The 72,089-nt window shown below is 39.2% G+C and overlaps 2 protein-coding genes across 3 annotated transcripts in view; both read right to left on the reverse strand.

The window, feature by feature from the left end:
- Window positions 1-20,519: 20,519 nt before the first annotated feature.
- On the reverse strand, window positions 20,520-40,991 carry RTCB (RNA 2',3'-cyclic phosphate and 5'-OH ligase). The gene is made up of 12 exons (XM_077168637.1): window positions 40,780-40,991; window positions 38,295-38,373; window positions 37,193-37,260; window positions 35,998-36,097; window positions 33,929-34,085; window positions 30,150-30,306; window positions 28,804-28,963; window positions 27,240-27,415; window positions 25,652-25,840; window positions 24,946-25,056; window positions 23,329-23,448; window positions 20,520-22,297 (listed from the first exon to the last, which is right to left on the reverse strand). Exons 1-12 carry the CDS (start codon window positions 40,870-40,872, stop codon window positions 22,190-22,192), a joined length of 1,518 nt encoding a protein of 505 aa, XP_077024752.1. The 5' UTR covers window positions 40,873-40,991; the 3' UTR covers window positions 20,520-22,189.
- A 1,316-nt stretch (window positions 40,992-42,307) lies between these two features.
- The window catches only part of BPIFC (BPI fold containing family C), a 62,646-nt gene continuing 32,864 nt past the window's right edge, over window positions 42,308-72,089 (reverse strand). For both annotated transcript variants that reach the window (XM_077168644.1, XM_077168645.1), the window contains 9 exons: window positions 68,945-69,036; window positions 67,772-67,948; window positions 66,580-66,633; window positions 65,594-65,764; window positions 64,899-64,966; window positions 47,301-47,343; window positions 44,600-44,663; window positions 43,789-43,865; window positions 42,308-42,879 (listed from right to left, as the gene is read on the reverse strand). In XM_077168644.1, coding sequence (XP_077024759.1) covers window positions 42,757-42,879; window positions 43,789-43,865; window positions 44,600-44,663; window positions 47,301-47,343; window positions 64,899-64,966; window positions 65,594-65,764; window positions 66,580-66,633; window positions 67,772-67,948; window positions 68,945-69,036 — 869 coding nt within the window. In that variant the 3' untranslated portion in view covers window positions 42,308-42,756. The remainder of the gene's footprint in view (window positions 42,880-43,788; window positions 43,866-44,599; window positions 44,664-47,300; window positions 47,344-64,898; window positions 64,967-65,593; window positions 65,765-66,579; window positions 66,634-67,771; window positions 67,949-68,944; window positions 69,037-72,089) is intronic.

Genomic DNA, 72,089 nt, shown 5'->3' on the forward strand with positions numbered 1-72,089 from the left:
CTTCTTTTAAAGGACTCCAGGAAGAGCATTAAGACCCGCCTGGGGCATGCCTCAGCTGAAACAGCCTAATCAGACGGCCTCACCCACAATGAACTTACACTCACACAATGGATTAGCTTTAAGAATATGATCTTTTCATGGGTCCGTTCAGTGTCAAACCATCACAGTTGTACTTCTGGACATGTATATTTATGACTTTCATAAGGGTTTCAGTCATGATTTCCTAAAATATTCATTCTGTCCCCTTTCCCTACTCTTCTCCTTCTGGGAGACAAACACATGTTTTTGTTTTTGTTTTTGTTTTTGCTCCAGGAATCAAACCTGGGTCTTCAGTTTGGCAGGCAAGAATTCTTACCACTGAGCCACTGTTGCAACACCATGACTCATGTGTTTTTGTGCTTTGTGCTGTCATTTAAATCCCTGAGACCCTGCTCAATTTTTCCCATTCTCTTCTTTATCTGTTCTTCTGTCTGTAAAATATCAGTTATCCTATCTTCTAGTTCGCTGATTCTTTCTTCTGCCTGTTCAAATCTGCTGTTGTATTCCTCTAGTATATTTTGATCTCTTTCTATTGTGCCTTTAATCTCCACAATTTCTGTTCTGTTTCTTTGCATACTTTCAAATTCCTCTTCATCTCACACGTTGTCCTTTTAATATCTATTATCTCTTTAGCCGTATTTTCCTTCATCTCCTTGAATTGATTTAGGAACTCTGTTGTACATCTTTGGTTAGTTGTTCCAAATTCTGTGTCTCCTCCATAGTTTTAATTTGTTCCCTTGACTGGACCTTATCTTCCTGCTTCTTAATATGGCTTGTAATTTTTTGCTGATATCCAAGCATTCGATTATCTTGATGTGTTTACACTGAAGGTCAGTTTCCTTCTCTTGCTTATGGCTTTATTGTTGATTGGCTTTGTGTTAAGGCTATTTTTTAAAAACTTATTAAACACAACACACAAACACAAACATTCTTACCATATGATCATCTCATTCCTGATATACAATTAACTCACAATATCATCACATAGCTGTATATTCATCATCATTATCATTTCTCAGAATATTTGCAGCAATTCAGAAAAAGAAATAAAAAGCGAATAGAAAAAAATTCATACATGCCATACCCCACCCCTCCCTCTCACCGATCACCAGCATTTCAATCTACTAAATTTATTTTAACATGTGTTCCCCATATTATCATTTATTTTTAACCCATATGTTTTACTTGGCTGTCCATAAGGCAGATAAAAGGAGCATCAGACACAAGGTTTTCACAATCACACAGTCACATTACAAAAGTTATATCATTATACAATCATCTTCAAGAAACATGGTTACTGGAACACAGCTCCACATTTCCAGGCAGTTCCCTCCAGCCTCTCCAATATACCTTAACTAAAAAGATGATGTCTGTATAATGCATAAGACTAACCTCCAGGATAACCTCTCAACTCTGTTTGGAATCGCTCAGCCATTGACACTTTATTTTGTCTCATTTTGCTCTTCCCCCTTTTGGTCGAGATGGTTTTCTCAATCCCTTGATGCTGAGTCCCAGCTCATTCCAGGATTTCTGTCCCACATTGCCAGGAAGGTCCACACCCCTGTGAGTCATGTCCCATGTAGAGAGGGGTAGGGCAGTGAGTTTGCTTGCCGTGTTGGCTGAGAGAGAGAGACCACATCTGAGCAACAAAAGAGGTTCTCTTGAGGGTGACTCTTAGGCCTAATTTTAAGTAGGTTTAGCCTATCCTTTGCAGGGATAAGTTTCATATGAACAAACCCCAAGACTGGGGGCTCAACCTATTGCTTTGGGTAGCCCCACTGCTTGTGAGAATCTCAAGAGTTCTCCACTTGGGAAAGTTGAATTTTCCCTCCCTCCCCCAAGGGGAATCTGCAAACACTTTTTTACTCACTGTTCAAATCACTCTGGGATTTATCAAGGCATCACTCTGGACAAACCTACAAAATCTCATGCCCTACTCAAGGTTCCATGTACTACGGTGTTCAGTTAAGCTGTCAACATAAGTTATATTAGGAGATGCACTAGTCAAAATATAAATTTTGTACCAAATAAGCATTTTTTGCTTTAGTCTCATACATAAGTTAAAGTTTTAAAATATGGATTACCATTTATTTTCAACACCCTTCAGTATTGATATTCCTTTGTTCTTCCTCATGCAAAAACACTTTTAGATCTGTACATTTAGTTGCTATCATTATACCTTCTAGGCATTCCTAGATATACCGTCTTAGTCTTTACGGTCTATCTTTCCTTCTGATTTTTTCTGTGCCCCCAGGCCTCATTTAGCTATCATTCTCACATTCAGCTTCATTCAGTGATCTAACATTACTGTATTACAGTTAGGTAGTATTGTGCTATCCATTTCTGAATTTTTACAATCAGTTCTGTTGCACAATCTGAATCCCTTCAGCTCCAATTACCCAATATTTACCTTATTTCTATCTCCTGATGGTCTCTGTTACCAACCGAAATTCTTCAAGTTCATTTACTAATGTCAGTTCATATCAGTGTGATCATACAGTATTTGTCCTTTTGTTTCTGGCTAATCTCACTCAGCATAATGTCCTTAAGGTCCATCCATGTTGTTACATACTTCATAAGTTTATTCTGTCTTACAGCTGTATAATATTCCATCGTGCGTACATACCACAGCTTGTTTAACCACTCTTCTGTTGATGGACGTTTTGGCTGTTTCCATCTCTTAGCAGTTGTAAATTATGCTGCTATAAACATTGGTGTGCAGTTAAGGCTATTTTTTGATGCTTGGTTCAATTTATTCTAGACCTTTAGAACAGCCCAAGTTTGTTTAAGAATGAACAGAGAGAAACAAGTGCTAGAGAGAAAATGCTGAGAGAGAGAGATGTCCCAATTCACTGTCAGTAGGGAAATGAGAGGTCTAGCCCCTTGGAGGGTGGTTCCACAAGAGGCTAGGGGTAGAGTTACCAGATAATCCTGGAACCCCATTGCTCAGTTTATACCTGGAGGAACTAAGTGTGTGAACATGAATGGACATTTAACACTGGTGTTTCTGGCAGCAGTGTTCATGATCCACAATGAATGGAGGTGGCCCTTATAAGGATACAACAGCTGAGGAATGGAAGAGGGAACTCTGGTGTATACATACAAGGGACTGCTGAGTGGCCACAAGAAGGAAAGAAATTGTGAGGCATGCAACTAGATGAATGAACTTTAAAAGATGTATGTTGAATGAAATGTCAGGAACAAAAAGACAAATATTATTCTGGTTCAATCATATGGACTAACTATAATATAAAAATTTGGTGAACTGAAGTTGAGAGCATGGTTTATCAGGTTGGGGCTTTTGTAAAGGGTCCTGTATTGTAAGCTCTTACAGCAGTCACATTTATCCAGGAGGTGTAACTGTTATTTCTAAATTCTGAGATACTACTGAGCTGTTTGTACATAATATGGTCTTTCCCAGAAACTCCTGGTATTTATGTGACACTTGAGACTTAGAATTAGAGCTCCGAAAAAGCAGTATCCCATACAGAAACTGTTAAAAAAAAAAGTTGAAAAAGTGATCAGACATGTCAAGTAAAGACATGAATGAAGCTGATTTGGATAAGTCTAAGGTATATCAGAAGACTGGGTCAAGGACGATATCATCCATGCTTTAAAACTTCAACTTCTGTGTGAGATTAAAGGGAGAGATGTTTATTTGGTGCAAAATTTGTATTTTGGGTAGTGCATTTCCTAATTTAACTTGTATGGTCAATTTAGTTAACACTGTAAGTACATGGAATCTTGACTAGGGCAAGTCCAGTTCAGTGTGATGCCCTAATAAATCCCAGAGTGATTTGGACAGTAAATAAAGAAGTATTTGCAAAGTCCCCTTGGTGGAATAGGGACTTTGGAAAATTTCTGATATTCTAGCAAGCAGTGGGGACAACAAAATCAATGGGCTGGGTCCTCAATCTTGGGGGTTGCCCTTATGAAATTTATTCCTGCGAAGGATAGGCTAAGCCTACTTAAAATTAGACCTAAGAGTCACCCCCAGAGAACCTCTTTTGTTACTCAGATATGGCCTCTCTTTCTAAGCTGACACAGCAAATGAACTCAGTGCTCCCCCCACCCTTATGTGAGACATGAGACCCAGGAGTATAAACCTCCCTGGCAATGTGGGGCAGAAATCCTGGAATGAGCTGGGACTCAGCATCAAGGGATTGAGAAAACTTTCTTGATTAAAAGGGGGAAGAGAAAATGAGACAAAATAAAGTGTCAGTGGCTAAGATATTTCAAACAGAGTCAAAAGGTTATCCTGGAGGTTATTCTTATGCGTTATATAGATATTCCCTTTTTAGTTTATGGTGTATTGGAGTGGCTGGAGGGAAGTACCTGAAACTGCAGAGCTGTGTTCCAGTAGACTTGTTTCTTAAAGATGATTATATAATGATATAGCTTTTACAATGTGACTGTGTGATTGTGAAAACCTTGTTTCTGATGCTCCTTTTAGCTAGGGTATGGACAGATGAGTAAACAATACGGATAAAAAATAAACAAATAATAGGGGGAACAAAGGTTAAAATAAATTGGGTAGATGGAAATACTAGTGGCCAATGAGAAGGAGGGGTGAGGAGTATGACATATATGAGTTTTTTATTTTTTCTTTTTTATTTCTTTTTCTGGAGTGATGGCAAATGTTCAAAAAAATCATGGTGATGAATACAAAACTATGTGATGGTATTGTGAGCCATGATTGTATACCATTGTGGTAGTTAGATTCAGGTGTCATCTTGGCCAGATGAAGATACCTAGTTCAATTGCTGTGAACGTGAGTCAATGGCATGTGAACCTCAACTGTTGCTGATTACATCTGCAGTTGGCTAGGAGGTGTGCCTGCTGCAATGAATGATGTTTGATTTAATTGGCTGGTGCTTAAATGAGAGAGAGCAATGTGGCACAGCCCAAGCAGCTCAGCATACCTCATCTCAGCACTCACAGCTCAGCCCAGGCCTTTGGAGATGCAGAAAGAAATCAGCCAGGGGAAAGTTGTTGAAACCCAGAGGCCTGGGGAGAAGGCCAGCAGAGATCGTTCTGTGCCTTACCCTGTAAGAAACAACCTCAGTTGAAAGTTAGCTGCCTTTCTTCTGAAGAACTAATGAAATAAATCCCATTTTATTAAAAGCCAATCTGTCTCTGGCGTTTTGCATTCCAGCAGCTAGCAAACTACAACAACCATGTATGGAATGTTTGTATGTTAAGAATGTTTATATGTTGTTTTATCAATAAATTAAAAAAAAATTATAGCCCAAGTTTAACTGATCAAATTTTTTCAGCTCTTATTCATCTGATTCTTGTCCTAATATATGTGGTAGAATTTTTAAGATTGCACTTTTTGTGCAATTGTTTCACCTCCAGGAGCAAGCTTCCTTTCCTCTATTCCTTCTCTGGGAATCCTGTTCTATTCTGTTTGTTTTTGTTTTTCCTCTACAGTTTTTTACTCTCCTTTCTTGTCTCTAGCTGCTTTTGCCTGGAGGTCAGATTCTCAGAGTAGGGTCACCCTAAGGAGGACTTTCCCAAGTCAGTCTTTCCCATCCCAAATGGGGCCAGGGACCCATGAAGGGGTGCAGACTGGCTTCAAAGTGCCCTTGTGAGGGGATCAGAAAGGATCCCAAAAGCCTCTCTAATGGCTCTCCATGCTGTGCTTTCCTGGCCTGCCCCACTAATGCAGCCCATTCAACTAACTGTTCCTTGTAGCCTTGAGGAAACACTGCATCTTTAAATCTCCACACCTCCAACACTGAAGGGGCAGGTTTGAAACAATCGCTGCCACTGCCTTTGTCCGGGGTGAGGTGAAACAGTAGCTAAGGGCTGGGACCCAGCAACCCAAATTTGCTCATCAAAAACTGTGATCTTTTATTCTTGCAAGCAGTGTGGACAACCAAAGCTACAGGCTGAGCCCCCAGTCTTGGGGTTTGTTCATATGAAACTTAACCCCACAAAGGATAGGTCAAGTCTACTTAAAATTTAGGCCTAAGAGTCACCCCCAAGAGAGCCTCTTTTGTTGCTCAGAGGTGGTCTCTTCCTCCAGCCAACATGATGAGCAGTCTCACCACCCTCCCCCTCTCTGCGTGGGACATGACTCCCAGGGGTGTGGACCTTCCTGGCAACATGGGACAGAGATCCTGGAATGAGCTGGGACTCAGCATCAAGGGACTGAGAAAAACCCTAGAATGAACTGAGACTTAACATCAAGGGATTGAGAGAACCTTCTTGACCCAAAGGGGGAAGAGTGAAATGAGACTGTCAATGGCTGAGAGATTCCAAACAGAGTCGAGAGGTTATCCTGGAGGTTATTCTTACGCATTAAGTAGATATCACCTTGTTGTTCAAGATGTAGTGGAGAGGCTGGAGGGAACTGCCTGAAAATGTAGAGCTGTGTTCCAGTAGCCATGTTTCTTGATGATAATTGTATAATGATATAGCTTTCACAATGTGACTGTGTGATTGTGAAAACCTTGTGTCTGGTGCTCCTTTTATCTACCATATCAACAAAAGAGTAGAACATATGGAATAAAAATAAATAATAGGGGGAACAAATGTTAAAATAAATTTAGTTTGAAATGCTAGTGGTAAATGAAAGCGAGGGGTAAGGGGTATGGTATGTATAACTTTTTTTTCTCTATTATCATTTTATTTCTTTTTCTGTTGTCTTTTTATTTCTTTTTCTAAATTGATGCAAATGTTCTAAGAAATGATGAATATGCAACTATGTGATGATATTAGAATTACTGATTATATATGTAGAATGGAATGATATCATATTGTTTTGTTTGTTGTTAATTTTTTTTTAATTAATTAAAAAAAAAACTGTGATCAGTGACTGGCTGTGCCCACCTCTGTTCTTGAGGAAGAGGATTTTTACATCCCTTTCTGCCACCAATAAGCTAGTGAGGGACGGGACACCAAGGAAGCCCACAGTGATTATAGGGAATGGGTGCCAGCAGCTGCTGCATGGAGAGAGAGCAACTCATTGTTTTTTACTGTTCTAGTTTGCAAGCTACTGGAATGCAATAGACCAGAAATGGAATGCCTTTTAAAAAGGGGAATTCATTAAGTTGCAAGTTACAGTCCTAAGGCTGTGAGAATGTCCAAATTAAAACGAGGCTATAGAAACGTCCAATCTAAGGTATCCAGTGAAAGATACCTTGGTTCAAGAAGGTCAATGACATTTAGGTTTTCTGTGTCAACTGGAAAAGCACATGGCTAGCTTTCTCTTCTGGCTTCTTGTTTCATGAAGTTCCCATTGGGCATTTTCATTCTTCATCTCCAAAGGTCTTTGGCTGAGTGCGTTCTTGTGGATCTTGTGGCTCTTAACCTTTTTCCAAAATATTTCCTCTTCTAAAGGATGCTGGTAAACTAATCAAGACCACCTGGAATGGGTGTAGCTACATCTCCCTCTAGTCAAAGGTTAATACCCACAATTGGCTGTGTCACATCTCTGTGCAGATAATCGAATCAGGTTTCCAATGTACAGTGCTGGATAGGGATTAAAAGAAATGGCTACCTCCACAAAATAGATCAGGATTAAAACATGGCTTTTCTAGGGTACATAATTCTTTCAAACCTGTACAAAGTCTCTTCCTACAGCTCTTCCCTGGATCCTATATGGTGTTCTTCTGGCCTCCAGCACCCCAGAACAATTATTTCAGACAACTCCTGTCTATTTGATAGTTTCGGTGGAAGGACTGAGTCCTGGAGCTTCCTACTCTGACATCTTCCCTGGAAATCTCACCATCTAGTTTTAGAGCATCTCTATCACCTCAAACCAATGTATTTTTATTCCTGATAATCCTATGGCTTCCTCCCATGAGATCAAAGGCATTCATTTCTTCATGTGCAGTGTATAACCAGCAGAGAATGGGGGAATCATTGCTTGTCTTTGAATTTCAAAATAGAGAATGTTAAATCCCCAGTGGAACAATAGTCAGAAAGTAGTGAATGACTTTGATTTCTTAAGAACTAATCCTTGTTGAGAGATAAAAAAAGGATTTTCTTATAATATTCATTGCTGGACCTTCCATATTAAGAGCCAAGTCTGAAAGACTAGACCCTTTCCAAATAAAATCATGGTTGTGTTAATTAAAAGGAAGAGGAGAATAAATATTGAAAAGAAAAGGTAGCCGTATGTCCTCAGCCCCAGAGAGCCTTCTCTAGCTCAGTAAGGTTGGGGTGGGGCCCAAGAGTTTTAGTTTTACAAGCTCTCCAGGTGATTCTAATGTTCAGCCAGGTATGGGAAATTCTTACATCATGGAAGAGGGAGGGAGTGAAAGGGTCAGAGAAAAAGAGGAAATGGCAGGCAAAGGTACTAAGGGTCAAGTTGGAAGAGAAATAAACCTGGCATATTAGCTGTATCCAGCCCAAATTAGTTGAAAAATGAGATGACAATCTTTGCAGACAGTGCATGAGGAAATTGGGCCAGATGAAGTCCCCAGAGAGAAGCCAGTCAGAAGCCTTTCCGTGGGCATGCCTTCATTCACTCATCTGTCCATCTATCCACTCATCCTTTTAGCTTAATGAATGCCTACCATGTACCCAGTACTCATCCTTATTGAAGAGATTTGCAAAAATGAGAGTTATTTCTATTGCCCCTGCATTTTCAAAGCAACTATTGCACCTGCATTTTCAAAGCAATTTTCATCAAAATCTTTCATTGGGGATGGTGCAACAGTGGCTCAGTGGCAGAATTATTGTCTGTCATGCCGGAGACCTGAATTTGATTCCCAGAGCCTGCCCATGCCAAAAGAAAAAAAAATCCTTCATTGGCTCTGTTCTAGAATAAAAAACAAGATTTTAACTTGGCCTATGAGACCCTGCTTGTTTTGGCACATCGTATCTCTTTGGCTGTGTTCCGTTCCCTCTAACCTGAGTGCCAGTTTCACTGGCTGTCTTTCAGTTTCTCTAATGCTCTGAGCTCTTTCCTTTGTCATGGCCTTTGCACCTGCTATTTCCTCTGTCTGGAATTCTTTCCAGTCCACTCTACACCTGGCTAAAGTCCTATTCATCTGTCACATCTCAGCTTAAATGGACGCTCTAAGGGAGACTCCCTTACCTATTGTGCTGGTTTAAAATGATGTATGTACCCTAGAAAAGCGATGTTTTAAACCTAATCCCATTTTGTAAAGGCAGCCATTTCTTCTAATTCCTATTAAGTATTGTATGTCTGAAACTGTAATTGGATCATCCCCTGGAGATGTGATTTAATCAAGAGTGTTTGTTAAGCTGGATTAGGTGGAGGCATGTCTCCGCCCATTTGGGTGGGTCTTGATTAGTTTACTGGAATCCTATAAAAGAAAGTGACAAGAGAAAAAGTCAGGAAATTCAAAGAGAGCAGAGAATACTGCAGCACTACGAAGCAGAGTGTCCACCAGCCAGTGCTTTGGAGATGAAGGAGAACGCCTCCCGGGGAGCTTCATGAAATAGGAAGCCAGGAGAGAAAGCTAGCAGATGATGCCGTGCTCACCATGTGCCCTTCCAGCCAAGAGAGAAACTGTGACTGTGTTCACCATGTGCCTTTTCACTTGAGAGAGAAATCCTGAACATCATTGGCCTTCTTGGACCAAGGTATCTTTCCCCGGATGCCTTTGATTGGACTTTTCTATAGACTTGTTGTAAGTGGGACATTTTCTTGGCCTTAGAACTGTAAACTAGCAGCTTATTAAGTTCCCCTTTTTAAAAGCCATTCCAGTTCTGGTACATTGCATTCTGGCAGCTAGCCAATTAGAACACCCATAGACCAGGCTAAATATTCTATAATTACCCAGACTTCTCCATCATTACCTGTAACACAATTCAGCCATTTGTGTAGTCATTTGCTTAATGTATGCCTCCTCCAGTAGAATAAAAGCACCATATGTGCAGATGCTTTTTCACTCACCACTGTAACTCTGAAACCCAGAATGACTGACTGACTGACTGACTGACTGACTGAATAATTTAATCTCACTTGACTTTCACAATGATCCATAGGTTTGGTGGAGCAGGATAGAGAGCGGGGATTTTTCCTATGGTCCAAAAAAAAAGTGGGCACAGAGATGTGAATAAAGTATCGTACTCATGCAGAGTGATTTGTCCAAGCTATCTTTCCTGGATGCCTTAGTTTGAACATTTTTATGGCCTTAGAACTGTAAACTAGCAACTTATTAAAAAGCCATTCTGTCTCTGGTGTACTGCGTTCCGGCAGTCTGCAGACTAGAACAGGGGTTATACCCTCACTCTCAGCCTTCTGATCTTTCCTTTCACTTGTTCCCTTGTAAATCTCATTCACCCTGAAATCTGTTGCTCTATTTAGAGCCCCTTTTCTGAACGCCCATAATGCATCTTCCGTTGCTGCCTGATGGCCTGTAGCACCTTAAATTCAACATGTCTAACCCGAAACTCTCAATCTCTTTGAAACCAGTTTCCCTCAGCACTTTCCTGTTTCTGGGAGGGCAACGATTCCTCTTCCAGTAACCAGGCTTAAAGTCGCAGATCACTATTGACTCTCTCCTCCTGGACGTTCCTCATCTTATCACTGTATCAACTAAGAATCTTTTGGTTGCAAAAAAATCCAACTCAAATTGGCTTATGCAGATTTTTTTTTCCTCACATAACTGGGAAGTCTAAGGGTATCCTGATATGAGGCCTGGATGAGTACAGGAGCACAAATTATGCCATGAGTAACCCTGGCTTTTTCTACTTCCTAGCTCTGTTTTCTTTATGTGGGCTCTATTCTCAGGCAAGTTTGTCTGCTCGTGTGATAAAACGACTGCCAGCAGGTCCAGACCTATATCAGATCCTCTTGGCAACACCAGTGGAAAGAGAGTTCCTTGCTCTTGAATGACAGAAGAAAACTTCCAGATTGGCTTTCACTCTGAGTAGATCATGTGCCAACCCCCCATTCGGTTCCTGGGGGTCAGAACATGGGGTAGGAGAAGTGCCGCCCTGAGCTCTGTGTGGTGTGGGCTGGAGTCACACCCACACCACACAGAGACAGGGGCAGGACATTCTCTCAGAAACAGGGCTTGGGTTTTCGGAATTAGAAAAGATTTATGCTGGGTAAGACATCAGCTATGGAGATCCCTGTCATGGTCTACATGAGAGATGACTGATCAAACTCTGAACAGATAAGTGGTGTAGGTACTTAAAATGGTGAAGGGAAAGGTTTTAGTCACATTTAGGCATTATAGTCAACAAGACTCTGGAGGAGGGCAAGGGAGAGACAGATGACGCACATTTCTGACTTAGATAATTAGTGGATGGTTAGTGCCTCCCCTGAGACTGGAAATAGCTTTTTTTTTTTTTTTTTTTGACCTGTGCAGACACCGGGAATTGAACCTGGGTCTCGGCATGGCAGGTGAGAATTCTGCCACTGAGCCACCATTGCACCACCTGGGAACAGCTTTGGAGAGATGAGTTGATTTTATGTGTTGATTTTTTTTCTCTAAAAATAAAGTTTATTTATCAAAAAAAGGCCATCATTTTATTAGACATTTATTCAATTAACATATACAAATGGACAATAGGCATATGAAAAGATGTTCAACATCATTAGTTATTAGGGAAATCCACATCAACACCACAGTAAGATAGCACCCCACACTCACTAATATGTCTATAATAAAGACAATAATAAATATTGAAGATGTGGACAAATGGGGACCCGAACATCCCTGGTAGAACTGTAAAATGACAGAGGAACCCTGGGAAACAGTCTGGCAGTGCCTCAACATGTTAAACAGAAAGTTTCCATATGACCTAGAAGTTCCACCCGTAGGCATACACCTAAGAGAATTGAAAACATATGTCCACACAAAAACTTGTACATGAGTATTTAGAACAGCATTATCATAATAGTAAAAAAGGGGATACAATTCAAATATCCATCAACTGACGAGTGGATAAACAAAATGTGATTTAACTAGGCAATGGAAGATTATTCAATCATAAAGAGAAGTGAAGTACTGATGCATGCTACAACGTGCCCTAACCTTGGAAACATGGTGCAAGCAAAAAGAAAACAGTTACAAAAAGCAACATACTACACAATTCCACTCACATGAAGTTTTCAGAACAGGCAAATCCATAGAGAAAAAAGGTGTATCTATGATTGTCAGGGGCTAGGTGGAAAAGGAAATGGGGAGTGACTGCTAATGGATATGAAGTTCATTTTTAGGGCAATGATAACCTTCTGAAATTACATAGTGGTGCTGGTTGCATAACTCTGTGAATATATTAAAGTCCACTGAATTGTACACGCTAAAACTGTGAATTGCCTGGTATGTGAATTATACCTCAATAAAGTTATTTTTAAAAGGAAGATGAAATAAAAACATATTCAGACCAACAAACTTCAGGGGAAAGCAGAAACAATTATTTAAGGTATAACGGTTATAAAGTAAAATGATTTGATGTCATTCCAAATACTTAATTAGGAGAAGATTCCGTTTTCATCTTCTGTCCTTACTATTGCTAATTTTAAAAGGGCTTGCCCAGTTAACATAAGGCCTGAAGTTTTCACATCATATCCTCGAATGACTTCTCTTGGGGCTGGGTTACTGATACCATTTTTTAAAAACTTTTTTTATTGTATAACGTAACATATATACGAAGCAAAGAAAGAAAAAAGTCATAGTTTTCAAAGCACTCTTCAACAAGTAGTACAGGACAGATCCCAGAGTTTGTCATGGGCTACCATACAATCCTCTCAGATTTTTCCTTCTAGCTGCTCCAAAATATAGGCGACTAGAAGGAATAACTATTTTTTTTTATCATCACAATCGACTTTTTCTTTTTTGTGAAAAGCAACATATATACAAAAAAAAAAAAAAGCAATAAATTTCAAAGCACGGCACCACAATTAGTTGTTGAAGATATTTCAGCATTTGGCATGGGTTACAATTCCAAAATTTTAGGTTTTTACTTCTAGCTGCTCTAAGATACTAGAGACTAAAAGATATATCAATTTAATGATTCAGCAATCATATCTTCTCAGTGTAACTCCATCATCGCCTTTGATCTTTCTATTCCTCTCTTTATGAGTGTTTGGGCTATGGCCATTCTAACTTTTTCATGTTGGAAGAGGCTGTCAGTAATATGGGGTAGGGAGATGGAACTATCTGATGTTCTGGAGAAGCTGGCCCCTCTAGGTTTCAGGACTTAATCTGGTCCAGGGACCCATTTGGAGGTTGTAGATTTCTGGAAAGTTACTCTAGTGCATGGAACCCTTATGGAATCTTATATATTGCCCTAGGATTGGCTGGGATGGTTTGGGTTGGGGTTTGGCAAGTTATGATAGGTAGCAATGTCTAACTGAAGCTTGTGTAAGAGTGACCTCCAGAGCAGCCTCTTGATTCTATGTAAACTCTCTCTGCCACTGATACTTCATTAGTTACATTTCTCTTCTCCCTTTTGGCAGGATGGCATTGTTGATCCCATAGTGCCAGGGCTGGACTCATCCCTGGGAGTCATCTCCCATGCCTCCAGGGAGACTTTCACCCCTGGGTGTCATGTCCCACGTAGGGGGAAGGATAATGATTTCACTTGCAGAGTTGCACTTAGAGAGAGTGAGGCCACATCTGAGCAACAAAAGAGGTCCTTCAGAAGTAACTCTTAGGCATACCTATAGGTAGTCTAAGCTTCTCTGCTACCTACATAAGCTTCACAAGAGTAAGCCTCAAGATCAAGGGCTGGGCCTATTGATTTGGGTGTCCCTAAAGTTTGACACAATATCAGAGGATTCCCTGATGGTAGAGTTTAGTAGTTCCATATTTTTTTCTCCCATCCCACAAGGGACTTTGCCAATACCTTTTGATTATCTGCTTAATATACTCTAGGATGTATCCAAGCATCACATTAAGGATTAAAGGACCTCTTTCTTATTCTGGGCTCTCTGTGTTTCAGTTGTTCAAATAAGCTATACATATAGGTTGGGTTTGATTATTTGCTACAGAAAATTTAGGTTCCAGACCAAATAAACCTTTCTCCCTTCGGTCTCAAAGAGTATGTGTGGTTCTAAAATACAGACAATGTCTTTCTTACCCCTCTATTCTGAATTACTTTAACCCCAACCTAATCTACTTTGTTCTTATCGCTAAATACCAGGTTATATATATATATTTTCAAAATTCAGAAATAATAATTATCACTCTGGACTAAATATGTCTGCTATAAGAGCTTACAATCTAGGCCCCTGTTTTCTTATAAGCATTTTCTAAAGGAGACCATACCACAATTGTTCTCTTGTTTCTGGCTTATATTGCCTCACCAAATGTCCCACACTTTCATTCACATCGTTTGCATGTCTCACAACTTCGTTCCTTTTTGTAGCAGCATAATATTCAATCATATGTACACACCATGATCCGCCAATCTACTTCTCAGTCAGTGCATCCTTCACCCACCTGGATTCATCAGGCATCATGTAGAGGGCCCAAACTCCACAGTCCATTCGCACTCTCAATTTTAGATAATTTCATTGTTCCCAAGAGAAAGATAACCAGTAAACACACCCTCACCAAATAGGAGCTCTAAATCTCCTCTTAACTCTTGTCCCTTTACCCATTATTTATCTCTGCTGTTGCTGTGGTACTGCTGTTTTCCTTTTAAACATAGCCCATAACATGCAATAGCAGTTTTCCCCCTGCACCCTGGATTTTTTTTTTGTACATGAATCATACCTTTGAAATAGTTCATTCATGAACTAATTTATATTTCTCATGTTACTCAGTGGGACACATAGGCCTGTACAACCCCTTTCAATCATGTTCACCTTCAATATGGTAATATTACTTATAGACCCACTAGAGAACCGCCTTCATGCCTATCTATTCTCTTACATTTGACTGCAACCTTATTAGTTAACCCTTCACTCATCTCTAGATTCTATGCATCTTTCAGTCCCCTATATTCTGTATTATAAGCCTCTGGTTTTGCCTTTTCCATGGTCATAAAAGTGGGGTCATACAGTATCTATCCTTTCATTTCTGGCTTATTTCACTCAGCATTATGTCCCCAAGGCTCATCCATCTTGTCATGTGCTTCAGGACGTCATTTTGTCTTACTACTGCATAATATTCCATCGTATATATGTATCACAGTTTGTTAATCCATTCATCTGCCAATGGGCATTTGGTTTGTCTTCATCTTTTGGCGATTGTGAATAATGCTGCTATGAACACTGGTGTGCAAATGTCTGTTTGTGTCATTGCTTTCAGCTCTTCTGGGTATATACCAAGTAGTGCTATTGCTGGGTCATAGGGCAATTTCCTAAGGAACTGCCAGTCTGTTTTCCATAGTGGCTGCCCCATTATACGTTCCCACCAGCAGTGCATTAATGTTCCAATTTCTGCACATCCTCTCCAACATTTACAGTTTCCTGTTTGTTTAATAGCAGCCACTCTTATAGGTGTGAGGTGCTATCTCACCGTAGTCCCAATCTGCACTTCTCCCATAGCCAACGAAAATGAGCATCTCTTCATGTGCTCTTGAACCATCTGCATTTGCTCTTCACAGAAATATCTATTCATATCTTTAGCCCATTTTATAATTGTGTTGTTTATTCTTTTGTTGTTGAGTTGTATGATTTCTTTATCTATACAGGATAGCAAACCTTTTTCTGATGTGTGATTTCCAAATGTTTCCTCCCATTGAGTTGGCTGCCTCTTCACCTTTTTGACAAAGTCTTTTGAGGTGCAGAAGTATTTGATTTTGAGGAGTCCCCATTTATCTAATTTTTTCTTTTGTTGCTTGTACTTTGGGTGTCAAATTTAGGAAGCTACCTCCTATTACTTGGTCTTGAAAATATTTCCCTACATTTCCTTCTAGAAGCTTTATGGTGTTAGTTCTGATATGTAGGTGTTTGATTTACTTTGAGGTAATTTTTGTATAAAGTGTAAGGTGGAGGTCCTCTTTCATTCTTTTGGTTATTGATATCCAGTTCTCCCATGCCCATTTATTGAAAAGACCATTTTGTCCCAGTTCAGTGGATTGGGGGGCCTTGTCAAAAATAAGCTGCCCATAGATTTGTGATCTATTTCTGCACTCTCAATTTGATTCCATTGGTCAATACTTCTATCTTTGTGTCAGTACCAAGGTGTTTTGATTATGTGGCTTTATCATAGGATTTTTCTTCCTTTCTTTTTTTTTTCATATGGACAGGCACCAGGAATTGAACCAGGTCTCCAGCATGGCAGGCAAACACTCTACCACTGCGCCACCATTGCCCACCCTTTATCACAAGTTTTAAAGTCAGAGAATGTTAATCCTCCCACTTCGTTCTTCTTTTTAGGATGCCCTTAGGTATTCAGGGTCTCTTTCCCTTCCAGATGAATTTGATAACTAGCTTTTCCAAGTCTTCAAAGTAGGTTGTTGGAATTTGATTGGTACTGTAGATCAATTTGGGTAGAACTGACATTTTAACTATATTTAGCCTTCTGTGGTATCTGCTATTTTTCTTCTTATTCTTTCAAATTCCTCTTTATATTCTAGTCTTTTTTTTTTTTATCTCCTTTATGTTATTAGCCATCCCATTTGTTTTATTTAGTAGAGTTATATGAACATGTCTGATTAGTTGTTCCAACGTCTGTGTCTCCTCTGGTGTTTTAATTTGGTCATTAGGCTGGGCTATATCTGTCTGCATTGTGATGTGCTCAGTGATCTTCTGATGTTTTCGCTGCATGTAAATATCTTGATTGATTTATTGTGAAAGTTGATTTCCTTCAGTAGTCTAAAGCCTTGTGTTTGCAGGATGGATCTGTAGCGGGATGCAGGGCACCTGGCTGGGCACAACTGTTCTTTGATCATCTATACCTGTTGCAGCACAGGTATAGATGCAGGTTGGGGATGCTATGATGGTGCCTTTGAACGTGGGTGCCTAGCAGCTGGGGAGGATGTGCTGGTGCAGATGCACCGGTTTCGAGGGTGTTGCCCCGGTTTGCGCTGGTCTAGGGCATGGGGCCCTTTGTGCGCATGCGCAGAGCTTTGGCAGTGGGTTGGCCTTAGGCCTGCATGGTTGGCAGGCAGATGTGACCTGCCTGTATAGGTTAGCGCTTTCCCAGAGCTGAGGGTGTGACTGGGGGTCGTGTGCATAGGAGTGTCATAAACTGATGTGCCTGTGCAGAGAGCTCAGGGGTGCGGGGTGCGGCTGCATGACTGTATGGGCTGGGGGCAGGTGTAGCCTGGGTATGGAGGTAAGCCTCTGCAGCCTTTATGTGTTGGTGACATCCTGCTGGGAGCAGGGAGGGGGAGGTAGTGCTCGGGAGGGGTGCAGGAGAGGTGGGTTGGGCTTCAATTGGGGTGGGGGTGCAGGGTGGGTACACGCCTGAGGGGTTGGCGGAGCGGGGGGGGCGCTTGGAGCGCGGGGAGTGGGGGCGGGTGATGGGGTTCAGGAGCGTGCAGTGAGTTGCAAGTAGTGGGGCTCCACTGGTGAGAGTAGCGCATTCACGAAACGCAGCTTGGCTTACTTCCTAGTCCTGTCTCTCAGTCTGTGCACTCCTGCGAGCTCCTGGCTTCCGTGTTACACTCCGGTTGTCTGCTTCTCTGTTCCCCAGCTCTTGCAATCAGGGTTGCCCCATGTGGTGCAAAAGACTCTCCCAGGTCGGTTACACACTGGAATCGCCGCCCAGTCACCCTTCCGTACCTTCTGTAACTTTTCCTTGGAGCAGGGTTGAACTCCATCTGTCTTATTCTGCTGTTTTCCTACAACTCCCTCATGTGTTGATTTTGAGGTGTTTGAGATCTTAAGTGGATATGTCCCATTAATGTGGGCTGGACAGATGAACGCGGGGTTATCAGTCACAGGTGATAGCTGAAGTTGCAGGAATAAGTGGAAATACACCCTGAAGAGTGTGCATAATGGGAGGAGGGCCAGGGATCTAGGCCAGTGACCATGTTTAAGGGAACAGTATAAGAAAATGCAGAAGGCAAATAAAAACTAACACTGGTCCTTCTCATTTAGCAACTACAAAATACCCAGCAACTTTAGTGAGTACAGCTTCACTGAAGTGGTAAAGGCACAAACTGGGATTAGGGAGAAACAAGGGTGGGATGGGAATGGAGGAAATACTGAGAATTTTGAGTGAGGATACACCTCTGAAGTAGCTCGGCCATGTGGGGAAGAATAGGCCTTACTTTACAGTGGCTTTTCTCTATTGAATTTATTTCTTGTGCCTATTAACCAATACATAAATTGCTTTGAATTGCATTGATTTGCCTTTGTCTTAAAAGCATGCACATCCATTCCACATCTCCACATGAGGCAGTAAGTTCCTGAAAGAAGAGTGTGACAATTTTTGTGAAGCCCATAAGGACAGTGCTTGGTTCATGGTAAGAAAAAGTTATTTGTCAATTGATAAAACATTGACTGGGAGGCTGGAGGAAAGGGTCTCAGTGTTCTGGTGACTGACTACACAGGTTTTCTCCCAGCCTGGGAAAGAAACAACCAAAGTGAGACAAACTCCAGGAAGACCTTGTCAAGCTCAGTGAGTTAAAACTCTCCAAAAGGGGCAAATGATTACAGGGCTGTGGGGTCCTTCAGTGTTTTGAGGGCTACCTGGTGTTCATCAAGCAGAATGAAATCTTTAGGGTGCATCAGAGTACTCAATGGTGGTTAGGATATCTGACCTGTCTCAATAAGACCAAGTAACAGGACTGCTTCATTACAAAAAAAAAAAGGAAAAATTTAAGTGTCTCATAGTGGATTTTTCTGGTTCTTGTATTCAATAGGAAAACATCCAAAATGATTAAATGAGGCAGTGTGACATCAGGAAAACAGCATTTGAGTTGGAGTCAAAAGACGAGGCTCTCTGTATAGCTTTGGCATTAGCTGAGGGCCCTTGGGCAAGCTGTTAGACCTTTCTGAGGTTGTGTTCTAATCTGCAACGAGGAATAAAATCTACAGTCCCAACCTCAACAAATTCCAGTGAATGGCTCACAGAGTGTCCTATCCTTCCTATCTCACTTATTCAGTAAGGACCAAAGAATTATGTTTCAAAAATGTGATGAACAGCAAAGCACTATGTTCAGAAGTTCACTACTTCATTTACTACAAATCTGCAAGGTTCAACTTAAATCATGTTTAACAGGCGCCACCCTGCTTCCCTCACCTCTCTGACCCAGTATCTCCTTAGACAACTGATATTTCAGTTAAGTTTGTGGTCAGTTCAACTATATACCCCCTAACAGTCATGTTCTTAATCTTAATTCATGTTCCTGCAGGTGTGAACACATTTGTAAATAGAACACTTTGAAGAAATATTAGTTAAGGTGTGGCCCAAATGATTCAGGTGGGTCTTCATCTGTAATTACTGGAGTTCTTTATAAGTAGAAGAAATTTGTATGTAGTGAGTCACAAGAGCGAGAAGCTAGAAGTCAGGGGAAACTACAAGAGCACACGTGAGGAAAGAGAGATCGCCATGGGACGGGAAGCAGAGATGCAAGCCACAGAACCCCAAGGACTGTGACAAGCCAGTCTCAGAATGCTACAGACTCCAAGGAAAAGGCACTGCCTCGCCAACACCCTGATTTTGGACTTCCAAACCACGAGCCAATAAATTCTTGTTGTAAAGCCAACCCACTGTGTAAGCAGCCTGGCAAATGAAGACAGATGTGGAGCAAGAGGTTTTAAAGATTAGAATCAAAGTGCCTCTTCATACTTAACCGGTTCAGATGGACACAAATTCTCTGAGTAACATAAAAATCCCATATAGTCAAGGCACTGGAACACATGCAAAGAGAAGAGGACAGAATTTGTCATGTGAATTATATATTGGTGTAGCAGGCATAAGGAGCTGGTAAATGTTTCAGCAAGAAGGGGTGTGATGTTTGCAAGGAATTTTAAAAAACAGGAGGAAAACTTTATAATGAATATGAGGGAAACAGACATTTTTAAGGGGAAAATAAAGACAGAAAAATGTTTAGTTATTTCATGCTGCAGTTTTCTAATGGTTACAAAATTATACTTCAAAGATCAAAACAGGAGCATCTTAAGGTCTGCAAGAGAATTTACTTAAAGTTTAAATCTTCATTTCTTTACTGCTCCAAGAAATAGTCATAAAAAATTAGAAAATTAGTAAGTGTCCATGTTTTTGCATGTTCCATGATTTGGCTTTCCAACCATATGATACAGCCTATCGCAAAGTGTTAATGTCAGTGCCTTTTAATAGCAGTTATAAACCAAATGTCTTTAGAGGATTTTAAAAGGACTGAGATGCTCACAGTAATAAGTGTTATGCTTCCTAACTGTGAGACCCAGACAATGCCCTCTCCCGAGGGCTTTCCCAGGCTGTACATGTGTTTATGTGCAGTAATGGAGCATATTTCCTTAGGGCAATAAAAACAGCTGGTTAATTTCAGCTTCAACTGAGCATTAATTTTCAAGTGGCTTCCCCTCCCAGCTACTATGGGAAAATAACATGTTTAGAACAAGGAAAACAACATTTGTACCTTTCATTTTGAATATGAAATATTAACCATTACTTTTTATAGTCACAAATAGGTTCAAATTCACCAGAGAATGAAAAGTTTATTAAAGCAGAAAACTCCACAGTGGAAATTATTTTTCTACTGCTTCTTCTCATCTGTTTCCCTTTCACCTTCCTCAAGAGTAACTTTCAAAGCACAGAATCAAACTCAATGTTACGCATTCCATACGCACTATGAAATTTCCTGTACTGACAGCTTTCAGAGCAGACCTTGCTTTGAAGTGGCTCTGAATGATGTCACGAGGCATGTCCCAGTTCCATAAGTCCACATAGATACTCTAATCTTGCCTCATCTCTACAGAGCCCAGTACTGTGCTGGAAGCTGGTTTCTCATCTTTAAGGTACCCCCTGGTACAACTGTACCTTTAAATCATCTGTGGACCAATCAGGAGCTGGTCTAGTCTGAAGGCACGAATCCATTAAGATTCCTAACTTAGTTTTTGATAATGTCCAAATACTACCATCAAAAAAAATTTAAGTTACTGAGTGCTCAGAGTAAAGAAATATTATCGCTATTTCATAACTCTTACATTTTCCCAAGGAAGTCTACTCTTTTCCAGTCTTCCAACAACAGCATTTAGAAGGTACTTCAATGACAGTTTGGTTATAAAATTGAAAGATAAGTTTTAGGAAAGACTTTTAGGCTGTGCCTCTAAAGGTAACCTGAACAAAAAAATTAGACAACACCAACAATGCTCAAAATGAATCTAATACAAATACTAATTTTAAGCTATAAAATATTATACATAAAATATAAACAAAATATCATAACTACTAGATTTTTCTATTTTATTGGCTGTTCGACTTAACTAAGGCTTCAGTAACCTATAACTATATTCCTTTAACAATTTGGAGGTATCACATTACATAACATGAAATCTGAGTAGGTGGCATAAGATTAGTTGACCTGCTGATACAGAGCAATTGTTAATATCCAGACATGGTCATTTAGTGCTTTTATAACTCAATCACAAAATGGAAAGATATTCAGTATAACATGAAGGTTCTCTGCTGCTGCTGTGCAAGGCATTATTTAGAAGTTTGTAAGGTCAAGACTAATTAATGACATATACCAGCAGGTACCATTTTGCAAGTAAGTAAAATTTTTTGCAAGTAAGTAAAACTCGGCCTTTTATCTAATGAAGAGGGATAGCAAGTCTATGAAAAATTACTTTCCCCTTTGGAAATACACACTTTCCTCCTCAATGCATCCCCAAGCCAGAGTGATATTTAGGGTTTTGCTCAGTACTGGGTGGCTGAATGGACAAAGGGAGGGAAGAAAGGAAACATTCCAAAATTTTCTCATTTAACAGAACGTTCTTCATGACACCTCTCAGAATGTAAACAGAGCTTGGTGTAAAGAAATTAATTATGATTAAAGATTTGTATGACTGAATAAGGTAGTTTCTTAACCCATTCTCACCCCTTAATAGATTTTCCTAAAAATCTTTGGGACTTCTGAGGAGGAAACATATTTATCCGTTTTCAAATGGGGGGAATGTGACTCCTCAAAGAGTTATTTCGGTTCCTGAAAGCAGCAGCCTATTGCCAGCCATTTTGGAATCAACAGTTACAGGTGCACACTTTGAAACTCGTCAAGTCTCTTGTGTGTGATGTCTGAAGAGTGTCTCAATCCGTTTCCACATCAAGGCTGGTGAGGGTAAGTGGGATTGGCGGTCCTGGTCAAGGCCTTACCCTTTGATCACAGCAATGGGTCGCAGTTTAATGGCCTTCTTGCTGATTCCAGCATCATGGCAAGTGTTCACTACATCAGTCACATTCTTGTAGGATTCAGGAGCCTGCAGAGGAGGATTAAGCATTTTAAAAATTTACTTACCATGGAATCCTGAAAAGCGTTATACTTCACTTGTAATTAAAGGAATTCAAATGAAAAAATTATTGATGGGACTTTTAAGTCTATCAAATTAGCAAAGGCTAAAATAATAACACTCGATATTGGTAAGAGGTAGTAAGAGAGACACCTTCATCCTATTTCTATTTTTTCTGTATTTCCCAAATTTTCTTCAGAGAATATGTTACTGAGTAAAACACATCAATACCATTAGTGGTAATTATCACTGGATGATGGAGTTATTGACAATTTTAATTTTTCTTTACATATTTCTGCAGTTAACAAAATTTTAGCAATGAACATGCATTATCTTTATAATAAGGGAAAATTATTACATTCAAATTAATGACTATATAACTGTAATTGTAAATGTGCATACATACAGATATATTTATTTATGTGGGTTCCTAGCAAAACCACCACTCTTTCTTTCTACCTGTCACTGCTGCCTTACCACCATTAGAACTAATTTTATCACATGCACACCCTTTATGTCAACATAAGCAGTTGAGGCCTCCCAGACTGACTGCCAAAGGCAATCAGTACATGCCTTTTTTTATCCCTTTCCTTCCAATTTCAGAAGCTTTTCCACTGTGGCCCTGGGAACTCCTTCCAGTGAGTAAAGTGCAAAATCACCTCCTCATCTTACCTTCTCTGAACATTACCTTTACCTTCTTGTTCTAACTGAAAGGTCCCTCCTGAGAATGTTACTCCCTCTCTAGCTATCTCAAGTGGCATCCACACTTTCTCTATTTTATTAAGGATGAACTGTTACACTCTTTGACTCAGTTATTCTATTAAGATTTTATTCTAATTATTAAACATTTGGGAAAAAGCTTCATGTTGTGAATATACTCATTAAGCTTTATTTATAATAGCAAAATTTTGGAAGCTAGTAATACCAAAAATTGTTGACTGTGTACTAGCATAAACTATACATAGTTCTCTGCCAAGTAGTATTATCAAAACTTCTCTTACCTCTTCCATAACCAGTTTGGGTGAGGCAACACGGATTGCAATTCCCATATCTGCCAATTTGTCTAAGACATCCTGGAAATCTAAATTACGTCGAGACTTTGCTCGGGACAATGCACGACCCTAGAGTGGGAAAAGGAACGAACTTCATTTAATAAATGCAGAGTTAAATTTTACATTTGACTGTAGCAACTACTAGAACCCTTACGATTAAAATATATGCCCCTTCCTTGATCTTTTTACAGTTAAAAAAAAGTTCATAAAAAAAATCTCTTTTCCTACTGTATTTTTTGTTATAAGCCTCACCATACCTGTTTAGAAAGTAAATTTCTACTTAGTCAAAGCATTTTCTATTTACAGCTTTAACTTTATGTTCCTCGTTACTCTTTTAAATTTTAATATAAACATAATTGTTAATCAATTATTAATTTATAAACAGTACATTGGTCATCACAAAAACTTGGTGCTCTTCGTGGGGTTTTTCAACCTTGGTACTACTAACATTTGGAACCAGATAATTTTTTGTTGTGGAGGATATCCTGTGCACTGTAGGGCATTTAGCAGTATTCCTAACCCTATACCCACTAGATGCTAGAGGCACCTCCCTATTTGTGACAAAATCGTCTAAAGACATTGTTAAACATCCTTGGGTGGGGAGGCTCAAAATAATCTCCAGAGGAAAGCCACTGGGATAAAGTTAGGAGTTGGAAAGCAGCTGGAAATGAAAAAGGATAAGAGAAAAAAAAGTAGGGTTAGAATGTATTTGAGCAGCTGGAAATGAAAAAGGGTAAGAGAAAAAAAAAGTAGGGTTAGAATATATTTGTGAGGATCTGTCCTAAGAGAAGGCTATTACAGGCAGTTTCTACTGCTCACACTAGAACGAGCTAAGCGCGCTGATAGCTTTAGAATAGAGTATGGCAAACTACAGCTCATGGGCCAATCTGGTCTACCACCAGCTTTGTAAATGGTTTTATTGGGATACAGCTTCATTCATTGATGTACTTTGCCTATGGCTGCTTTTGCACAACAATGGCAGAATTGAGCAGCTGCAACAAATACTGTATGACCTATGAAGCTTAGAATATTTATTATCTACCCCTTTACACAAGTTTGCCAACTCCTGACTTTCAAGATGAAAGGCAGTGTGTTGACGTCAGCATGCAGTCCATAGACAGTAGACTCTGGTTTGCAAATAGAGCCTATCCCTCTGATCTTAAATGGACCCAGCCAGGCGGAAGGAGCAAATTATGCAAATGACCAGCTCCAGGCCATCACTGAGATAAGCTGTGATATAAATTTGCATCATTTTCAGTTACGTCAGTTATAAATCAATTACAGTAAGCTCAGTTGGTGTGACAATTTTCCAGTGTGGATTTTCCAGGCTTAGAAATGAGGAACAGAAACCCTGCCTGACTATGACTCCATTAAGGAAGAGAAACTAGATGACCTCAGTCATATCACTAAATAATGTAAATTGTGGGGAAGAAATTCAGGTAGAACACAAGATAGACCCAAACCTCAACTCTGTTAATGCTCAATACGTACAGATATTCATGTCAAAATGCAGAACTATTACTACACTGCGGGGAGCATTTCTAAGTAGGTTTTCATTTTACTTACCGCTCCATGACAGGTTGTTCCAAAGGTTTCCGTCATGCCCTGTTCAGTGCCAGTAAGAACGTAACTGCAGGTTCCCATGGTGCCGCCAATGAGTACTGGTTGTCCTGTGAGCTAAGGATGCCCATAAATCAAACAGGTCAAAATTTAGTCAAGCATAAGCTTTCACTTTCATTGCAGGATTATAGGAGAAAACTGGGCCTCATAAAATTGTATTAAGAATTTTATTTTTGTTCTTTTAACAACTGGGAGGAAAGGTGAGGGGAAATGATAATGTGAGGGCCAGGAAAGATGTGGAAAACAAACTGAATGTAAGAGCAAAGCAAAATTCAGACACGTAGGGAAAAGCTACTCTAAGGACTATCCTGGTGGTTAGGAATAAGACAATTCAAGTTTAATTTTAATCCTGTTTTTTAACACTCTAGAATGTCCTCTAATAACTCAAAAAAAACAAAAAACAAAAAACAAATCTTAATTCACCTTAACATAGTAAAACACACTTTATACAGCACTTTTAAAAATGCACATTGCCAAACACAAATAATGGGGAAGGGGTTGCTGCTTCAGAGAAGATTGGGAACCACTATTTCCAAGGGAGGCAGATTGTTTCTTTTCACCATTGCTGCTTTCCTGTTGCAATTCACCTACAGTTAGAACTATCTAAAACATGCCCCCACCACTTAAAAATACAAATGCAGGTGCTACGTACCTGGTAATCAACAGCAATGAGGGGGTGGTGAGGAGGGAATGCTCGGGTGGACCCCTTCCTATGTACCAACAGCGTCCGCTCCTTTCCATCCACCACATGCTGCTCTACTTTGGCAATATTGTGAGAAACATCGTAGATCACATGTAGGTCTAAGTCATCAGGGGTTGTGTTGAAGACCTTGGCAAAAGCCTAAGAGAAAAAGCTTAAGTTAAAAGAGCCAGACTCAGCTCTGAAAAACTTACTTCAGCTGGTCTGTTACTGAAGGGAGTAAGGGATTAAGATGTCAAAAACAGCGGTATTATGCATCTTTGCATAAACTGCCTTTTAGATCACACAGCAAATTCTTGGCTCTGCAAATTCCAACTCTGGTTGAAAAGCTGCCAAGGCTATTCTTTTTTTTTTTTTAATTTTTATTGATAAAACCAAACAACATACAAATACGAACATTCTTAACATATGGACATTCAATATTTGGTGTGCAATCAATGGCTCACAATATCATCACATAGTTGTACATTCATTACCATGATCATTTCTTAGAACATTTGCATCACTCCAGAAAAATAAAACAAAAAAGAAGAAACTCATACATACCATACCCTTTACCCCTCCCTTTCATTGACCACTAGTATTTCCTTCAACCCAATTTATTTTAACATTTATTCCCCCATTATTTATTTTTTAATTCATATTTTTTACTCATCTGTCCATAATGTAGATAAAAGGAGCACCAGACACAAGGTTTTCACCATCATATAGTCACACTGCAAAAGCCGTATCATTATACAATCATCTTCAAGAAACATGCTACTAGAACACAGATCTACAGTTTCAGGCACTTCCCTCTAGCCTCTATAATATACCTTAAACTAAAAAGGGGGTATCTATATAAGGCGTAAAAATAACCTCCAGGATAACCTCTCAACTCTGTTTGAAACCTCTCAGCCACTGATACTTTATTTTGTCTCATTTCTCTTTCCCCTTTCAGTTGAGAAGGTTTTCTCAATCCCTTGATGCTGAGTCCCAGCTCATTCTAGGATTTCTGTCCCACGTTGCCAGGAAGTTCTACAGCCCTGGGAGTCATGCCCCATGCAGAGAAGGGGAGGGTAGTGAGTTTGCTTGCAGTGTTGGCTGAGAGATATGCCACATGTGAGCAACAAAAAACGTTCTCTGGGGGGGGGGTGACTCTTAGGCCTAATTTTAAGCAGGCTTAGTCTATCCTTTGCGGGGATAAATTTCATATGAACAAACCCAAGATTAAGAGCCTGGCTACTCTTGATCACATCCTCCAGAAGTGTGCCTTCTCCAGCCTTCTCACCCTCAGTGAACGGCACCTCTATCCACTTTACCACATGAGGCAAATTCTAAGAATAATTCTTGACTTCTCTTCTTCCCTCATGCTGCAAGCTCAATAATCTGATTTTGTTGAAGATGACACCAAAAGCTTGGATATTTTTCCAATATTCAGAGTATTTGTTATGTAAAATTCCAAAACTAATCCCACAGACTTTGATTTGATTCCATTATGTTTTAAAGCACTTAACTCCATCGTGACCAACTCAGAACAAAAGAACAACCTCAACAGTACCTGACGGGTTAAGAAGGTCATGGAAGAGCGGTTGACCCAGGCATAGTTCCCAGCTGCTGCCATTCCCTTCAGGTAGTCCTGACCCTCAGCAGAAGCAATTCGAGCGCAAGCCAGCTGACGGTCATTGACTATAATTTTGTCTCTCTTCATGGCTTTTTCCATAGCTACTAGCGCATCTGGAATAGGAGGGCCACAAACCTGTCAGTCACTTTTCTCTATACAATTCAGATTTATTGCAGAAAGGTGGAGTACATTTAAATCCACACTACAACAAAATCAAGAAAGATACAACTTTCTTTCTGAAGTGTTTCCAAGTTCATCGATGTGCTCAATAGATGCATTTATGGAGAATCTTCTGTCAGAGTACTATGACACAAGCTGTGTGGGATACAAAGATAACACTGCCGTCGAGGACTCTGAGGCCTCCTAAAGGAACGAGCTGAGTACATAATGTTCTCAGTTACTACTTTCCCACATATGAAGGAATGAGAAGTCATATAATACATTTTGTCACTAGCATGTTTAAAAGAAAGTAATTTTTAGTGCCTCAATGTAATTTAGGAGCTAGAGACAAGGTGCTAAATCTCCTGTAGGAAAATTAAATCATGACAAAGGGCAGAGTTACACAGCAGAATGTTCACTAACTCTGGTCTATGCTTCATACATTTGTTAGATTAAATATTCTACCGGGCCAGTTTGGTACAAATTATTATATTCTCAAAAATAATACAAATATAAGACTGAACTGTAACAGATTTATTTATGTTTATAGTAGTTTCCACGTAGCTCTATAACTTGTTATATATTCATAAATCTTTTCTGAATATATGAGCCATCAAAAAGACCTATCCACTATTTCCCTACTTCCTGCTTTTGTTCATGCTCTTGTCATAAATGTCCTTTGCATGTGATTATTCAAACTGCGTGTACATGTCAAAACCCAGCTCAAATTTACATGCCCATGAAGTCATTCTCAAAATATTTTTCCTAAACACACCATATTTATTTGGTCTCTCCTATAGTATTTTGTCCATTACTATTTTCTATGTTTACTTGTTCTTTTTAATGAACTTGACATCTCCTTTATAAGACAATTTGAAGGCAGAGTTGCTATTTTATCCCTGAATTCACCATAACACATAACTCAGTGTCTTGTAAAGTAGGCATCCAATACATACTTGCTGGAATGTCTACTTCATAAATTACCCAATTTAAGCATTTTCTTTCTCTTCTTTGGCAAGATAGTAATAGTTACCATTACAATAACTGGAGCTAACCTTTACTGAGTGCTTCTAAGTGTTAGGCACTGATTCTAAGGGCTATAATAGAGTATTTAATTCATTCTCTCACAATACTTTATAGAATAATTATTATTTCTCATTTTTTTTCAGAAGAGGAAGCCAAGGTCCAATGAAATAATTTAACTTGTTCTCACACCATTAGTTAGGAGAACCAGGACACGACACAAACCCAGACAGTATAGAGCCTTGTCTCTTAAATCTGATTCTTGTTCCCCAAAATACATACACTTTAGTACCAAATCAAAATTAGAATTAGTATATACCTGTGGCTACTTGGTGGCCCAAGCCTCTGCTGCCACTGTGGATCATCACACACACCTGCCCCTTATGGTCGATGCCCATTTTCTTTGCAGCATACTCATTGAAAATCTCATCCACAACCTGGATTTCTGCATAGTGGTTGCCTGCTCCCAAGGTCCCCAGCTGCAAATGTAAGAATGTCTGTTAAAACAGCTTCTATTCAAATAATTAAAAAATCCATTTAGGGTAGGCCACAGTGGCTCAGTAGGCAGGAGTTCTCGCCAGCCATGCTGGAGACCTAGGTTCAATTCCCAGTGCCTGCCCATGCAAAGAAAAATAAAATCCATTTTAAAGCAAATAGGTCAATACAAACCACCCATAATAAAACTTAGCACAAATGTTTTATATAATAAAGGAATTTCTAAGCCTCAGAAATGCTCCATTCATTTAGAGCAATATTTTATACAACAAAAATGTGGACCAGTTCCATAAGTTAATGTTAAAATCTATTTGGTGTACACACATATAATATGCTTCACAAATTAAAAAAACTTGGGCCATTAAAATGGCACAGGAAGAGAAGGGTTAATTTTTGGTATGAACTCTGATGAATGCTGACTCTTAGACAAGGTCCAAGGTTTCAAAATATGATTTTTTGAAACATCTGTAAGTTTCAGTGACATCTACCATGATGCATCATTGAAAGAACATATCCTATAACTGAGGCTCATATTAGAGAACCACAGAAGAGCCATGCTGCAAATCTTTAGAAGACGCCCAGTTTTAACCATCCAGATCTTCAGATGACAAAAGCAGACCCAGAGAGCAAAGAGACTTGCCAAAGATCACAAAGAATTAGAAGCAAAGCCATCACAATTAGCTGTAAATGTCAAACCTCTGGTATGTTCTTAACTCACAAACAGCATGAACTGACAAGAAATACTCTGGAATCTCTTCATCTAAATTGCCAGAAAGCTTTGGGCTAACTAAATTTGTGAATTGTCAAAGTATGTAAGCAAGTAATTTTGGCATATATTGCAAGTCTTGTATCATATCCCACTTCTCACTCATTTACTTTTTTTACATGGGCAGGCACCAGGAATCGAACCTGGGTCCTCCGGCATGGCAGGCAAGCATTCTTACTGTGGCCTGCCCCTCACTCATTTAATTTATATCTTATTTTTGAATATTTGTAGCCCCTAATATCTTTTAAGAAAAAGAATGAAGATAGGCAAATTACATGTGCTGTTTTTGATATACTATGAAAAAAAACTGGGGATATGCCTGCTAAATGGAAGACATATATATTTTCCCCCATGAAAAACAAAGTATTAAAAAAAAATAACACATTGTCTCTCCAAAGAGTTACCTGAGGAAGGCCTCTTTTTTTGGCCCTTGCAGAGACTTTATTGGGGTCAGCCTGCAGCATCCTTCCGTACTCCTCACAGTGCTCCTTGTCTTCAGCCCAAGCATAGCCTTCTCTTAAGGACCAGTCTACACCCATTTCCAAGGCCTCCTCTAAGTCTCTGAAGTGAGTAGTAAAGAGTCAGTTATCAGCGGTCAATGAGAGGGATGGGATAAGGGGTATGGTATGTGTGAGTTTTTTCTTTTTATTTCTTTTTCTGGAGTGATGCAATGTTCTAAAAAATATTCATGGTGAAGAATATACTACTATGTGATGATATTGTGAGCTACTGATTTTACATCATACATGGAATGTTTGTATGGTAAGAATGTTCATGTTTGTATGTTGTTTTGGTTTGATAACACCAAATAAATAAAAAAAAAAGTTATTTAACAGCAAAGGGAGAGCAAAACCTAAGGATGACCACATCACAAAATGGGCAGAGAACACTAAGTTTACTATCTCTTACATACAAGGCACGGTGCTAGGGCTAGATACAGAGTTTAGGCTCTCACAACATTAGTTTTTTGAGAGAAGCAGTTTCAAAAATAACTGCAATATAAAATGATAAATGCTATATCAGAGAGGATTATAATTCTGACATTTAGCCTTTGTACCTTTCAAAGCATTTTGACATTAGATTTGCTTCTCTGATCCTTAAGTCTGGAGGCGGTTTTCATAAAAAAAATTTATGAAAAATTATAGTAAAATAATGAAGGTGTCTAAATTTCCTCAGGGGACACTGGTTAAATTTTAATGTCTACTCCTACCTTGAAAAAAGTACTATGTGCCTCCACTGCACCTTCATTTTGAAGCTAAGGTACACATAAATTAAACCCTAAAACGGGAAAAGTGTCAATCTTCCTTCACCCAAGGTCTGGTACTATTCCAAATCACTAAGAGGAAAATCACAATTTTCAATGTTCTCTCTCCCACCACCCCTAGATGTTAGCCTGTTTCAAACGTTATTTATTAGGACAAAATTCCTATCTAAATGATCTATAAGGATGCATGGAATTTACTAAAGTATGCTTCTCAAAGTATGGCTGTATATCAGAGATCACATAAAGCCACTGAACAGTTATCTTCAAAGACTGTCAATTTCATTTCAAGTATTTTTTTTTAGAGGGAGGGAGAGTTGTGTAATATTAAGAGTTAATAGGTCTACAAACAACCCAATTATAAAATGGGCAGAGGAAATGAATAGGTACTTTTCTGAAGAGCAAATACAGGTGGCTAAAAATCACATGAAGAGCTGCTCATCTTTACTGACGATAAGGGAAATGCAAATTAAGATGACAATGAAATATCACCTCATAAGTATAAGAATGGCTGCTATTAAATAAACAGGAAACTATAAATGTTGGAGAGGATGCAGAGAAATTGGAACACTTATTCACTGTTGGTGGGGATGTAAAATGGTTCAGTCGCTGTGGAAGTCAGTTTGGTGATTCCTCAGAAAAGTAAATATTGAGAGTTGCCCTATGACCCAGCAATACCAATACTCGGTATATACCCAGAAGAGTTGAGGGTAGTGACACGAACAGACATTTGGACACTGAAGTTCACAGCAGCACTACTTACAATTGCCAGGAGATGGAGACAATCCACATGCCCATCAACAGATGAGTGAGTAAACAAAATGTGGTATACAAAAACAATGGAATATTATGCAGCATTTAAAAAAAATGATGTCCTGAAACATACGACAATGTGGATGAATTTTGAGGACATAATGCTGAGTGAAATAAATCAGACACAAAAGGACAGATACTGTATGATTCCATTATTATGACTCTGATAAAGCTGTCAGTGTTCTGGAGCAGCCAGAAGGAAAAATGTGAGATGAGGGCATGGTAGCCCACGACAACTTCTGGGAAGTGTTCTGTAGCTGCCTGTTGAAGTGTACTTTGAAAACTACTGTTTTTTTTTTTTTCTTTGTATATACATGTTATATATTACAACAAAAAGACAGTAAAAAAAGAACTATAGGCAGTTATAGTAATTTTAGATAAATTCTTAATGTAAAAATTTTGAAAATATTTAGTAACAGCTTACTATTATAGCAAAGTTGATATTTGTAATAACTTTTTACCTTGGTATTTTGAGAACACATACAGTTTTGATAGTTAATCAAATGGTATTTAAGATAGTGTTTAATATTTAGAATTTGAGAAACTGATATTTGTAACTTTAGATTTTTTACTTTCTTTGCTTTAATTTTAAATTGGCTTATGAAATATACTGTAAAAATTGGCTTTACGATGATTAGATTTTTTAAAAAAATATGCCTATGGATAAGCTAAGATATCCACTTTAGTGATTAGGATTTTCATGCTCATTGTAAAAATACTTTAACACAGGTCATTACTATATCTATGCAGATATTTGTAAGAACTTTCTACTTGGTATTTTGAGAACATTTACAGTTTTTACAGCTGATCAAATGTTATCTAAGTTGGTGCTTAATACTTAGAATTTAAGAACTTTGCTATCTGAATTTACAGATTTTTTCCCTTGTTGCCTTAATTTTAAATTGGTTTATGAAACTTATTGTGCAAACACAGGTTTTACGATCATTATATGGATACTTTATTAAATGTGCCTACGGTTATGCTAACTAAGATATCCAATTTTGGTGCTTCTAAGTGTATAGTTTTTCTTAAATATAAATTTAAAAAAGAGTTAATAGTTTCAAACATTTTTGTATTAATATATATATAACAGATAAATCTGAATAGAATATATAATATGTATAATTCACATATTTTCAAGATAAAACAGGAAGATGTCAAAGAAACATACTTGCTAGGCAAATTCTTCTGCTATTGAAAGATTCTGCAAAGTTTAAGGTATGGAAGTGGCTAAAGTCATGAATTTTAGGTTGTATATATGTTACCAAAATTTAAAAAACCAACAACTCACAGAACTGTCCAACAAAGAGTGAACCTTATAGATTATAATTATAATTTCAACATCTATAAGAAAAGTACCACACTAATGCAAAATGTGAATAAAGGGGGAGGGGGATATGGGAACCCTGTACTTTCTGCATGATTTTTCTGTATACCAACTGTTCTAATTAAAAAAACGTAAGAGTTTAAGGTGCACTGCTTTATGAGAGCAGACACTATACAGTCAATGGTTATCTGCAAGGTAGTTACATTGCAGTTTTTTAATGTGTACTTCAGAAATACGTAACATTCTAGCTGAAGAACACATTCAGTGCAATAATTCAAAGAGCAAGGTCATAGGAAAATATTAAATTGATGACAAAAGGCAGTTGGCTTCAGAATATAGCTTCTGAATTCAAAGGATCCTTGGCTTAAATCCTGACTTAACTTACTAGCTTACTTAACATTTCAACTCTGAAACTAATTTCTTCTCTCTCAATCTGTTTACTTGTAAATTAGGGTAATTTATTTGTAAATATTAGGGTTATTATGCCAAGTAAATGATGTGATATTTGTACATGAGAGCAGAGTGCCTTACACATTGGGACTGCTCAGTAAATTTCAGTGGCTATTCTTCTACTGCAAGTAATACTACTATATGTCAAAAGCCATTATAATGAATATCAGATGATGTAAGTCTCTAATAAATTAGCTGGATCTAGTGAATTTATTACTTCCTAAAAAGCAACTGGACAATCCACCATCTCTGCAGGGTCCCAAGGTGGAAGTGAATGTGAGGGTCATCCAGTCATGTCACTCAATCCATTTATTGGAAACTTCTGCACTTACTTGGCATTCATTGGAATGACGCCCTTTGATCCTACCCCAACAGGAATGTGGTCAAACATAGCTTGGGCAAGTTGCTCCTTCACAGGCTGGACATCACTTTCATCTAAATTGGTTCTTAGCAAGCGGACACCACAGTTGATGTCAAATCCGACACCACCTACAAAATATAGAGAAGTTATTTAAATATTAGCAAAAAGGTGGTTTGGTATTGTTATCTGTGGTTTTCACCACTAATGTAGGATTAAAAAGAGAGCCATTCTATTAAAGATGAGTATGTTTTAAAGTAGCCTTCAAAGTAGTTCTCTGCTGGACAGTGTGATGACATGAAACATCTAAAGTGACATATATACTAAAGATAATATATGGACCAGAGAGGCAGTGATGAATGATGAATAACATCTGGAATAAAGATCTAGACGTGAGTTATGTACTCTTTTTGTTTCAATCACTCCTTCAAGAATTTATGAATTCTATTAGTCTTTTCAAATACCCAACTTAAGGCCAATGTGAATACTTTCTATTGCATATTTTTTCATTTCACTAATTTTGCTTTAATTATTTTCTTTGGCTCTAATGTGTTGTTCTGCTAACTTTTTTGAGATGGATGCTCAGATCACTTGAAATATCTGCTTTTTTCTTTCCTAATTTATGCATTTACTCTGATAAATTAGCAGTTAGCAGCACTAATTTATTGCAATTAGCAGTTAGCAGCACTAATTTATTGCTAATTGTGGTGTTAACAGTAACACACAATTTTTAGACATAAATATATTTTTATTAATGTTAAAAATACTTTCTAATTCCCATTATGATTTCTTCGTTGACTCATGGGTAACTTAAACGCTGTATTTCCAAATCTATGGGGGTATTCTAGGCTTTTCTTTTTTTTTTCTGTTTAATGATTTCTAATTTAATTCCACTGTGTTCAGATAATATCCTCTGTATTTGTGGTTCTTAAACAGGTCCAGATACCTCTGGGAGGGAAAGAAAGCAAGACCCATTCAGCCTATAAGACTAATTTGATAATAATGCTAAGATATTATTTGCCTTTTTTACCCCCATTTTCTCAAGAGACTACAATGAAGTTTCCCAAAGGCTACCTGACATATGACCACCACTTTTCCCTGATGGATAATGAAATGTGTATTTGCATATTCCTGTGTAAAAATTCCTCAATTTTAGTTTCCAGTTTCTCAGTTTTAGTTTCCAGTATGGTAAAGGGACATAACCCACATAAACAAAAAGACTTTTGAGAGCAATCTTTGATCATTTTTAAGAGTGTAAAGGGATTCCTGAGTCTAAAAAGTTTGAGAATCCCTACTCTGTACAATTTCGATGATTTGAAATTTGAGTTGTTTTATGGCTTAGCACAAGGGCATCAAGGATCTATGTGCCCTTGAAAATAATGTGTACTCTGCAGTTCTTGGGGGCAATGTAATGTGTATGCATGCACAACCACACACACATATCATAGGACAAGGTGTCAAGTTTGTTAACTGTATTTATCTTTACTGACTGAAATTTGCCATTACCTCAAGAAAAAAACTGTGCGAAATACTGGGCTCATATATTTGGGATTTTCTCTTCCTCTGGATGTTGGCCTCACAAATTTTCACTGCCTACACAGCTGTCCAGTCAAACAGATGTCTTTATATCTTGCCCAGTCTTTCTACTTATCCTTTTTGAAAGTGAAGATATTAGTTCTGGTGAGGAATGTTTCAGTGAAAGTATCCCATGGCAGAAAAGATGTAGATGATTAAAAGTACATAATAATAAAATGATGATGATGAGAGCAAATGATCACTGAGTACTTACTATGTGCCTAGTACTATCCTAAGTATCCTAAGTATTTAGAAGCTCCGTAAATTTTCACTGAATATGTTTTGCTTGATACTTTAATAGTCTCTTAGTGTCTCTTAGGCCCATAATCAAGTCTCTCAAAATAATCAGGAAATGATATATGAGACTGAGAGATGCACACAAAAAAAGAAGTTGCACCCTGTCTCAGAAAGGCTATGAGTCACAGTGAGAAGCCACACACCTGACATCAGAGGTATACAGTGACTCACCTGGGGATACCACTGCTTCAGGGTCATTCATATCAAAGGCTGCCATATTTCCAATAGCAAATCCATAACCAGAGTGGACATCAGGAAGCCCAATAGATCGCTGAAAAAGAATTGTAAAATGAAATACAGCTTTCTCAATCTGGTACTCTGGTTGCCTGACTGCTATGACAGATTCTCAAATAGGGGGCAAGCTGTAGCCTTTACAAAAAAACAAGATTCCATTTTCATGAAATCTTCTCTACTGGTGGAAATTAAGTGTGAAAACTCCTAACTAGGAAGCTAAATATAGAGAGGGAAAAACTTCTAATAAGTCTGACTGTTAATTAAGGACACCAAAAACAGAAAAGCCTCAGAATATGAGGACCACATATTAACTTTAATATGTTATTACAATTTAAAGATGATCTTAAGACATAGATAAATTGTGGTCACAGTGGTTTAAGAAGAGGGAAATACCAGACTTATATAGGTCCTTACTGTTTAAGCAATCAAACAAATGCAATCCACTGGAAAGTATTCATATTCTTTCTATTTCTGGGACCTACAAAAGGATTCTGACCAGGAGGAATGCAGTTCAAGCATAAGGACAAATGACAACTGTGAGTTTCTTAAATGTGTATACTACGCCTTTTCATTTTTATCTCCAAGTGCCCAGCATAATGACTGACATGAAGAATTAAAATAAAGTTTGTTGAATGGATTCATTTTCAACTCTACTTTCAATGGTAGAATCTAAATGTTGGGTTATTTTAGGGGGCCATTCACATATCCAGTTCTAACTCTGTGTCATCACCACAACCTACCTTTTCCAATCATATTCAATAGAGTTCTGCTGTCCTCTCTCCTTCTATCAATTCTAACCCTCAAACTTCTTTCCATTCCTTCTATAACCCTCCTCATAAATTGGGCCAAAGTGAAACCTACAATAGTGGTGTATCAGTCCAGGAATAATGATATACTAGAAAACGTAAAAACTACTTCACAGGTTCTTGAAAGCTTATAGATGCTAGCCAGAGGAAATCAGAAACTGAGCTGTTTTCCAGACTAAAGTTATTTCTTTACTCCCATGGTTATTTCCAGATGATCAAAGGTCACTATCTAAATGAGAACACTATCAGGCATGGCCATTCATCCATTCAACCCACTTTTAGAACAAGAGGAAATATTAATGAGCCAAACTCTAAACATGACTCACATGAACGATCCCAGGCAGGGCAGCCACATTGCCAATCTGTTTCATGGCTGGCAGGAAGCCACCAACACCTGAAGATAAAAAGTCGGTATTAGAAAATACAACACATTTGCTTTTTAGCTTTAAGTATATTCATGTATTTCTAAATTGCATCAAGTGAAGTGGGAGTGGTTAGGATTATTAAAACAACAAAGCATAAAAGGACGTTTGAGATGGAAGTAGGAAGGAAGCTCCTTCAAGGAGGAAGCACACACACAGGAAAGGTAGTAAGGGCTATCAGACTAATTACAAACTTGTCAGTGTTCTGTGCAAATCTTATACTGAGGATGTAAAACGTAACCCTTAAACTTTGTTGTCAATTTGTAAAAAATGTATTCTTTCAAGAGCTCAAGTTATTTTTTAAAAAAGCCAGCAGCTGTTTTATTCTAAGTGACAAAGAAAGGTAATATGGCAGAGCAGGGGGAACACTGAATTGAGTGTTGGGGATTGTGGGTTCCAATCTCAACTCTGTCACTTGGTAGCTATGTAATTTCATAACCTCGAGGGGGATGGAGGATTCAGTCTGCTGTCTTAAAAAATAGAAAGGTTAAATCTAGATGATTTCCATTCTATCACTACCATTAGACCAGCATAATTAGAGCTTTATTCACTTATCTCTAAACCCCACTTAGCTCGCCAAAATAGGTGTATTAAGCCCTATAAACAATGGGCTCACTGAGGTGTGGTGAGGTTAATGTACTGGCCAAGAATACGGGCTCTGGAATCTGACACTTTGGATCTGAATGCTGGCTCTTTCACCAAGAAGTTGTCTGACCGTAGGCAAATTAAAATTACTTATCTCACTGAGCTCTGACTTCCACAACTGGAAAATAGAAATAACAACATTTTCCTCTTAGAATTAACTCTAAATCCTCTCCACAAGGCCAAGTAGCCAACTGAATGTGATTGTAAATAAGTACTGGTTTTTCCATTTCATTTCAAGTCTTGATTATTCATCGAAAACATTTTGTGTTTCTGAATTAGAGAAGTTATTTGAGTTACTATTTTCTCAGGCCACGGGGAAGACACCAACTGTAGCACCACAGGTGAACCTGTGTGTACTTACCACCACCTCGACAGGCATTCCTTAACTCCTCAAACATTAACTTTTCCAGAGCATCATTCACATAGAAAACGCCTTCAACCTGGTACCAAACAAAAGGAAAAGCTATGTTTGAGCATATGTATGTGATGCAGGGACACTGCATATAACGAAAACACTGTATACTTTCTCATTACCTTAAGCAACCAGATAACTTATCAAAGACTATTGGCTATTTCCATCTTTAAATACGCTTTAAAAATGTATTTTATAAAGCTCACAAATTGTTTTGTGTTTATTCTCCTATTAAAGTCACACTTAAGAATTCAACAGACCAACTTTTCTTCTTTGTGATAAAGATGACTCCCAATTACACTCAAAGTTCAAAGGTCTTAGTGCTTTTATGGTTCTAAAACATCAATGGGTTTTGAAAAACAAGGATCATACAAAGATAAAAATGTAGTCATCTATCTTCAGTGCATTTTTTCCTGTGTTTAAAACCACAGAAATTAGATTGTGGCCTATGCTGATTTACAAAACTATACTTATATAAATAAGTAAAAAACAATTTAACATGAAGCTGTGTGCTCCATTCTATAATCTATCCTAGTTAAGAGGATAAAGAACTCGACAACAGAGACACACAGAAGGCAATGAAAGATGCAAATATGTAACACGAAGGGCCAAAACATTATCAGAGAGCAGCACAGTAATGGAGAACCAGAGATTTAATACATGATCAGCTGGACAAGTAAATTTATTTCTCTTAAGAGAATAATTACTTCACTACTACTGCATGAATAACAATACCAGTGATGAAAAATATCTCTAATACAATTTCTTTAAGGGTCACATTTATTAATCTATCGAACATTTACTAAGGAGATGCTGTGGGTCTCAGAGGCATTGTATCAGGCACTAAGGGAAGACACAAAGAATATTACAAGATCCTGCTTTTGAGAAGCTTCCAGTCTAGTATGCAGTCTAGACAAGAAAACTAAAATGCAACGAGGCAAGGGCTTTAATGTAAAGCACACAGTGCTATGGAAGAATCCAATTAGGTAGTGGCTAAATAGTCTAGGGAGAGGGGGAAGGATTCTCAGAGGTCCTGTTTCTGTTGGCTCTTTTCATTACTAGAACAGCACACATAGTAACTGAGCACAAAATTGACATGAAGATGGGAACAAGGAGAAGTTTTTAATGTAGCACATGTGTCCTAAGAGAAGAATGGAAAGAAAGTTAGAAAAATAATTATAAGTGTGTAAATTTACTGTTATTATGAGGATGGGAACACAGTTTAGGCTTAGCACAGAAACCAGTAACTTTTTAAGAGAAACATCGATATTTTACTTTCTATCCCCCAGGAATACGGCTGTACACACCAACCAGAACTGCCTAGTAAAATTGCTGCTAGACAAAAATTAGCAGCGCGTACACAAAAAGTTAAGTCAGAATTGCTGCTGGACAATAAGAGGGTGTTACCATCGCCTTATGATCTCTACTTTCTTCGGAGGCCCAGTTTCCAAATACAGAAACTTGCCAAATGAAGACCTAGCAGAAAGGAGTGTTATCTCTCCATGTCTAGCTCAGAGCTTTGCTCACACGGGACATTACATAAGCGTTGATATTGAATAAATGGATGTAGTGGGGAATTAGGAACGTTTTTTTCCCCAAGACACAGGTTGCAAACCTTCAGAGCACAGTATGGGGCTTTAAAGGACTTCAAAACTCATATAACAACATACACACCAAAATCTCACAAATGCTTTAATAGAATCTACTGAATAAAAGGGGCTATGAAGCCCAGGTGATACAGTGAGCTTAGGCTTTCAAACTCTTTGGTCTTGGGTTCCCAAGTCTCCATCTGGGATATATCCATTAGGTCAGGGGAAAAATATTTGAACGGGGTATCAAACCCTGGCTGAGCTTCTTAAGTGGTGGGAAGAAGATCCTAAATCCTTCTTCTGCAAAGTTAGTATTTAAAAGGGGGAAAAAAATGTCAACCCATGTCCTGCTAGCCTCTGGGCTTTTTTGAACCAAATTCTTTTATTAAGAACCAACACGGAGCGGTAAATGCTAAAAACAAAAAACAAAACAAAAACAACTTGGTTCAACAAACACACAGGTCTGTGTTAAGCTTCATATAATGACCAGGATGACTCAGACAACTGAGTTCCAGTCCCAGCAGCTGTACCCAGGACTGGCGGTGTCTCCTTGAAAAAGATCAATGATGTCTTCAAGGCACTGGAACGTAACACATCTCAACGTGAGTTTATGAGACTGCACTCACTGTACTGAAAACGCTTTGCAGACATCAGTTTCGTATTTACTTGGATTCCCTAAGACATATCCTACTTTGCCTGTCCTCGTGGTTTGGGGATATTTCCTGCGGGAAGAAAAGTGGACTGCCTCGAAGACCGAGAGGGACTTACGAGGGGAAAGGGCCGGAGGAGGTCTGGCCGATCCCGGGCGGAAGGCCTCGCCGCCACGTCCCACAACTCTGCCATACCTGCATGTTGGGCACGAAACCCTTCTTGATCCTCCAGCAGTTTTTGTTGATCTTTTCCAAGAACTGCAGCTCATCATTGTAGTTGCGACTCATGGCGGCAATTCAGTAAGCGAAACCTCCTAACGCCGCTTTGAAGAGAACCTGCCTCACTACCCGACTTCCCAGAGCAGCGCTTTCTGGGACCCAACACGCAGGCGCATCAGCTCGGCGGGCAGGACGGGCGACGGCAAGCGCAGGGGCTCCAAACGCTTCGCTGCACCAATCGCTTTCTTCTTAAATTATCTGCGCTCCCGTGCTTACCTATTTGAATCTCTGCTAGTTGTTCGAGATCGACGGTAAACTCAGTCCGGCAGGTTTTAGTATTCTCTAGTAATTCTTCGTTTTGGAAGTGCTTTTCAGCAGCTCATGAAAACACACTAACTTTGGGACAGGTCCCACTACTCTAGTGGATACATCTGCTGGGAATCTACGTCTCAGCAGGGTCCCGCACGCAGCGTGCGAGAAAAAAGATATTCTTGCGCCGACAAAGACAAACGTAGCTTAAATAAATACCACAACTGAAAAATTGTACCGTTTCCGAATGAATTTGTATATGTGTATTTAGTAAATTTTGTTAGAAAAAAAGGCGCCCTGAAGAATAGAACACGAGAGTTTATCATTAATTCATTTATTAAAAAAAACACCAGGCCTATGCTATAAAGATGTTTAATCAGCAGTCGCTTTGGATCCCAGGACTTCCCAGTCTAGCCTTCTTTGATGAATAAATCCTCTATGATCGTGGTTTTATACGCAGTGTCTCTTATTTATAATGGATAAGTGAACTTAGAGTGATTTCGGTTTCTAGTCCCATCTCACGTAAAGAATAACAACTTTGGAATCAGAAAGGCGTGGATTCCATTTCTGCCTCTGCTATTTACTAGCTTTACGTGGTTAATCCCTCTGAGCCTCGGATTCCTCTTCTATAAAATGGGATCATAAATCTTCATGGAGTGGTTGTGAGGATGGAAGGAGCTAACACGGAGTGACCAGCACAGGGCTTGGTCTACGGTAAGCCCTCTGGAAACATCTCTTCCATTCCCCCGCTAGACTGTAAACTCCGCAAAAGTGAAATTTGTTGTTTCTGTTTATTTTTTACATTATCCATGCCAGTTTCCTTTCCTCCTGCCCAACTCAGTTTCAGCTTATAGGTGCTCCAGCAACATAAATATCACCATTGACCATGAATTACAATTAAAAATCAGCACTCTGAACTACCACTTCATTTCATCTGTGGAGGAAAACATATCCAAAATTTTAAAAGAACACTCTGGAAATGATAGAACATCCAGAGCTCCCTGCGGTTAGCCTGTCTTTTATCTGGAAAAATTCAAGAGGCAAGAAATTCTCTTTTTAAATCAAATCTTGAAATCTGTGTAACCTCAGTTTTCATCAATATTAAAGACACTCTTTTTCCCTCCTCCTTGTCTTATTTTATTTTAAAAAAAAAAAGTGGGGAGCAGGTAATTTCTTAAGTAAAAAAAAGACAGGGTGACATTGATAGAAAACAATTTTAATTAAATAAAGGAAGCAGTAACAGTAAATATAAAACATACAATCCAATATGCAAGGGAGGGGGAAAACCCTAGAGAAATGAAGGAATCTCCATTGATAACAGCTGATGCAAATATATACTTTGGGTTTCTTAAATACCTCATCAGACATGTATGCCTAGCTCTTGGTACCGAATCTTATAAACAGTCCCAAACAACATGCATGCACACATATTCAGACACCTGCCTCCCCACACTCACAGAGGCACACACACACCCTATTCTGCCCAGTTTGCTCACCTGGGGTCCCTGAAAGCTTGAGAAAGAAAGCTTTCTGCCTAACCAGTTTACAAGGACTTTCAGCTTCCAGCGTGCATCATCTTCCCGCTTTGGGCTTACTGGGGAATTAAGGGACATTCACTCCCTGTGATGGATTGCAAACAGGCAATCAAGGGGCCGAGTTCCTTCTCCACTGTCCTTTTAACTGGTTTATACCTTCCCAGCCATGGAAACTTGACTGTTGCTTTAAGGATGGTTTGTACCTCAGGTCTGTGGAAATCAGAAGGAAACCCTGAAAAGGATGCAAAAATGAAGATAATGTTAAACTTTGGGCACTTGCAGCTGTAGCATGTCTAGGTTAGCCTGAGGGGTGAGGGAGGGAGATGGTTTTTTAACAAACCCTACTGCCCCATACCCTATCCTCCACCCCTGTGCCCATCTGTGACTATCTTATTCATAGAAATGGGTCATTGGGATAATTGTCACTTGATCTAATTGAAGTATTTGTAGAATCTTGTGGGTGTGTGCATGTGTGCGTGTGTGTGTGAGAGAGAGAGAGACAGAGACAGAGAGAGGCAGACAGGTGGGGGAAAGAGGAGGTTGAGAGGTAAGAAGGAAGTACAGGATACTATGTGGAATTGGAGAAATCCATCAGAAACTTATTTCTGCCTCCCCAAACAAATAAGTGGCAAAAAAGAAGGGAAATGAAAGGTTGATCTGAAGTTAGTTAATAATGATAAGTCAGAAAATAGGTCTCAACAGTTTCCTGAACCCAGAGAAGGGGCTTTGGCTCAGAGGAAGGTAACTGACTGGGGGATCAGAAGAGCCCACCTGGTCCTAGTCACACTCTTTTCCAGCCACTGCAGCCACTTCACCTCCCTGAGTCTTAGTTTCTTCATATATAAAATGAGACTAGTAAACATAGCCTTACATGTTGACCTAAGGAATAATTGAAATAAAGCATGCTAAAGTGCATCTTCTTGCACTATGGAGTGGATAAAATTTGCTGATAAGTGAAACTCAAGTTTAAATGTGCTTCATTTTAATTACACATTTTAAAAGTTAAATGTCTTGTTTATGTAATTCCTTGGGCTGGGAACAAAGTAAAACAAAATAAAACAAAAAAGATACACAAAGAAGGAAGGTACTTTTTCTAGTATGAAAAAAAATGGGTCAGTGAAGAGGAGCCTTGCCTTCTTACCTCAAGAACTTCAATATCTGAATTGATGAATGAGATGTTATATGGATTGGGCAGAGGAAATCCTTGCTGCAGTTTTGCTAAAATACAGAACAAAATGTGAAATCATTGTTCATGGGCACAGAAGTTTTGGTAAACTTTTTAGTAAGACACTATTAAGCATCTTTTAAATCATTTATCCTTTCATTCTCTCTGAGCGCTATATCCCTGGCATTTTCCTGGAAGAAATGTTAATTAATCAGTGCTTAATAAAAATGCACTTGCATTTATGTGCTTTTGGACAGAAGGAAAATGCTGGCAACATGCCCAATTTATTTTTTGAAAATATCATAATTAGGCCCTAATTATATTTCAGGCTGTAATATGAAAGATATTTTACTAACCCAAACTCAAGATGCCACAGTGTGTGAACAATTGTGGTACAGAGATAAGGCCCAGGATTGCCATTCATTAAAACCGTGTCTATCCACATGGTGGTCCTTGTGTTAGAACCACAAATACACTGTCTAGGGAGAATAATTTCATTACTTACTGACCTGAAGGAGGCTCCTTACTGCCTAAGGAGAGTGATTTCAACCTCCTCAACTCAACCACATTAGGCCCTTGCTCTGTCTGCAAACAGAGCTGCCAACAGGGTTTGGACCTTGAATTATTAATTTTGCAGCAATATCTTTGGTGACACAAACTTTGTAAACTCTGGCTATGACCTGAATTCACAAGTAACAGTCTAGAAGTAAAAGCTTTGGGGTGGAAACTCCCTTCAAATCCCCAACGTTTAGCTGATACGAGAATCATATTGTTTCCTAAAACTTACCATTAGCCAGCGGGAGGACTCCAAAGTGAAGAATGGAGGACAGGATATTCTCAAACCTCAAGACCTAAAATGAAAGGAAAACTGAATCAGCTACCCAAGCAGGGCTCTTTGAATTCCCATGCCTGGCTTTGACGTGTACAGGCCCAGACCTTAGCAGGATAGAGAGCAGTAACTACAATCTCTCTATGGAGATATAGTAGCTTTCCAGACACTGATAGATATTTTATGGGAAACCATTATACAGAGTTTCCTAACCTTAATGGGCATTCCTTCAGGTTGGCAGCAAACAGCTTAGATATCTACCCAATAAGACAATTAAGAAGAGCTAGTGGATTTCTCAACTAATAGTCTTCCCTTTAATTTTGGGAACACCTGCCACAGGAGTTCCCCTGCTTTATATTATGCCCTGAAGCTAAGGGCATCATCAAAACACCCAAGTTATCTTTAATAAAATATGGTATAGTTGTATAATCTTAAAAAAAAGTATCGGTTTCTGGGAAGATTCAGGGATTAAAAATAAATTTAGGGCCATGATGAATATCAATTCATTCAACAAATGCTTTTTTGAGCATCCTATAGGCTTAGCCATGATAAGAACCTCTTTGTAGCTTAGCAATGCTGGCTCTGAAGGCAGACTACCTAGGCTTATCTCTTGGTTTTACCACTTAGGGACTGTGCAATGGTGGAAAAGTTATTTAGACTCTGTTTCGGTTTCCTCAACTGTAAAATGGAGATAATAGTACTCAATCTTATAGGGTTGTTGTCAGGATGAAACGAAGTTAATATTATGTAAAATGCTTGGACTAATGCCTGGTATATATTATTATTGTTATTTTTTTTTAAATGTCATAATTAGCACACTCTGTGCTTCATTCTAAGCAGTTTTCCTGGGGAGTCCTAGAAGACTTTGACTCATTTTGCCCGGCTCTGGGCTTTATGAGTTACAATTTATATGACAGTCAGCTATGCATTCTCATTGACTATCGTCTGTCACCTACCAAATGGCTATGCCAGGGGCTTCTAACCAACAGTTCTGGAGACAATCCAGATATTTTAGACCTCAAAGTCTGGCATGAAAGACATGACCTATTTCCCACCTTATTGGTACAATTGCTACTGGCTTCAGATTTTCCCAATCTGAAAATTAGGACACTCCTGTTAAAGTAAAATTCCACAGACAGTTTGTTTTGCATCCTGTTTTGCATTCTCTGGCTTCTCAGTTATTTCCCTAAGATCTATTCCCATCTTATAGCTTAAAGCAATGGCTCTACCTTGTGAGGGGTTAAGTGCCTTGTGCACTTTACACAGCCTTGTAAAATACCATCTGAACTCTATAAAAGTTTGGCTTCAGAGTTTGTGTATGTAACAATTACCCTATACTGCCCCTAAACATAGAGGTAATCAGTAAGTAAAATAATTATTATGATAAATATAAAAACAATGATCATCATTTATTTACTTCTTTGCACATAGCATGAGGCAGTATGCTAAGTGAATTTCATATATAATCTCAGCTGATCCTCTCAACAACCCTGAGGTTGTAATATTCCAGGCCATACCTGCTCGCACGACCTATTGTCTCGTCCTGCTTTCTTTTTCTTTATAGCATTTTCCAGCACCTACAATATATATTTGCTTATTTTCTATTACCCTCAACCTCTTCCTCTCTCTTTCATCTCTGTCACACACACACACACACACACACATGGGGCTTCTCAACAGTGGCACTACTGATATTTTGGGCTGGTATTTTTTTGTTGTGGGTTCTGACCTATGCATTGTTGGAGGTTTAGCAGCCTCTATGCATAAGATACCAACAGTACCATCACAGTCATGACAAACAAAAATGTCTTAAACATTGTCAGATGTCTCCTAGGGGACAAAATGCCCCCTCGTTTAGAATAACTGCTTTAGAAGGTAAATATCCTGAAAGAAGGGACTTTATATGTTTTGTTAATTTTCTAGAAAAATGCCCCACTCATAAATATTTGTAAAATGAATGAATAACAATAAAATTAATAATTAACCTTTATATAGGGCTGACCATGAACTAGGTACTATTGTACCAAGGAATACCAATTCCAAAATCCATGCACTTAACTCTTTGAAGAAAGTGTATATGTGAATGAATGAAGTAGTCCTGAAGCTAGACTCAAATGCCAATAAGTGATTTGGCTGATCTTCCTGAAGACTGGGGGAAGGAGATTTCCAAGTTGTGTGTTGGGGGGTCCATTTTCAATCAGAAATTCACTAGTCTGACACCCCCAAAGGTATCCACACCACCAGCCTTGAGCCAATTTTAAGAGATGAATAGAATGTCTTCCAAGGGCAAAATGAATCATGGCCTATTGATTTACATATAGCCTCTACCTTTTGGAATTCTGGACCTTAGGTTTAACTCCTGGGGCTTATTTTATCTAGAAAAATGACAGTTTCTGTTTTCCTGGCATTGCCCAATGTCTTAACTATTTTTTGAGTTCTTTCTTAAGTTTTCCTGCATAGATAAAAGTAGGTTGGAGAGTTTCTCTCTTGTTTAATAGTTAATAGGCAAGGTAGAACAGTAGCTACATAAAGAATTTTAAAGTGAAAACCTACACCAGTGGATAAACACAACACTCAGAGGCGTAGAAAATAATTATCCGGCACATAGGAGAATTCTGAGCCTTCCCTCACCAGGGAAACTGGGAGCTCTGATTCCTACCTCAATATTGCTGTGATTGGACTCCGGCAAAGAAAGGCGGAATCTGAAAGGAAACAGGAAAAGATTACAGGAGGGTAGGGTTTTAAAAAGAGAACCGTGACCTTAGTAGAAAGAAACAGAAAAGGGATTTTTTAAGTTCAATGTCACTATTAAAAACAGGCCCACAAATGAACTTGCAAGGACACAGTGTTCTAGTATATCTTCTACGCCTACATTTTGCTGCTTAAGAAGCAGAGGAGTAACAGAAGAAGGTTTTGACTTGTAACCAGGATGGGTTCCCCAAGTGCATTTGTTATATGGGACTTACTATGGGCAATGTGGAATACAGAACAAAATTAAGAAACAGTTTTCAGGTCTTCTTACTCTGAACTCAGCATTATAACTTCCCTGAGCCAGGGAATAAATATGACGGTGATGATGATGATGGGTATGATGATGATGATGATGGTTATGATGATGATGATGATGATGATGATGATGACGATGACACTGGGCAGCATGCACTGTGCTAGGAGTTTTATAAACATTTTCTAATTTAATCCTCATAACAGCCCTGTGTGATAGATGCAATTATTATCTCCTCTTTTGCAAATGAGGAGACTGATGTTCAGAGAAGGAAGTTGTTCAAGGTCACAGAGCCAGCAAATGATAGATCCAGATGACAAATCACAACCTACTTTACTCTTAGAATCTATGCTTTGTCTAGGCTATACTTCTCAAAGGGTTATATTACCCATACCGTATTTTAGCTGCTCAGTCATAACACATAAGGGAAATATTAGCTGTGATTGCTCTCTGACATGAAAGGCAGTGGAACACAACTCAAAGTAGGGACTCATAGCAGAATGCCTGTGTTTGCATCCTGCTTCTGTACCTTCCTGACTAGGAAGACTTTCTTAATTTCTCTGCATCTTAGTTTTTCTCATCTACAAACTGTGAATAAGAATAGTCTTGGGGCTGTAGTGAAGATTAAATCAGATAATACACGTCAAGTGCTTAGAACTGTGCCTGGCATAGCCTTAGCACTTTATTAATGTGAACCCTTCCAATTATGAAATAGAAATTCTGACAGTTAGGCCTTTGATATTCTTTGCCAAAATACCAGCAAAATACTTGTAGGTCCAAGAAGCAGAAAGTCCCTCACAAGCTTGGTAAGGGTGGGTGACAGCATGTCCTAATACTTGAAATTTTGTGCAGAATTTCATAAGAAAGCTAATAGTCAACATTGCTTCTTTCCCAGTCTTGCCAAGGGTCCCAGTATACAACCTATTTTCTATGCAATAGTAATAGCAATATGAAGCACTAATAATCAAGAGGGGGACCCCTTCATTTCATAGATAGGGACTCTAGTCCAAAGAGGGGAAACAATAATGGTAGAGTTGGTATTAGAACTCAGATCTTTGTAACTAGTCCAGAATATCCTTCCACTGTAGATCTTGCCTTGTCTTGCTTTCTCCTTTTTCTTTCTGTGTCTGTCTTTTGCTCTGGTCTAGAGCCTTACTTCTGGATAAAACTTCTAATGGATCTCCCTACTTCCAGGCTTGACTTCTCCAAGCCATCTTCCACACCATCCCCAGAGCTATATTTCAGGAATGTCTGGTGAGGTCATTTTCCTATTCAAAATTCTTAAATGGCTTGGGATAAAATTCAAACCACTTACATGGCTTTCTGTCCTCTGGTTCCCAGCCACCTTTCTGCCATCATCTCTTATTATTCCCTACCTTGAATTGTATATGTAGTAACCTTGCACTGGTGAGTGTTATTTTATTCACCAGTAGAAAATATATTGGTTTCAACCCCACCCCCCAATTCTGAGAAATTGAAATTAATAAATGTTTTAATAAATGCCTACAAAAGTAATATGATGGCACTAGTTTCTGCAACTCAACCTATGCATAGTGTTTCATATGTTATATCTATTATGGAAATGCACTCGAATATATGCATATGTTTTTGAGGTGGACCCTTTAAAAATTAGAGTGGCTAGCATTATAAAGCTCTTAAAACAATTGTACTTCCTTGCATATTTCATGATGCATCTGGCCTCTATCATTTGGGAGATGCTGTTCCCTCTGTCTGGAACTTCCCTTACTCTTCTTCTTTGACTGGTTACCTCATCACTTGCAAAATCTTTCTGTTATCACATTTAAAGATCATATATTTGTACACCAATGTTTATAACCTCATTATGCACAATAGTCAACAGGTGGAACAGGGGACAACCAAATCCATAGGCCAAACCCTCGATCTTGGGGTTCACCCTTATGAAACTTATTTCTGCAAAGGATAAGTTAACCCAACTTAAAATTAGGTCTAAGAGTCACCCCACAGAGAACTTCTTTTGTTACTCGGATGTGGCCTCTCTCTCTAAGTCAATTCAGCAGGTGAACTCACTGCCTCCCTCCTACATGGGACATGACTCCCAGGGTTGTAAATCTCCCTGGCAACATGGGGCAAAAAGCCCAGGATAAGTTGGGACCTGGCATCAAGAGATTGAGAAAGCCTTCTTGACCAATGGGGGAAGAGAGAAATGAGGCAAAATAAAGTTTCAGTGGCTGAGAAATTTCAAACAGAGTTGAAATCGGTTATCCTGGAGGTTATTATTACACATTATATAGATATCCCCTTTTAGTTTATGGTGTACTGGAGTGGCTAGAGGAAAGTACTTGAAACCGTTGAGCTGTTTTCTATTAGCCTAGATTCTTGAAGACGTATAACATTTACAATGTGACTGTATGATTGTGAAAACCTTGTGTTTGATGCTCCTTATATCCAGGCTATGGACAGATAAGCAAAAAATATGGATAAAATAAATAAATATATAATAGGGGGACAAAGGGTAAAATAAACTGAGTAGATGAAAACACTAGTGGTCAATGATAGAGAGGGGTAAGGTCTATAGTATAGATGAGTTTTTCTTTTTTTCTTTTTATTTCTTTTTCTGGAGTGATGTAAATGTTCTAAAAAATGCATGGTTCTGGGAAGATGGTGGAATAGGATAGGTTGCACTGGTTGGTATTAGAACCAGCAGGCTGGGTTCATTCCCGCTCCAAGGAACAGCTAGAGAAGGGATGGGAGGGTAACTGAGACGGCAATTCCAGGGTGTAAATGACCTGGGAGAGTCTTCTGCACCACATGCGGTGGTCCTGGTTGCAAAAGCTGAGGAACTGAGAGGCAGAGGACTGGAGCCTAACGTGGAAGCCTGGGGCCCTCAGGACTGCACAGACGGAGAGACCGGGACGAGGAAGTAAGCCAAGCTATGTTCCTTGAACACGCTTCCCTCACCCCCCAGTCCTGTGACCCATGACTCACCCCACACCCCATTCAACTGAAGCCCATCACCTGCCCCCAACCCCCGCATTCCAAGCACCACGGCCCTGCCAACCACCCCCCTCTACCACCTGGTGCATGTACCGCCCCACACTGCCACCCCAAGCGTGTGCACACCTGCCCCAGCCAACCCACCTCTTCTGCAAAACTGCAGTTTTGCCCTACCCTTCTCCCCCTCCCTGACCCCAGTAGGAGATCACCAGTGCATAAAGGCTGCAGGTACTTACCTCCAAACCCAGGCTACACCCACCCCCAGCCTATACAGTCGTGCAACCTCACCCTGCCCCTGCTGAGCTCTGCACACATATATATCAGTTTATAGCCCTCCCAGATTTGCGCATGTGCAGGGTCCCAGTCATGCCCTCAGCTCTGGGCAAGGACTGACCTGCGAGGCCAGGCCACATCCACCCCCAGCCCATGAGGAGCAATGCCAACCCACTGAGCTCTGAGCATGCACACAAAGGGCCCTGAGCCCTGGACTAGCACACACCAGGGCCCTGACTCCCAAACCCCACATCCTCCCCTGCCGCTGGGTGCATGTGGTAGTTAGGTTCAGGTGTCAACTTGGCCAGGTGAAGGTGCCTAGTTCTATTGCTGTGGACATGAACCAATGGCATGTGAACCTCATTTGTTGCTGATTACATCTGCAGTTGGCTAGGAGGTATGCCTGCTGCAATGAATACCCAGCCCAAACAGCTCAGCATACCTCATCTCAGTACTGAAGCTCAGCCCAGGTCTTTGGAGATGCCAAAAGGAATCACCCCAGGGAAAGTTGTTGGAACCCAGAGGCCTGGAAAGAAGGCCAGCAGAGATTGCCCTGTACCTTCCAATGTCAGAAGAACCTCAGTTGAAAGTTACCTGCCTTTCCTCTGAAGAACTATACATTTTTAACTAAATGAATCCCCCTTCATTAAAAGTCAGTCCATTTCAGGTGTGTTGCATTCTGGCAGCTAGCAAACTAGAATAGGTTTGATCCAGGAGTGAGAATTAGATATAACAGACATATATAGGTCATTGTACCCCAAAACACAAGGATATACATTCTTCTCTAGTGCTCATGGAACATTCTCTAGGATAGATCATATGCCTGAGCACAAAATGGGTCTTTATAGTTTTAAAAACACTGAAATTATTCAAAGCACTTTCTCTGATTACAATTGAATTAAGCTGGATCTCAATAACCACCAAAGAATGAGAACATTCACAAATATATGGAGATTAAATAATAACAATCTTAAACAACCAGTGTGTCAAAGAAGAAATTGTTAGAGAAATCAGTGGCTATCTGGAGACAAATGAAAATGAGAATACAACTTATCAGAACTTATGGGATACAGCAAAGGCTGTATTGAGAGGGAAATTTATTGCCCTAAATGCCTATATTAAAAAACAAGAAAGAGCAAAAATCAAGGACATAACTGCTCACATGGAGGAACATGAGAAAGAACAGCAAACTAACCCCAAAGCAAATAGAAGAAGAGAAATAATAACGGTTAAAGCAGAGTTAAATGAATGGGAGAACAAAAGAATAACAGAAAGAAGCAATAAGCGATGGTGGCTCAGTGGCACAATTATCACCTGCCATGCCGGAGACCTGGGTTCATTTCCTGGTACCTGCCCATGTAAAAATAAATAAATAAAACCAGGCTCAACTGCAATGCTTTCTTAAAAAAAAAGAATCAATAAACCAAAAGTTGGTTCTTTGAGAAAATCAATAAAATTGATGGGCCACTAGAAAGACTGACTAAGAAAAAAAGAGAGGATGCAAATAAACAAAATCAGAATGAGAAGGGGTGTGTTACCATAGACCCTGAAGAAATAAAAGAAATTATAAGACAATAACTATGACAACTATATGCCAACAAACTGGACAACTTAGATGAACTTGACAAATTCCTGGAAACACACAAACAAGCTACACCGACTCAGGAAGAAATAGAAGATTTCAACAAATCAATTACAAGTAAATGATTCAATTAGTCATCAAAAATCTTCTTACAAAGAAAAGCCCAGGGCCACATGGCTTCACAGGGGAATTTTATCAAACATTCCAAAAACAACTAACACCAATCCTGCTCAAACTTTTCCAACAAACTGAGGAAAAAGGAGCACTACCTAACTCATTTTATGAAGCTAATATTTAAATGCAAAAACCGGGTAAAGATGCTATAAGAAAGGAAAACTACAGGCCAATCTCCCTAATGAACACAGATGCAAAATTCTCCATAAAATATTAGCAAGTCGAATTCAACAACACATTAAAAGAATTATACACCACGACCAAGTGGGGTTTATACCTGGAATGCAAGGGTGGTTCAACACAAGAAAATCAATTAATGTAATACAGCACATTAAATAATCGAAAGGGAAAAATCACATGATCATATTGATTGATGCTGAGAAAGCATTAGACAAAATTCAACATACTTTTCTGATAAACACACTTCAAAAGATAGGAATCAAAGGTAACTTCCTCAATGATAAAGGGAATATATGAAAAATTGATAGCCAGCATTGTACTCAATGGAGAGAGACTGAACATTCTCCCCCTAAGATCAGGAACGAGGCAAGGATGCCCACTGTCACCACTATTATTCAATATTGTGCTAGAAGTTCTAGCTAGGGCAATTAGACAGGACAAAGAAATAAAAGGCATCCAAAATGGGAAGGAAGAAGTAAAACCTTCATTATTTGCAGATGATGTGATACTATGCTTGGAAAATCCTGAGAAATCTACACCAAAGTTACTTGAGCTAATAAGCATATTCAGCAAGGTGGTGGGATATAAAATTAATGTGCAGAAATCAATAATGTTTCTATGCACAAGCAATGACCTAATTGAGGAGTCAGTTAAGGAAAAAATTCCATTCAAAATAGCAACTAAAAGAATCAAATACCCAGGAATGAGCTTAGCTAGGGACATAAAGGATTGTACACGGAAAACTACATAACATTGCTAAAAGAAATGAAAGAAGATCTAAATAGGTGGAAAAATATTCCTTGCTCATGGATAGAAAATATAGACAAGATGCCAATTCTACCTAAATTGATCTACAGAGTCAAGTCAGTACCAATTAAAATTCCAACAACTTACTTTGAAGACATGGAAAAGCTAGTTACCAAATTCAACTGGAAGGGAAAGAGACCCTGAATAGCTAAAAGCATCCTAAAAAAGAAGAACGAAATGGGAGGATTAAAGCTTCCTGGCTTTAAAACTTATTATAAAGCCACAGTGGTCAAAACAGCCTGGTACTGGCACAAAGATTGAAGTATTGACTAAAGGAATTGAATTAAGAGTGCAGAAATAAACCACCAAATCCATGGTCAACTGATTTTTGACAAGACCCCCAAATCTGGTGAACTGGCACAAAATAATCTTTTCAATAAATGGGCATGGGAGAACTGGATATCAATAGCCAAGAGAATGAAAGAGGACCCTTGCCTTCCATCCTATACAAAAATTAACTCAAAGTGGATCAAACACCTACATATAAGAACTAGGACCATAAAGCTTCTAAAAGAAAATGTAGGGAAATATCTTCAAGACCTAGTAATAGGAGGTAGCTTCCTAAACTTTAAAACCTATTATGAAGCCACAGTGGTCAAAACAGCATGGTACTGGCACAAAGACAGAAGCATTGACCAATGGAATCTAATCAAGAGTGCAGAAACAGACCACCAAATCTATGGTCAACTGATTTGTGACAAGGCCCCCAAATCCTCTGAACTGCGACAAAATAGTTTTTCAATAATTGGGCATGGAAGAACTGGATATCAATAGCCAAGAGAATGAAAGAGGACCCCTATCTACACCCTACACAAAAATTAACTCAAAGTGGATCGAACACCTAAATATAAGAACTAGCACCATAAAGCTTCTAGAAGAAAATGTAGGGTTGCAAAAAAGAAAAAAAAGAAAAGAATAATAAAATAAGTGGAAGCAACCCAAGTGTCCATCAACAACTGAATGGATAAATAAAATGTGTATATCCCTACAATGGAATATTATTCTGTTGTGGGAAGGAATGAAGCTCTGGTACATATTATGACATGGAATGAAGCTCTGGTACATATTATGACATGGATGATCATCGAAGACATAATGTTGAGTTGATATAAGCCAGACACAAAAGGACAGATATTGTATGATTTAATTTATATGAAATAATTAGACTATGGAACTTCATAGATGCAGAAAGTAGATTTCAAGTTATTGCTTAACAGGGACAGTTTCTGTTTGGTGTGGTGGAAAAATGTTGGTAATGAATGATGATGATGGTAACACAACATTCGGAATGTAGTCAAGCCTACTGAATTATATACTTGAAAGGCATTAAAATAAGAAATTTTATTTTGTATATAAGGTATCACATTTTAAAAGAAAAAACAAAAAATGACCAAACTCTCCCTGTTCTGGCTTTGAAAAACACACAAAACTCAGCTCAGATCGCTAGATGGCGTCTGACTTCAGTTTCCGGACCCTTCATCCTCTACCAGATCCTTGGTCTGTTTCTTAAAAGCCTGCTACTAGGAAATACTTCTTAGCACAGAACCATAGAGCAGTTGGGGAGGAAGGGAGCTAAAATAGGGTTATCTTGCAGACATATTCAATAGACCTATTTAAAACATGTTAGAGAAGTTTTATTGCTCTGATTAAAAGCCAGAGCTATGTTGGTTTGTAGAAGTTAGGGTGATGCACCAATATATCCTCGAGGCATTTGGACAGAGAATAAAAAATTATTTGCAAAGCTCCCTCGAGGGACAGGGGAGGAAGGAGGAAATATTAAACTTCCATCTTGGGAATTCCTGATATTCTCACATGCCGTGTGGACAACCAATTTAATAGGCCAAGCCCTCGATCTTGGGGCTTGTCCCTATGAAACTCATTCTTGCAAAGGAGAAGCTAAGCCTATTTATAGTTATGTCTAAAAATCACCCTCAGAGAATCTCTGTGGCTTGGATGTGGGCTCTCTATCTAAGCCAACTTGGCAGGCAAACACTGCCCTTCCCACCTACTTAGGACCTGACTTCCGAGCATGAGCTGGGACCCGGCATCATGGGATTGAGAAAGGCTTCTTGACCAAAAGGGGGAAAAGAAATGAAACAAAATAAAGTTTCAGTGGCTGATGGATTTCAAACAGAGTTGAGAAATTATGCTGGAGGTTTTTCTTATGCATTATATAGATACCCCTTTTTAGTTTATGGTGTATTGGAGTGGCTAGAGAGAAGTAACTGAAACTGTTGAACTGTATTCCAGTAGCCTTGATTCTTGAAGATGATTGTATAACTATAGAGCTTTTACAATGTGACCGTGTGATTCTGAAAACCTTGCGGCTTATGCTCCCTTTACCCAGGCTATGGGCAGATAAGTAAAATAATGACAAAAAAGTAAATAAGTAATACTGGGGGATAATAGATTCAAAAAACTGGATAGATTGAAATGCTAGTAGTCAATCTTTTTACTTTCATGATAAAGTGCTTTGATCAACAAAAGTTTTTTAATTTGATGAGGCCCCATTTATCTATTTGAGAGAGAGGGTTAAGGGATATGGATGTATGTTTTTTTTTTCTTTTTTCTCTATTTCTTTTTAGGGAGTGATGCAAATATTCTAAAAATGATCATGGTAATGAATGTAGAACTATGTGATAATATTGCTAGCCATTGATCATATATTTTGGATGGATTATATGGTGCATAAATATATCTTGAATAAAAATACTAAAACAAAACCAAAAACAAAACCCAGAGCCAAAGTACAAACTCTTCAATGTGGCAAAAAGCACATCACGATCTAGGTTAAGATAGCAAATATGATCTAGGTTAGGATAGAAAATATGACGTAGTAGAGATTAAGCAGATCAGAGCATAATCACTAATGTAGTCATTGTGCTAACCCCGTGATCACAGCAGACGTTGCAAATCAATCCCAGCACTCAATATCATATACTAGTTGTTTATCTCTCTGTCCCCTGACTGTGAACTCTTTGAGGGCACAGACTCAGTCCTAATCACTTTTGTATTATCAGGATTGAGTAAAGGGTATGACACATTCTAGGCGCTTAATGTTTGTTCATCATTCATTGATTCATCCAGCAAATATTTAGGGCCAAGTGCTGGAGATACAATCGTGAGCCCAAATCAGGCACAGTCAAAGCTCTTACCTAGTGGAGAGGCAGACATTAAGCAAATAATCCCACTAACAAAGGTTTACTTATAAATGGAGATAAGTGCTCCGAGTAAAAGAAAAAAAGATTGAGGCAAATGACAAAGGAAAGTGACCTAACTTGGTGGGTGCAAGAAAATTTCCTAGGGAAGGGATTCTTGAGCTGACATACTGACAGATGACAGATGAATAGGATCAAAAGAGGAAAATGGGCAAGCAGAAAGGAAGAATCCATGCAGGGGTTGCAAAGTTCCTGTGAACAGAGCACTAGGGGAGAGTGCAAACAATATGATGCTGGACAGGCAAATGGGGGTTGACCAGGCAGGATTTCTCAGGCCACATTAGGATTTTCATCTTTAACCTCACAGCAAGTAATCTATTGCAGGTTTTTAAGAAGGGAGGTGATTCTGTGTTTTGTAAAGATCTCTCTGGTTGTGGCTTGGAGAACAGATTGGCAGACCAAGAGGTTTCCCAGATGCTCATTCTATGTTCAGTAATGTATTAGGTGATGTGAAAAATCTAGTTTACATCTATATTTATGAATGGGGGGAGAAAAGCTGTGTGTACAGGAAGCAATTAGAGAACAATCCAAAGCAGAGTGTATTCAGATGCTCCTTTGTAGGTTTACACACCACACACACTTACTGTGGGAATTCGGAAAAGGTGAAAAACCAGCAAGAGTTGAAGTAGTGTGTGTGTGTTTGTGTTTGTGTATGTGTGTGTGAAATTGCCTGTTAATATGAGTGTTTCTCTCACCAGACTCTGGACTTGGAAGATAGGAACCACTTTTCTTCTCTCTACGGTCTATGTCAAGAACAGTGCTTAGCACATAGTATGTTCTCAATAAATTCTCTTGGAATGGATGCCTCAATAAATGAATGGATAAAGAAGGTGGACAGGAGTATTTGTTGGAATCGGGATCACTTTGATTATCTCATCTAAACCAGATGGGTGATCCCATCTAAACCAGAATGTTCATTTAGGGAGCTGGTAAGGTAAAGTTTGGAGAGAAAGGGAGGAAAAGTAGTTGAAGAGCTTAAAAATCCCAGACTGAGGATCAAAGGTTTTGAGGGAAGGAAAATATTCAACTCATTCCAGTATTAAAGAGCCTTCTTTATGAGGATGTGCTCCTCGATGTTTTAACCTCATTGCCTCCTGCAGCCTGGAAATTCCCCTCATCCATCTCCAGAAAGACTTACTTGGGGTTTCCTCCTCCCATGAGGGCCCCCCTAGTGGGAAGTTTCCTCTGCCCTGGCTTCAACAATGGCTTAGAGGAAGGAGGGAGGCAGGACCAACCCAGATGTCACCTTGAGCTCTGCTGATCTGTCTAAAGTATGGTTCCAATAGAAAGTGTGATTCTATTCTGTCTTGACCCATTTTCCTTTCCAGGTTTCTCTCCAGAGGGCTCATGTTGAGAAATTTTTATCTGCCTATGCAGTGAGAATTAGTTAGGTAGTGATTTCATCTGCTTATAGTCAGCTATATTTGCAATCTCTGACTGTGTTGTGTGGGAGGGGTTGTTGAGCATGTGTGCAGTGATGGTAGTGGGGTGGGGTAGGGTTTGGGAGTGTTCAAACTCCTAATCGTGGCAATGTCAAAATGTCCCATATATAAAAAATCCTGAAAAATCAACAACAAATCTTCTAGAGCTAATAAACAAACCCAGTAAAGTGGCAGGGTATCAGATCAACATGCAAAAATCAGTATTGTTTCTATATGCTAGTAATGAACAAGCTGAAGAGGAAATTAAGAAAAAATTTCATTTATAATAGCAACTAAAAGAACCAAATATTTAGCAATATATTTAGCCAAGGATTTAAAGAACTAATACATGGAAAACTTAAAAACATTGTTAAAAGGAATCAATGAAGACCTAAATAAATGGAAGGACATTTTACCAAAATTAGTTTACAGGTTCAATATGATCCCAATAAAAATTCCAACTATCTTCTTAGCAGAAGGGAAAACCTAACCATTGAATTTATATGGAAGGGTAAGGGGCCCTGAGCAGCCAAAACCATCTTTAAAAAGGTCAAAGTTGGAGGACTCACATTTCCCAATTTTAAAACTTATTACATAGCCACAGTGGTCAAAACACCATGGTATTGGCAGCAGGACAGATAAACAGATCAATGGAACTGAATTGAGAGTTCAGAAATAGACCCTCACATCTATGACCAATTGATCTTTGACAAGGGTGCCAAGTTCATTCAATTGAATATGAAGAGCCTTTCCAACAAATGGTGCTGAGAAAATTGGATATCAGTAAAGGAATGAAAGAGGACCCTACACCATTAACTCAAAATAGATCAAAGACCTAAATAGAAGAACCAGGACTATACAACTCCTGGAAGAAAACATAGAGAAAAACGTCTTCAGGACCTTCTGTTAGGCAATGGTTTCTTAGACTTTACACCGGGAGAATGAGCAACAAAGAATGTGTTCCCAATAGACTTCAACATGAAAGGAAAAAGACAACTTACAGAATGGGAGAAAGCATTTGGAAATTACATATCCAATAAGGGTTTACTAGCTAGAGCATATAAGAAACTCCTACAACTCAACAACAAAAAGATACACAACCCAATTAAAAATGGGCAAATGACTTGAATAGGCATTTCTCCAAAAAAGGATATGCAAATGACCAAAAAGCCCATGAAAAGATGCTCAATATCATTAGCCATTAGGGCAATGCAAATTAAACCCACAATGAGATGCCATTTCACAACCACCAGAATGGCTACTACTAAAAAATGAAAAAATAACAAGGGTTGGAGAGGATATGGAAAAATACTAACACTTGTTCACTGTTGGTGGGAATGTAAAACAGTGCAGCTGTTGTGAGAAGCATTTTGGCAGTTCCTCAGAAAATTAAATACAGAATTATCATATGGCCTGGCAATCCCATTTTTAAGTATACATCAAAAAAAATTGAGAACAAGGATTTGAACAGATATTTTCTCATCAATATTCATGGCAGCATTATTCACAATAGCCAAAAAATGGAAGCAACCCAGTTTCCACTAAAAGATTAATGGATAAACAAATGTGATATATACATACAATGGAATATTATTCAGCCATGAAAAGGAACAAAAAATCGATGCATGCAACAACATGGATGAACCTTGAAGACATGATGTTGAGTGAAATAAACCAGACATGAAAGGACAAATATTGTCTGATCGCACTGATATGAAATAGTTAGAATGGGCAAATTCATAGAATCAGAAACTAGAACACAGGTTAGCAGGGGTCAGGGTGGAGGGTAGGGAATGGGGAGTTAATACTTAATTGATCCAGAGTTTCTGTTTAGGGTGATGGAAAAGTTTTGGTAACTGAAGGGGGTGATGGTAGCACAACATTTTGAATGTAATCAGCACCACCACCATACTTGAACGTGGTTAAAAGGATAAATTTTAGGTTATATATACATTGCTAGAATAAAAATTTAAGAAAATCCATAAGACGGTACAACACAAATTGAACCCTAATGTAAACTATCGGCTATAGTTATTACAATTATAACATCCTTTCATCAATTGAATACAATATGCTAATAATGGGGGGAGTGTGGTTTACAGGAACTCTGCATTTTCTACATGATGTTCTGTAAACCTACAACCTCTTTAATAAATTTTTTAAAATCCCAGTTTTAACTGGTTCAACAATAATGTACAGTTTATTGCCTTGAGCCTTCCATGTGATTAAAAAGGAGGGTTATGTGAAGTTACCTGTATAAGAGCCAAGGAAGGGAGAGTGCCATTTAACTTGCCTTTGCATTAATCTCAAAAATGTCTATTACGAGGGCCAACTGGTATTGAGGGTTGTTTGGAAAAAAACATTTAGATAGAGCAATAAAAATCTAGTTTATGACTTTAAGGATCACGTGCACAGTTTTTAAGACCATTCTGAGACTTGTCACATCTCTTGGGACAAATTTGTCCCTTTGGTTTAGTCAAACTTTGATCCTAGGATGGGGAAAGAGAATGAAATATTCCTAGTAGTAGTGACACATAGTTCTTGAGCACTGACTATGTGCTGGACATTGTCTAAGTGCTTTACATACTTTATCTCAATTACTCATACAATAACCCTATGGAGAGGTTCTCTAGTTTGCTGATGAGTAAACTGAAACTCAGGGAGGTTAAGTAAATTGCTCAAGTTTGCACAGCTAGCAAGTGACTGAGGTAAAATCCAAACCCAGATGTGCTTGGCTCTGGAGCCTGTGCTCCTAACTAGACATGCCCAAAGAGGTCAAGTTGATTATTAGAACTCCCAGCTTTTGCTTTCTTTATCCTTTCCTCCTCTGGATTCCATGAGAAAAAGACTGTATGCTTTTCCCATTTCAGGACACAAGGGCCAGTGCCTTCTCTCTCTTCTGTCAAGAACTAATACCGTGTATAAAAATGTTCTCTCATGAATTGTAATAAATGTGCCACACTAATGTGCTAATAATAGGGTGGTATAGGGAACTATGTATTTTATGCATGATTTGTCTGTAAAAGACAAATCATGTAAACTCACAACTTCTCTAATTTAAGGAAAAAAGACTTAAAGCTGAGAAAGGACATACTGCTAGTCAGTCTCAACTTAACATGACTCCATGCTCATAAGTTGCCTCTTCCAGGCAAGGTACTTCTTTTGGAAGTCTTTGGTCTAAATCTTATTTTCTAAGCATTGGCTCTTTATTAGGTGAAAGGCAGTAAGTAAACACTCATGGCTTTGAAAATAGACTCACCCTGGTTCAAGTTTTGGCTCTGCCATTCAATAGCTCTGTGAAGAATACATTATTTAATTTCTATAAACCAGAAAATGGGGAGAGTAATACCTACTTCCAGGATTGCAGACATTTACTGAGCACTGTGCCAGGTCCTGGAAATATAGTATTGTAAAGTTTAAATAAAATAATATATGTCAGGTGCTTGGTACAGGATTATTAAATAATAAGTCTCAAAAATAAAGTACTAATAAATCACAGGACAAAAGGTGATTTCTCTCATAGGTATCACTGGGCAGGAGGCAGGGATGTGACATGTATGATGAAAAGGAAGACCCTTGAAATGATCTTGTATAATTGACCACCTCCTTCCCCTAGCTGCAGTCAGCCCCGAATTTCAAATAATAGTAAAACCCAATGTTTATTGAGCACTCATCATGCACTATGCCTATAATAACATGTATTCTTCACAAAGCCCCCTAAAACAGATCTCACTATGTCATCACATTATAGATGAAGAAAAAGAGACCCAGAGAGGTTAAATAACTTGCTGGACCCCCACAGCTAAATAATGGGCAGAGCTGGGCTCTGAACCCAGCTAATTTGAGTCTGAAGCTTGTGATCTCACCACTTCTCTCAACCCACCACAGTGGATTGGCTTCTGATTTCTGCATCTCATTTCTACATAGTGGCTCCATTCAGGCAGGGGTTGGGGAGAAATGCCATGGTGTTCTGGGGAGATCCTATTCCCGTATCCCCTGGTTCTTCTCAGGGATGTCTCACCGATCAGCACCCACTTTATCCTTTTCCTGCTGTGTCTCTCTCTGACACCACCTAAGACCAAACCAGCTTGTCCTGAAATGCAGGCCTTGTGGAGGCAAGGCGTGGAGGAGCAGGCTGGGTGGCCTGTGTGGGAGGAAGGGGTACTTGTCTTGCTGCTGTTTTAGCATAGCCTTGGCTCCTCCGCAAAGTCTTGTCTCTGGGGTTGGTGCACGGTGCACTCACTGCCTGAGATTTGCTGCTGTTACAGCAGGATATATCCTTCTCAGACTCTGGATATATCCACTGCAGGATATATCCTCAGACTCAATGCCCGTGTGACCTCTGCAATCAGACAGGGCTCTGTGCTCAGAAGGGCCCCGGGCTTGAATTAATGCTCTGCTGTTGCCATCTTACAATTCTTAACAATTTCAGAACAAAAGGACCCTCAATTTCATTTTGTAGCGGGCCCCGGAAGTTATGTGGCTGGTTCCACTCAGATTTTACTAAGGTGCCAGGGAACAGGAAGCCTCCCCAGCACGGGAATCTAAAGGACACTGCCAGAGAATGGGTAGGTAGGCCAGAGTCCTAATTCATGGTTAGTGTTCATAAAATTGAAGCATTCTTGTAGCTTATAGGCAGCCAGAGAATAGATTTACACTAGTCTTTGGATGGTGTGAATTTAGCAGCTTACAATCAGTGCTTTCAATCACTCCTATAAATAAGCATGACACCTGCTGAAGGAATATTAGAGATGAGGTACAAGGCCCCGTTTGAGCAGAGAAATGAACCTGGCTTGCCTGCTCCTTAAAGTCTTCTCTGCCTGCCTGACACAGTCTGAAATCCCATTGTTACAAAATTCTTCCCTTGGATCCTGTCAGTAAGCCAGATGTTCAAATGCAAATGTTGCTTTGACCTTCTCTACAGGCTCGCTGCCTCAACTATTAGCCCCATTCCTTCTTTCCTCCCTGCCTCCTGCCCCATGGCCTATATGATGCTACCAGTTCCTCAGTTCTGGTCCTTTCATTTCTTATCCTTTTGCTCTACAGCTTCCATCCTCTCAACTCTGTTAGGACTGCCATCCCCAAGGTCGCCCATCAATGGTTCCTACTTTCATCAGCCTTGATCTCCTAGAAATAAGGGCCACATTACGATGTCTGTGGATCCAAGGCACGTTAGCCTTTGGGTACCCTTCCTCCACAAAACTATGAAAAATTATACTTTATGACTGTATTAATATAAAGATAAATATTAACCAGTCTGGATTGCATTTTTTCCTTTTTATTTTAAAAGTTATTGAAAACTTTTCTTTGGACTTTTAAAGTATCTGGGCCCCAGGCACTGCATCTAATGAGCCTAGTGGGAAAGTTGGCTCTGCTTTTTTTTTTTTGCACAGGCAGGCACTGGGAATCAAACCCAGGTTTCCAGCATGGCAGGTGAGAACTCTGCCTGCTAAGCCACTGTGTCCGCCCTTGGCTCTGCTTTTCAAGACTGGGTAAAGCTGAGGAATGTCCCCTTGAAATCATTTCTCTCTGGATAACCATACTACCTTAAAAATTTTCATTTTGGGTTTATTATTTTTATTGGGATCATAATGCAGTTACTATGAAAATAAACCACTCCCATAATTCCATTTCCTAACACAACTTTCACTTACTTGCTGAGATGCAAAGCTATTTTACACAGCTGACTAATGTCATGTTTACACAGTTTCTATTTAACATTATATTTTAAAATATATTGGGGAAAATACATTTCCTATGTTTCTAAAATAGTCTTCATAACCATCAAGTTGACTTCTGATGATTGGCTTACCTTTCCCTCTTACTGGTTTCCCAGTATTTTCTGACTCTGTTTTCTTTCTTCCTCTTTCTCCTTCCATAGATTTAGCCTGGTCCATCTCATCTTTCACTATAACCTGCCCCTAGATGGTCTGATTTATGACTTCAACTATCAGCTTTATAGGGCCGCAAAAAATGGATTTAAAGATGGCAATTAGTTTTCAGTAATACATGTGTATGACCTGTTCAAATCCTTTGACACTTGCATGGCTTGCATTTGAGACCCAGCTAGGCTATCAGGCTATCAGGCCTCGTTCAACTCTGTGTTCCAGTTATAGGATTAGAATGTCAGAGCCTGAAGACATGACACAAGGATGATCCAGTCCAACTTCAATATTTACAGATAAGGAAATTGAGGGTCAAAGAGGTTTATAGACTTGATCATGGTTATAGGGCCAGTGCCAAGCAATTTGAAAAAACTAGGTTCTTTGACCCTAAAGTCTGATGCTAAACAGTATGTTCTCTGAATTTGTGGAAGAGGAAATTTCGTTTATATTGCTGTGCCACTAGAATGTGAATTTATATTATGAATTACATTATAATTATTTTGTTCCATTTTATCTCAATAGTAACCTAGTGGGAAGAAGAAAGTAAAACCTCACAATACAATTATGAGTTAAACCCACACTTGGAAAATATCTAGTCCATTACAGGAGAAGTGATTAAATGACCCATGTGCTATACCTGGTAACTTCACCTGTTCTCTGAATGTTTACAAATGTCTCCATGGTCTACTGATTCATTATTACTAAGGTTTTCAATAGTCACAGTCAATTGCTCTTACCTGTTCAGAGACAAGGAGCAGATCAGTTTTTGTCCCAGAATAACCAGACCAACGCTGGTACTAGCAACCTATAGACAACAAAAAGCAATCATCACTAATATGACCGAATCTGCCCATTTTGGCCATAGCTATTATTCCCTATAGTGGAAATATCCCAAGCCCTGCTTTTCCTCTCATTCTGAGAAGTATTGGAAAGAAATAGCTCTGAAAATGCTGTTTTTCATAAGGAAGCTGAAGGTAAAGATTTTTTGTTCAAGAATCTCCTTTAAACAATTTTTTCTCTATTCTCTTCTCTATATACTCTGTGTACATGCATGTACACACATGTTCATGCATGTGAGTGTTTGTGTGTGTGTGAGAGAGAGAGCGAGAGAGAGAGAGAGGTTGCTTGGGTTCATATATCAGATTATGTTTGGCCTTCATCTGCTCCCAAACACTTAATTCCCAGCTTGACTGACTCATTTTCAGGAAACTTGGCTATGGGTGTAACTGAGGCAGTGGGAAGGGGGCATAGGAAGGGGAGGAGGATGGGAGAGGCATTTTACAGTGCATGGCGATATGAGCGCTCATTGGTCCCAGTCTCAACCTGCCTTTCTCACTCTTAGGGATGCATCACTGCTAACCTTCCCAACATGTGAAGCTGCTGGCTGGTGGCCTTAGCAGCAATGGGCTGCCTCTGGGCTCTGCACACTTACGAAGTCCATGGAAACAATGGCTTTGGCAGTTGAGTCCTTAGGTTGGGTGAACATCACGATGGAGGCAGGGATGTCCAGGGTGAAGTTACCCTTGAGTAAATTGACCGTAGGGGGCTCCGTTGTCATGATCTGTACCATAAAGGGCTGGGACAAGATGTAGATCCCTGCAATCTGCCCACGTCAGGAAAGAAAATGGAGAACAGGAGTTGTGAGTAGATGAGAAGGAATAATCACAAATTTAAGGTGGGTGGCTGTGGTGATTAAATCTTACATCATGGAGGATAAGAATTATTATTTAGAGTTAGAAGAGAAAACAATCCCTCCAATACCAATAACAGCAATAATACCTGCAACTCCCATAATAATAACCATTGGTATTTATTAAACACATGCTGTATGCTGGACACCATGTCAGGGACTTTACGAACTATTGCCATTTAATCTTCACAAAATTCCCCTGAGGTAGGTTCTATCAGAACGCCCATTTTACAACTGAAGAAAGTGAGTCTTAGAGAGGTTAAGCCATTTCTTTTTTTCTCCAGGTTCCATATGAGCAAATCGTAAAACCGGGATTCAAATCCAGGTCTGACTCGAAAATCTCACTCTAAAACCAGGATGTTCCGTGAACATCTCCCTGTCCTTGGAGGCAGAACCTATGTCTCTTTGGAACATTCTGTCCAATAACATGCTTTGAAGGCATACTATTAAGAGTTTCTTTAACAAAGTCACAACTGTGGGTACCATTCCTTTATTTCTCCTTTAAAGTAAGTATTTCAAGGGTAGCAGAAGCTTGTGGAAGATGAGATGATTTATTCTGTGAACTTATGACACCTTTACTGGTAACTTGGACTGGTCAGTAAATATTTATTGATATTTGATTAAAAGAAAAAAAAACTCTTAAGAATGTAAAAATGAGCTCACAAGTCTTCCGGAAGTAACTGTAATGAAACCAAATACACACATGGAGGCAAACCCTGAGTACTCACCCGGGAGAGCACACTGCCAAGGCCTGGAGAGTTTTGAACCAAATGGCTGGAAAGCTGGAAAATAAAGAGCATAGTGTCAGGGTAAGGTTTTTTTTTCTTTTTTCCTTTTTTTTTTTTTTTACCTGGGCTGTGTTTTTAGGGAAAACATAGTGCTCCCTAAATTTTTTTGAACTATGAAGTTGTTACACCTTAAAATTTTTAGTATTTGAAGGTGACCTATCATAGGAAATCTGAAGCTCAGAGAAATAAAGCGAATTGTCCAAGGACACACAGGAAGTTATATTCCCTTTGAGTAAGTGCCTTTTGACTCAGTATAATATTGCATATGCACGGTCCATGTGTGAACATTCTACAGTCATTAACGATGATTCTCATATTGTTGTATTTGTTTTCAGGGGTTACTGAGAACTGGGAATCTTAATTTATCTTCATAGATGAGTGGTTTTTAAGTCTGAAGTTAAAAGTATCTAATTCTCAGCACTGTAAGGTAGCTGGTACTACCACACTCAGCACTTTTGTGCTGTATAACTATTTGTATAATTAAAATCTATAGAATGAAAAGAATCATAAGGGTTGCCCACTAAATATTGTTGGTTGACTGGCTGGAGAGAGTGTTCTTTACAAAAGGGAGGCACATGGCAAAGTGAATCAATGAGCATCTGTACTATCACTGGCCATTGTAGATAAATCAGTTGTGATCACCAACAGGAGACATCTTTCTGTGTCATAACACAAGCAATAATGATGATAATGATAAAGCAATACTTATATAGCCCTTTTTGTTTTCCAGGCATTGGTCTGAATGTTTTACATGTATTTAAATCTCTGTGATATCCATATCAAATTGATGAGAGTGAACCATTATTATCCCCATTTCCCAAATGAGGAAACTGTGACACAGAGAAGTTAAATAAGTCAAAATTGCCCAACGTCACAGGTAATAAGTGGTGGAGGAGGGATCTTGTCATTATTTAAGATCAATCTAGAATAGTAGGCAGGCATCATTAAAAGAACTGAAATGAGCAGAACTCCTCAACTGGTTACAATGTTCATTCCCAGATTTCTTCATTCATTGTCTTACTAGGAGTAGAAGTTGTGACATAAAAATCCTTAATAGGATCCTTATGAAAAAGGATCCTGTGATGGTCACATATGATGGTCACATTCGTCATTACACATTAACTCTACTCACCTCTTTTGTGGAGAGAGTGACGTTGAAAGCCCCAGCTGTGAAATAAGCAAAGGATGCAGATTTAAAGAAATATTCGGAGATTCCAATGTAGAGCATAGAGTCAGTGGATTCCGGGAGTACGAAAGGGACTGGTGAGAAGGGGGGGTCAGCGAGGTTGTCCAGTGGGTAGAGTGTGCCCTGTGGGAAAACAAAAAGACCAGTGTGTCAGGTGAAAACCCAAATGTGTGTGACACCCTCTCAAGTCAGAATAAAGAAAACTCCATCTTCATTAGGGATGAAAAAAAATGCTAAGGCCTTCTCATTCCTTGACCAATCACTGTTTAAAAGCTCTGATGGCTTCTTGAGCATATTTGGGTAAGTTTGTCTACCCTGGTGTAACCCAGAGAGAAGCTCCTTGTGAGAGCTTTCTTAGAGAAAGGAAGGCAGGTGCATTTACCTGGAGGGGCCAGTTCTGAACAGCTCTTGAGGTGCTGAGCAAAGATGTCAAACTCTTGACCTCTCTTTGCTGTGACTGCAAAGCACCTGGAAAGTCACATGACCGAGAAGGACCCAGGACCCCAAAGAGTTGAAAATATTTCTGTGATGTTCTTAATGCTGCCCTCAGTAGTTAAAAGGTGCAATTGTAAAATGTTGACTTGTTTGACATTTAAAGGGTTTGAATGACTCTGAATGAGTGACCTAGAAGCCAACATGCTTTTTAAAACAAGAGCAAAACAATGACATTAGCCTTAGGAGCAATACTAAACATAAGCATAGTTTACACTTTGCCAGAATCAGCCAACACCATTTTCATGTGCTAATGGCCTTGACAGAGGTCAACAGCACTCAGTTAAATCAACTAATCTAAGAATTAATAATAGAAGTACCAATATACAATGATAACTTCTAACAAACGCAGACCATTCTACTCTCAGCCTTCTAGCTTCAAACCTCCTCCGAGAAGCATCATGATACTTCTGAGGAAGGCAGGCACACGTTGTACACTCAGAACAATCCTTTACCAATCAAGTGAATATTTAAGGGTCTTTTGAAAGAGCATAAACCTGAGGGAATTGCTCAAAAGGAAATTAAATTATTTGAGGAGCAGTCAATGTATTTCCTTCTGCACATATTTGTTTCCCAAATACTTGCTGTTGCTATCCAGAATCAGGATTCCGATGATGATAAAGTTACCTTTAATTTCAGGTCAATGTAGTTCTCATGAATATCTGGAGAATCAATTAGGGAATAATCCAGTACAGTATAGTTGTCAATCTTGGTTAAAACTAAATAACCAACAGAGAAAAAAGGAAATCTATGTTCATTAAAAATATAGTATAATACATGAGTGTCTATCAAGAACAATATAATTGTGAATTCTGTTTAAAATATCAATTCCACTATTTCATAATTAATACATGTGCACATTTGAAAACTCAGGAAAAATAGATAAGACAAACAAACAAACAAACAAAAAGAAAGTAAAAATCCTTACCAATCAGTTTACCCTAGAGAAGCATCAGTAAATTTTTTGTGTATACCCTTTTAGCAGGACAAACATATTCACACACCCACAATGCATAAATGGTTCTTTTTAAAAGAAGATTAACACAAAGAAATAAAAATATCTTACCAATATTAAGTCGCATATATTGGGTTGGTATAATGACAGACTTTCAAGCTCTATGTTATAGATTTCTAGGAAATTAGAACTTTTGAAGTTACAATGAATAACTATAGAACTATTTTTTAAAAAGAATTATTACAAGTGAGACACATACACAGAAAGAGAGAGAGAGATCACTAAATTAGAGAGGCCAAGGAAATTCTCATGTGCAGTGATACTAATTCAAGTAATTTCTCCTGTTATGGAGTTTAGAGCAAAGCAGATGGCAAGGGGACAAGGGAAGAGTCCGTGGAGTTCTCAGGAAGCATGGATCTGAGGCAGGTTGTATATGCAGTGGTACGGCACTTGGGTTTCTGATTTGGCCTGGGGAGAGCAGCTTTTCTGATCACAACCAGGTCTTCTATGAGATGAAGAGTTCCTCCCATTCCAGGGGAAGGTACCCTAGTATCACAGCTTCTCTTCTTCCAATGTCATGTTTGGTTTATTCGATTTGATAGAGATGAGAAGCAAGAAGAGATGAAGTGACTTGTCAATCTAAGAGATATTACTTTATCTGCTGTAGTTTTTAAAGTGTGTTCAAATTCACAGACTCACTGGACCCTTATCGCAATTCTGTGTGGGAAGCAAGATACTGTCCACTGTAGAGGTGAGGAGAGTGAGGCTCCCAGAAGCAAAGAAATTTGACCAAGACATGTTAGGACATGGGAATCTTTGTCTGCTTCTTTCCTCATTATATCTTTCTCTTTCCCTATCTCTCTAATCCATTCATTTTCTTTTGTCCACTTGCATCCATTCATCAGTCCATCTGTCCCTCTTTCCCTCCATCCATCAAGCCAATATTTATGAAAACTAGTGTGGCACAGTCACTATGCCTCTCACACAGAGACGTGTCACACAAAATTCCTGCCCTCAAGGAACTCATAGTCTGGTGGAGGAGAGAGACACATGAACACAAAATTACAGTGCGGTTTAGTTAGAGCAGATCTAAAGTTTAGCTCCTGATGGTTTTACCACTAACCTGTTCTTACCATCTTCCCTGTCTCAATGAACGGTAACTCCATACTCTCAATTTTCTCGTTGCTCAGAATAAAACCTGACTCCTTAATGCCCTTCAAAACCCCACATTTTATCTGTTAGCAAATGCCACTACCTCTATCTTCAGTGTCTATCCAGAATCTGAACATTTCTTCCCATCTTCCTCATCCTACCCCATCCTTGCTCATATGGATTACTGCAAAATTCTGCTTCCACCTTTGCCCCCTTCCCCTTTCTGTCTTTTATTAACACAGAAGCATGACTGAGCTTGTTAAAATGAAAGCTGGGCCTGAGACCCGTGTTTGATTCCTGGAGCCTGCCCATGCCAAGAAAAAGGAAAGCCAGATCATTCCAGTCCCTGCTCAGAACTCCCCAAAGGTATCCCGTCTTCCTCAGACCAGGAGCCAGCCACTGCAGTAGCCTACAGAACCCTGAAGCTCATCCCCTTATCCCACCCTCTCTGACCTCATCTCCAGCTACCCTCCCCCTTACCCTGCTCACAATTCCCCACACACTTGTCAGGCTTTGGCTTCAGAGCCTCTGTCTTGTGGTTCTCTTCTAGGAATGTCCATCATCAAGATCTGGGAGTAACTCACTCCCTACTTCCTTTATGTTCTTACTCTAAGGTCACTTGCTTACTGCTGCTTTTCCCTGCCACACTATTTAAAATGGAAACTCCTCCCCAGTGCCTTCTGGCTTTATTTTTCGTCTCAGCATTTATCACTACCACACCGTAGATTTTACTTACTTATCTTGCCCGTTGTCTGTCTCTTATCATTAGTCCCATGAGGGCAGGGATTTTATCTTCTAGGTTTACTGCTGCATCCCCACCACTGAGAACCCAGCCAATTACAGATGCTTAATGCATGAATGGATGGAGGGCAAAGGTAGAGATACGTGCAAAAAAAGGTAATACTTGATCATGGATGAGGCATAACAGTGTGGTGCAAGTTTTCAGGTAAGATTTCTTGGAAGATTCTATGCCTGAGCTGAATCTTAAAATATAGAGAGGAGGGTGCCTGGTGGTTCAGTGGTAGAATGCCCACCTTCCATGCAGGAGACCTGGGTTCGATTCTCAGACCACGCATCCTCCACCCACCCCACCCCCCCAAAAAAAAGATAAAGAAGAGTGACTGGGAAAAGGGAAGACTTGAAGGATAGACAGCAGAGGGGATTATATTCCACATGGCTTAACACAGAGCTGACCAGAAACAGGCACTCAATAAATATCCCTTGAAAGAATGAATGAAGGGGAGAGAAAGCTTTTCTAGCCAGAGAGGACAGTGTGAGCAAAGGCAAGGGGCGAGGAGGGCAGTAGAGGCGTCTGATTGCTGGAGCAGAGAAAGGCACAAGATAAAGCAGAGAGAGGTAAGCAGGGGCCAGAGCACGGTGGGTTTTGTAGTCCATGTTACGGCATGTGGACTTGAACCTGAAGGCAGTGAGGAGACACTGCAGGGACAGACCAGAAGAATAATTCAGTCAAAGTGGCTTGAATCATACTAAAGAGGATGGATTTTGTACCAGAGCTGAGATGAAAGCTCGGGAGAGTTTAATTCCCTGACCAGCATGTAGTTCCTTGGAGTCATGCCCTCCTGCTGCTGTCAAGTTGGTTGATAGCCAACAAGAGCATGGACATACACAGGCAAATCCTCCCCAGAGGGGAGGACTTACTGCAGC

The sequence above is a fragment of the Tamandua tetradactyla genome, chromosome 7, assembly GCF_023851605.1.
Source record: "Tamandua tetradactyla isolate mTamTet1 chromosome 7, mTamTet1.pri, whole genome shotgun sequence".
Taxonomy (NCBI): Eukaryota; Metazoa; Chordata; class Mammalia; order Pilosa; family Myrmecophagidae; genus Tamandua; species Tamandua tetradactyla.

Bases quoted from the DNA above. Each gene is read 5' to 3' on its own strand.
- RTCB (XM_077168637.1), bottom strand. From the start codon at position 40,872: ATGAGTCGCAACTACAATGATGAGCTGCAGTTCTTGGAAAAGATCAAC. The intron at 38,374-40,779 runs GTATGGCAGAGT...GTTTGGTACCAG, and splicing joins GTTTCGTGCCCAACATGCAG to GTTGAAGGCGTTTTCTATGT. The intron at 34,086-35,997 runs GTGAGTCACTGT...TATATTTTGTAG, and splicing joins TGAAGCAGTGGTATCCCCAG to GTGGTGTCGGATTTGACATC.